The sequence below is a fragment of the Helianthus annuus genome, chromosome 12 (assembly GCF_002127325.2).
Source record: "Helianthus annuus cultivar XRQ/B chromosome 12, HanXRQr2.0-SUNRISE, whole genome shotgun sequence".
Taxonomy (NCBI): domain Eukaryota; kingdom Viridiplantae; phylum Streptophyta; class Magnoliopsida; order Asterales; family Asteraceae; genus Helianthus; species Helianthus annuus.
In genome coordinates, this window is record NC_035444.2 from 61,275,048 (window position 1) to 61,346,934 (window position 71,887).

Here is a 71,887-nt window from a genome sequence, read left to right on the forward strand (position 1 = left end):
AGATCTACACAAGCGTGTTTCCCCCCTTCCCATCCAAACACAAGGATGTCCGCCGGGCGTAAAGTGGACCTCCCCTCTAAGGGGTCAGTAAGGAAATTTACTGGAGCCTCCTTTTTGGCAGAGATCCCGGCCCGCTTAAGAACATCACATAACACATCTCTCACCCAATCATGCCGATATTTAAACCCTGGTAGCTCTTTACAGTGGATCGCGTGCTCGCCGAAAGAATCCAACGTTAACCTTTGTAAACGACACAATCTTAATCATAACTGGGTTGATATACTCGATCGATTCAGTCCAAAAAGAAATATTCCTCCAACGATATCCATGTGAGAGCGTCCTGGTTAATTAATTCAATCAACAAGCAAGTGTTGTGAGCCCATTGGCAAGTGAGAACTAAGATGTGGAATTATTTAGCGTATCTGCTCTAAATTCATATATTATCATTTCAAGAAAAAATTAATCACTACTGACGAACCACTGGAGTATCGTGCCACCAACGGAACCACCCGATCGTATCCATCCCCATTAGACATAATGCCTATACACCAATTCAGGATGAAACCCAATAAATATGAGAAACCCCTTGTGGGAATCGAACCCAGGACCTATAGGTCCAAAGTATTATCCCACCCCCAGAATGTCACTAGACTATAAATATAGATGCATAAACTTTTTAACACGTTTATTGACGTTATTAACAAACTATAAATAAACAACATTTGTATACATATAGGTGTGTACCTTATGTTTACGGTGATTTTCAAAAAAAAATTAATGTTTCATTTTTAACCCAAAGCTATTTGTTTTTCTACTTATAACACAAAAAGTTTTCATCTCTTGCAATTTAACTTTACAACTTTTGTACTTTCAACGGTCCCTACACTTTTCATATTTTGCTGATTTTTTGTTTTAAATTTTACGACTTAACACGGCGTAACGTGTGTGTGGTTCAACGTTTTAAAATTTCGTTTTACGCTTCGTACTAGATTTTGCGAGTTAACACGGCTCAACGTGCGTGTGTGGTTCAACGTTTTTACGTTGTCTATCTTTTCCCTGTTTGACAGGTTTGTTACAACGTGTGGGGTCCTAAATCGACTTAATTATTATTTTATATGTTCTACGTTGCAGTCTAATTTCTTTACATTAATACACCGTAACGGCAGTATTGGTTGTCGCTAGCAACGGTGGTGTTGTATTGGTGCTATTCGGTATGGTTTTACGTCCCATCGCATTGCGGCGGATGGTAAATCTAGTTGTACATAAATTGTTTGTATTTTATTTGTGATTTATCTGTTGAAACATAAGGAAATCTTTTTAAATAACTGGTCACTTGGTTATCGAAAGAGTTTACACGACGAATTCACTTTTATCTTCAAGACACACATGCTGAGAAGCCTGAGAGTATATTTTTATTTACATTATTGATGTATAAAAGCTATTTTTTCTTTTGTAAACATGAATTAACAGTCAAGTATCGTTTAAAATACATATTAGTATTAAGCCTCTGCGTTGCAGCGGTTGTTATAAAACCGTGTTAAGTAGTAGCAATACTATAACATTGCCAGCGACCACCAACATCAGAAAAACTCGTAAAAACAAAATAAATAAAAACGGGAAAAAAATAACCCCGAGCCAAAAGCAAGCGTAAAATCTTTGAATCACGCACGCTTGTTGCTGAGAAATTAAACCGAAACGTAAAACATAGAAAAAAATAACTAAGTCCATCCAGGACCCGCGTGTTGGACGAACTTGTCAACCACAGAAAAATAGATGTGACGTGACGGGCCAGTCAAACGGGAAAAAAATATACGGAAAAATGTTGAACCCCACACGAACGTTGCGGTGCGTTAACTCACAAAATTTAGAACGAAACGAAAAACTTGGGAAAGATGAAAAACATGGCGGACCAAAATTGGAAATAAAAAAGAGTTAGGATTAAATTGTAAAAGATGAAAAACTTCGGGTTAAAAGTAAAAAAACAAAAGGTCTAAACTACAAAATTGAAGTTATTTATTAATTTTAGATAAAGATAAGGATAAAAATAAGTGATATCTATATATTGGCTATTAATTAATATTAATATTAAAAGAAATTTATTAAACAAATATAAATAAAATTTATGAGGTTGAAGGAGAGAATGTCATGTGTCATTATTGGATTCTTTTATTAGGCTAGAGGGTATGGTGATGGTCCTCCAAGGGAGGATGATCCGCCACGTAGGCGCCACGTCATAGTCCCCCCAAGCATGGTTCATCCCACAAAACTAAAGGGTATGGAGGATGATCCTAGTCATAGTCCTCCTAACCACTTTTATGTTTTTATTTTTTTAATCTTCTACTTTTTTTTAACATTTAACAAATAAACTAACAAAATATTTTCATTAATATTAAAAAAAACAATGACTTAATAAAAAAAACATAGACTTAAATAATTTCTAAATTCAAAAATAAAGAACTTTAGGGACCAAACCAGAATTTGATCTAAATCAGAGGGACCATATGTGTAATTTAGAAAGAATAAAGAAAGAATCTGTCAAAATTAGGGGGGGGCACCACTAAAAAAAAAAATAAAGAAATAACTTGTCTTCATCACCTTCGTTTTTCCGTTCGGTTTATCCGGCGGATTTCCGGCAACTCCGATTCAACCCACAACTCAATCCGATTCCTTATTTTATTTTATTTTTTTATTTTTAACAGTAAAAAACGAAGGGGGGGGGGGCACCAGCTTGGACCGTCTTGACCGTCCGCAACTCGACGTCCTCGACAGTGACGGGAGGGGCAGGATGATTCGACGCCGGCGACGATCCACGACGGGCTGGGCGATGGTTCCATACCGTGCAGCCTTATAAGTTAGATTAATCACCTTAATTACAAATTAATAATATCTTTTAATAATCTATAAGATATGGGCCTCAATGCTAACATCAATTTGGATCTCAAGCCCATAGGATGCATACATATTATTAATCATCTTAATTACAAATTTTGATTAACATTGCTTGACCTTTTTTTACCTTTTTTTTTATTTTGTCTTGTTTGTGTTTTTATATTTTTATCCTATAACTTTTAGCATTAACACTTATATCCCCTTATCTTTCTAAAAATTTTATAATCGAGTTTTTTATGTTGATTTTTATGTACGTGTCAGTATAAATTCAAATTGATTTACGTTTTGACGTAAATTTCTCCCCGAAATAAGTTGGGTTGAATAGAATATGTTCTTAGACTTATTATCATGTACGTTTTCAGTTGTTCTACGTATTTTACGTTTTTTTTTTTTCCGAAAATGAGTCAAGTTAAATATAATATGTTTCCGTGCTTATTTTTATGTATGTTTCAGTTGGTCTACTTTTTGACGTAAATTTTATTCGGAAGCGAGTTAGGTCAAATATAATACGTTTACATTAGACGGTATAATTCGAGTTACTTTACGTATTGACACCGCGCAACGCGCCGTACATTTTTTAACTTAAAAACAATATTTAACATGCTTAGTTTTACACATGTATCGATATAAATTTAAGTTGGTGACGTAAATTTTCATATCTTCTATACATATAATAAAGTAAATTAATTTAGGACACTTGTCATTATACGGTGAATCCTTAACCTTATTTTCCCGCCTAGATTTATTATTATTTAATAAAAGTATTTATTTAATTTAATATTAAAATATCAATTACATTATCAGTTGACTTATTTTGAAATTTAAAATATCAGTTGATTTAATTTTATTATCTCTTTAATTTTATTTATTGTTTTCAATTTAATTAATTATGAAACTCAAGAAATACGTAATATTGAAATTGAAAACTATTGAAATATTGCAATTCATAATTATGTAAAAGTATTGTAATTGAAAACTAATAAATAAAAAAAATTAAAACACCGAACTGAAAATTTGATAAACAAAGAAAATTAAAGAATCACGATTCTTGGTAACTAAGAAAAGGAAACCACAAGTAAACAAAATCAACAAAAACGTTGTCGGAGTCATAAGTAACAAAAACGAGAAACTCACTTCCGATCAATATCCAAAATCTATTATGTAATGCGAGCATAGGCTGGTTTGATTTTTTTATTAGAGTTCAGTTATCTGATTCAAAGCTTGCTTATTGTTTTCGTCACGTGTCAAGAGAACAATTCGGAATCTTGATGTTGATCACAGTCTGAATAATATTAAAAATTAGGGTATAAACAAATATAATAGAAAGGAATATAATGGTAATTATGTAAAATTTTATTAAAGTTGGGTATATATAATATTTGTTGTTTTAATTGAATACATATGAAATTTGTCAGGTTTACCTTATATATGAAATTAATCTATTTTGTTGATTTATTAGCTAAAATCTTGTAATTTTAAAAATATTACATTATTTTTTGAGTCCCTAAGTTTTAGTGGTTTTAACCACTTGAATCCAAAATCAAAAAGTTTAACGCTCTGAGTCACTAACCGCTCATTTTATAACGTTTTGATTCCAATTTTTAACACTTGTACTTTTGAGTTTGGACTCAATTGGTTAAAACCACTAAAACACAGGGACTCAAAACGTTATAAAATGAGAGGTTGGGAACTCGGAGCGTTAAACTTTTTTATTTTGAACTCAAGTGGTTAAAACCATTAAAACACAGGGACTTAAAAAGTAATTTACTCTTTTAAAATTATAGTATATATGTATAAGAATCTAACGGACTACAATCATTAGTTTTTTACTTTTTTGAACGACAAATTTCTTTTAATCCCACTTAATATTTTTTAAATTTTTTTATTTAACTTCTATTGATTCAAACGCTTTCCTCTATATAGAATATATGCAATACATAATTTCAATCATCATAAGTATTTAAGTTTTTTTAATAATATTATTTTCATTATTCACCCCGTGTAATACACGGGGTTTTAACCTAGTAAGTTATATTTAAAATAGCGTTTACGTTAAGACAACATAGTCTGGCCGGAGTTAGACAACGTGACTTTGAAGAGTATGATAGCCTAATACAAGAAAATCACTCTAAAACAAAATTCTAAATAAAAAAAAAAAAATACATTCCATACGGCACATATATATTCTTGGAGCTGGTCGACACATATATATTTTATAGGCTGACGAGTTGTAGGGGCTTGAGGACGAATCAAAGAGAAGGAAAAAGGATCGATACAAGAACAAAACATGCGCTAGTCTTTGTTTTTGAATTCTTTTTAGTTTAATCTTCATGATACTTGCTACCGTTTATTTGTATTTTAATTATCCGAACATGTTCCTGATATGTTACCGGGTCGGCTTGCATGGGCTGGGTCGTAAAAGGCAGTTTATTGTTTAATTTTGGGTCGTAAATAATCGGATTCGGGTGTGGTTTTATGAGTTATTTTTGTTTTTAGTGTTGGAAATTTGGAAAATCAAATACAGGTTTAGTTTTAATCTATGCATAAAACAATTTTTTTGATATTTTTTATAAATTCTGATATCCGTTTGGATATCCGAACCTGTATCCGAAATTTCGGATATGCACTACGAAATTTCAGATACGGATTCGGATATTAATATTAACTATCCGAAATTTTTGGATATCTGAAAACCGGATAATCCGATCTTGAACACCCCTAGGTTTCTTGGCTAGTTTTATGGTTCACCTAGGTCGTGATGAACTTGGAATTTTTGTTTTGAGTTTTTTCGACTATGAAGCGTTTTGATTTAAAATAACTTTGATATGTTGCTGAATATGATCATGTGTGCTACTGTTTTGCTGTGACTATTTGATTAGTTGTTATTATTGATGTGTTTATAAAGAAGAGATACACCATAGGCACGTTAAAATCAATTGTTAGTTCGTTAATTGGCCCGTTTTCGTTCTAACGCTATTATTAGAGATAATTAGAGGGTCGTTAGTACCGGTGGGTTACATATCCTAATAGTTGTGGGATTCGGTGCCGATAGGTCGAGTCGGTCCATCTTACTCTTAGCACTTCATTACGTGTTCTGATTGTTCTTCATAGTTCGGTTTCTAGGAACTAGAGTGTGGGGGTCCCGCTCTGAGTTGACTAGTTACTACAGGACATAATCATCCCTAGTGGGAGGTTGGTTGGATAAGATATTAGAATTTTAGTCAATTGTCAAAGTCATAGGTCATTACTTGTTCTAAGGGATTCATTGCCTAGGTGCAGTAGTGAAGCTAGCCCAAAAATTCAGGGGTATCCCAATTTTTTTAGGGGGGATTAGAGGTATACTTTGTATACAAAGATAAATATTTTACACTACGTAGAAGAAATTGAATGGTATTTTTACACTACGAAAAGGGAGTTGAGGGGTAGCCCGGACTACCCCTCCTTGTACATTGGTTCCGCCACTGCCTAGGTGGTTCTCCTTCTGATTGATTTCAAACTCATGTCCCCAGTCGTTTGGTTGTCTAGTTCGTCTTAGCCAGGATACTAGGTAATTAATTAAAAACCACTTCAAACTCAAAACAATTTAAAAACCAGTTAAGTAATTAGGTGAGTCAAAGTCTAGTTTAGTATCACTAGTGTCTCGTGGGTTCGATATCCGGACTTCATTAGGCTTTGCTATAGTCGATAGGTACACTTACCTCTCCAATGGTTTAGCATTAGGAGAGTCTAGGTTAAAACTAGAGTGTCTAGATTAGGTTAGTTTTTACACAGCTTCTACTATATCCATTTGCATAGCTGTGGCAGCTATAAGTTTACCAATTTTCATGCAAACTTTAGTTCAAAGAATGGGATTAAAGGCCAAGTTATAGTCATATGTGAGTATGTGACACTTTTGTTTGGGTTTTATATGGTTTGGAATACTGGTGCCAATGATGTGGCAAATGCCGTGGGGACATTGATGGGATCCGGGGCTCTGACGCAAGCGGTGGTGACGGCGGCAGTGTTGGAGTTTTCCGGGGCGTTGATGCTGGGTATACATGTCACAAGCACAATGCGGAAAGGGATTCTTGTTGCTAATGTATTTCAAGGGAAAGATTCTCTGCTTTTTGCTGGTTTGTTGTCTTCTTAGCAGTTGCTGGTACTTGGTTGCAGGTAAATTTTACAACATTCTGGTAGTGAGTAGTTACTAGTCAATACTACTGTCTTTTGTGGTCAAACATGACTATTTCAGCTGATAGGAGTCCCTTTGACTATTTAGTCAAAGTCAAATTAAATAAAATCCTCACATTAGTTATAATAGATCTAAAAAGCCCTTTATTTCTAGAATGAAAAAGATGCTTAAACTAAACTGACATGATCTTCAACAGTTTAATACTTACTAGCCAATACTACTATCTTTTGTGGTCAAACATGATTATTTGGATTGATACAAGTCGCTTTGACTCATAGATGTCAATAGCGCTAATAGCGACCACTATAGCGTGCGTCGTAGTATTGGGAGGTTTTGGCGCTATTCCCTGGTTAGCGACTAAATAGCGTGAAAGTAGCAAATTCTTTGTTTTTTTTCTTTATTACGTTTATTTGTTTAGATGATAAAGATAGCGTATTTTCACTATTTTAGGGTATTTTTAGCACTTTTATTCCTAAAATAGCGTATTTTTACTTTTTATAAATGAAAATAGCACTTTTTTATATTTCTACCCCTTTATCGCTAAACATGAATTAGCAGAAGTAAATTCATCGCTATCGCTACGTAGCATATATGTAGCATGTCGCTATCGTTTGCTATTCGCTATTGACAGCTATGCTTTGACTATTTAGTCAAAGTCAGACACAATTTAAATATAACCTTCACACTACTTAGGATAGATCTAAACCGCCCATTACTCCTAGAATGAGAAAGATCCTTAAACTAAACTAGTGAGCTGCATTTGTCTATCCAAACATGAAAAATGTTGACTTTTTTTTTATCTTGGTCAGGTTGCATCACTCTACGGTTGGCCAGTGTCAACTACACACTGTATTGTAGGATCCATGGTTGGTTTTGGGCTTGTGTATGGCGGCCCGGTGCAGTCTCTGGAGCTCATTAGCGAGGGTGGCATCGTCTTGGGTTATATCCCCGGTTTTGGGTGCATCAGTTTCCTTCCTTGTGTACAAATGCATTCGCAGGGTACGCACAACCTACTAAAGAATTTAACGAATGAACTTTTCAATCATATATAACGAGGGTGTCTAGATGTAGGTTTTGAAAGTGAGTATCGCGACTTGAGGATCAGAATAAGATAATGAGGTAGATAGTTGACCAAAGCTAGAGATAAGTAGATAATTTTATATGTATCTCAATAATCCGTTTTGATTCTTGCCTGCTTCCACAAATATGAATATTTTGACTCTTAATAGTTGGAAAACTAGAATTATGAATATTTTGACTTTTTGAGCAAAACATTCAAAACTATAAGAGATCTCGAGGTTTTCACGATCGTAAACTGTCGTTGTCTTGATGCATAACTAGTCTTTGTAATACTCTTTACAAACTAGCTACATAAAAGATAAATTAAGGGCAAAAAAGTGTTTCGGGTCAACCCAACCTGACAAACACAAAAGTTATCTGTTTCGACCCTTACACGACCCACCCATTTATTAACTCTTAATGCAATACATAAATCAAAAAGCCTGATGCAACCCATGTGAAAACATGCGTTTGTTATACATCAGAAACAAAGGTAGCAATTTTGACCCATTTAATAGTAAATGGGTCGATTTGGATTATATTTCATCTCCAACAAAACAAACAAGTAAATAAAAACTTAGCTGAAAGGAAAACAAGTCAAATGGGTCAACCCATTTGCTGAAAGTTGCATAAGGTGTAGTTCATAGAGAGAGTTCTTGAATCGAGGTTAAACTGGGCTCCCAGTCAGATCCCCGTGTTGACTTTGACTTCACGACTGGCGGCACACGTTTTCTGTTTGATTGTATATCTTTCTTAACTATGCGTCTACACCGCCTCTCTTTAACAACATTGTAATCTTTTGAACTAACGGAGTTATCAGACTTGTCAGGACCGGTTTCTCCCGTCAACTTATTCTCTTTTGCAGCGTATTTCTTTTTCAACTTCTTTAACGTCGTCACAGGGACTAAATAGTACTTGTGTCCGGGCAACAGTATATCCGTTGCTGATAAAACACTTTCATTAGGATTCTTGAAAACCGCAGGCCATGCAATACACATCCCCGGGTAGTTCTTGATTAGTTGAGAAGCTTTAACAGAATGTGGGTAAAGATCTTCTTTCCCGCCTGCATGAAGAACTCTAACGCAAAACTCCCGTGATTTTAGACTATACCCAGTTGAAAAGGAATCATCTTTAACGTCGTTATGGTTTCTTGAATCTTTTTCGTCCAGTGACTGGACTCCACAGAGTGAATCTAAACACCCCATTTCAAGAAACTATGTCTCCTTGATGCCATTTGCGCGCATTATAAACCACGAAAAAACGTCTTTTTCTTTGGTTTTTTCTTGTAATTGCCATGTTGATAAAACCAAAGTTTTAGCAGCTAATTGTTTAGAATGTGCTGTCTCTTTGTAAACATCAACTTGTCAACAATGATATTTTTCATACCACCAATCATAGCTGTAAAAATCCCGACTAGCCTCCGATTAGTCGCTGATTAATGGCTAGTCGGAGGTTCACCGGGTAATTTTTATCTAATCGGCCAATTAATCAATAGGCGGCGGTCAACAGTAGTCAAATCCAGTTCTAATTGGACAAAATTCGGTGGCAGACGAGCAATTCTGGCCAAATTCCAGCTAGATTCTTGGCCAATTTATAGGACCTGCACACAGAAGTAGAATGATTAAAAACACGAGTTTGTATTCGTTATTGGACCTGCACACATAGAAATTTAACTTGGAAACTATACATTAATATAATATAATGAGTAAAATGCCATTTTCGTCCATGAGGTTTGGCCAGTTTTGCGACTTTTGTCCAAAGGTTTGTTTTTCCGCATCTAGATCCAAAAGGTTCGAAATCTTGCCATTTTCATCCGGATCGTTAACTCCATCCATTTTCTCTGTTAAGTCAGGGGTATTTTCACCTTTTCTGTTAACTTAAAGGGCAATTCGGTCTTATTCACTTTATGTAAAAAGACCGAATACCCCTGAAAAAAAACCGAATGCCCCTGTAAGTTAAAAAAAAAAGACGGAAATACCCTTGAACTAATGAAGAAAAATGGATGGAGTTAACAGGCCGGATGAAAATGGCAAAATTTCAAACCTTTTGGATCCAGATGCGGAAAAACAAACCTTTGGACGAAAGTCGCAAAACTAGCCAAACCTCAGGGACAAAAATGGCATTTTACGCTATCATAAAAGTCAAACGTATAATCATTATAAATGTTATAGACAATGAGAAAATGGTAACTTATAAATACAAATTTATGTAAAAACAAACCTGTGAGTTTATACTCGTCGGATTGAGCCACGAAAACTGCAGGACCAAAAGCGGTAAGCAGTGGCAACGGATTCTTAAACCAATCAACATCACTCATTAGCACATTGTATCCCAGTTTTAGAATTTCCAAAACTACCCTTGATTTCACTTTTGTTACTCATTGAAAGCAATTTGTTCCAAAGTGGCAGTCATCATAGCTAATGTTGCCTGGAGCTAATCCAGCTCTAAAAACAGGCAATCCCTACGGGAGTGAACAAGAACACAAGTTAGATAATATATAACCTTAGGTATATAAATATAAGAGGTGGAAAATGAACGGGTCGGTCAGTTGTATGCGGGTCAACCCGTATTTGGGTTGAAACGGGTCTTTCTAGTACATGTCATGTTGGGTTGGGTCAGGTCGACCCACAAACACTTCTTTTGTCCGTTTTTTAGGTTTATTATAACATTATTGTGTTACTTATGATTACGAAAAACAATATTGTTACAATAATTTTAACATCATTGAGTTAAATGATTTTAAGGTTGTATTCCTCAAACATAAGCTTTGGTCCATTTGACCCGTTTGAAATAGAAAACAACCCAAATCGACCCGTTCATTAATGAGTCAAAATTGCCACCTCTAATATCCATAATTTGAGTAAACAAGTAGGCTCACCTGCAAGATACAAAAGTTGTATATTTCATCATCAAGAGCACAAAGTACAAAGTTTGAAACTTGAAGGTGGTGTAGCCTACATACCCAACTCATTAACATATCTTTATAACTATATCCTGCAACCGCTAGTACAATAGTCTTATTCTGGTTTGCACGCACGAATAACAGACGTTCCAAAGAAAACGGAAAGACTAACGGCTCTAGTGACATCGATTGGTTCCTTTTTGACCAGCCAACATTTCCCTCGAGTGATCTTATTTTATCAAAACGTTGAGTGGCCGAGTTATATTTAAAAAAAAATCTTGTCTTTGTTTCCAACTATTCCAATCCAATATCGCCGAAGACGTCAGTTATCTAGTCTACTTGTGCATGAAAGTTAGGGGTGTGCCCGGTTCGGTTACCAAAATGTCGGTTTTCGGTTTTTTTTTAAAACCATTCTGTTTCGGTTTTTACATCGGTCTGATTTTTTCGGTTATTTCCTTTTTTTGGAACAAAATTATGTAAGATTTATAAAATAAAAAGTATAATTTAAATTTAAAAATCTTTCTTATATGTTTATGTTTAAGTTATTATATTTAACATTTATAATTAATAGTGGAGAGTTTAAATAAGAAAAAAAATTTTGTAAGAAGAAAAAAGAAGAAAATTTCAACCAATAAGAATACTTTATTTTACTTTATTTAATATAAGTATTTAATGTTATTATAAGGGTACATTGGTAAATCTACATATGTCATTAATTTGTAGTCTTCCTCTTTAATACCTACTACATTAAATTTTTTGTAACTTATCTTCAAAATATATATTTTTTCAAAACAATAAAATAAAATAATATAAAGTGTAGGAAAAATTACGAGTTGTGTAGGTTAAATTACGAGTTGTGTAGAATAAAATTCAACGTGTAGGATAAATTTCGAAATATGTAAGATAACTTTTGATGTGTGTAGACAAAAAGAATTAGTGTGGAGGATAATAATCTTTATGACTAATTAATTAGTCAAAAAGGATAATAAATGAGATAAGTGAAAAAACTATTAATTGTTTTACAAAATTACCCTTTGTTCTTTTTCTTCTCAATTAAATTTTTTTCTCAAATGAACCTTCCCCATAATTAATATTGTTCACATAAACCTAACCTTCTAATTTATTTTTATGTTTCTACAAACTTTTTACTAAGACATTTTTTTTTATATTAAAGTTTGTTATTTCTCGTAGGCAATAAATAAATCATTTCAATTATAAATAAACATGTTAATGTTTTTATTATATATACTTAACATTCATGAATAAAATTAATAATTTCTACTTGCATGGGTTAAACACTTACATAACTTAAACTTAAAGATAAAAATAAATAGACTAGGCCTACTATTCTAACTTATCAGTTTGGTTTGGTTTTTTTCGGTTATTGAAAATGGTTATTCGAAAACCGAACTGAAATTTTCGATTATTAAAAATCCGATTATCGAACTGTCGGTTATTTCGGTTTTCTGCTCACCCCTAATGAAACCAGGGGCGGACCCACGTGGTTCGGGTCGGGGTCCACAGACCCCAATGTTTTTTTAAAAAAAAAACAGTAGAACCGGTATGTTAAATTTTTCAAGGACCCCATAAATAAATTAGTTGAACCCCATAGTATTAAAAACAAAGATGGTATGGTGGTAAATCTCCTTGTGTTCCAACAAGTATGTCTCAATTTCAAGTCTTACATCTCTTGTGTTTTACATTATTTTTTTCCATCAAAATTAAATTAGTGTTTTAAAACACCACAACCAACCATTAATCCTCTAATTTGCTTTTTTTAAAATGATAAATTTTAATGTCTCCGAATGATTTTATTGTGTTTCTGAATGATTTCATTATGTCTCTGAATGATTTTATTTCACAGTTGATTACCAAATAAGAATTTCAACATATAGTGGCGTTCAATAAAAAAAGCTTAAACAAAATTTTGAAGTTATGTAAAGTAGTTGTGTTGTTTAGTTAGCTATTAGTTTCAAGCAACTTATTAATCACCACAATTTGATAATTTGATTCCTAAAAATGGTTCTTAATAATGTAGTGGTTTCATCTCCACTAAATGCTTCTACATTATTTCCTAGCCCCGACTTGACCCGACTACGATGACCGACCCAAAAATTTTAATGTTTGGTTTGGTTGTGAAAAATTCTAACACAAAAAAATTTACCCCAATGAAAAAAAATCTTGGGTTCGCCACTGAATGAAACTACCCATAAAAGAGATGGAGTTGCCTCTAATTCAGTTACCTCTCTTGCCTCCGAAACTGTTTTTTAACCACTATCAATAATTAGTTATAATATAAGTGGTGATAATTGGTGTACTTCACGAGTAAAAGTTTAGGAGTTCAAATTCCGGAAAATGTAGATTGTGGTGTTTTTATCTTAAAAACTATAGGAATTACTGTTAAAAAAGTATCATGTAACATCAAATTAGATTTATAATCGTTTCTTATGTGTAACATGTCTATGTGACTCCATAGTTACACTCGTTTACTATACATTTTTGTAGTGACAGTGAGACTACCACTTGTGGGTACTATGTAGTTCGATTCTCAATTCCAACCGGGCCCATCATTGTTCACCACTTCTCGAATCTATTGAGAACACCGAAATTCATAACCTTGTTTCAATTCAAGATCAAGTAGAAGTAATAAAGACTTTACACAAAAAAATAGCCTCATCATTGGGACTTTCATAGGAAAGGCCCATGGCCCATTTTCACTATTGGTTAGGTTGAGTGGAGTTGTGGTTAGTTCACTGTTGCCTGGCGAATGGTTATAATTTCGAATAAACCAACATGATGCATAAATGCGGTCCATTAAAAAAGCAAACACATCGGCTGACAAAAAACATATATCTTGTAAAACGAGAGAGATGGTAATAGTCACAGGACGGAGGTGCTATAAATCCTTGAGCAGGACAATGGAAAACAACTTTGAAGTAGTGTTGTAAAAAAGATAACATGTGTAACACCTCAAATTCCGGATGTATTTTAAAGACTTTATAAAGTTTATACAAAGTATATGTTGGGGGCAAATGAAACCTTATAAACTCATAGGGGCCAACAAATCAATTAAGGAAACTTAATTTGAGAAAATAAGAAAAAGCTAGAGAATAAGTATATGGAAAGAGATAAAAGATTAGAGAGTAAGTGGGTGAAGGAATTAAAAGGGTGGTTAAATTAACATTCTAGTAACAAGAAATAAAAGATTAAGAGGTTTACAACAATCTACAAAGGAAATTATTGGCAAGTATTTCTCCATGTCAAAAACTATAAGTCTTTGATGAGTTTTTGGTAAAATGATGATATAATATGTAAATCATTATGACATGTTTTAGGTATGTTTTCTTCATGATTAGGTGAAAAGCATAAACTTCCATTGCTGACGAGTAGATCACTATGATAGGGTTTTGTCTTATAAATGGGAGTGGAAAAATATTATAGTTATGAGGAGACCCAAAATAGCCTTGAAGTTCTTATTGATAAAATAAAAAATGTGACTTTTGAGGGGGGATTGAACAGTTGGCTACCAATTAATTGAACATATTCGGTTAGAGGGTCATGCAAAATCGATTTCCTATGAACGACTTGTTTAAAGTTGAGGAAGCTATTTCGGGCTCGGCTATAAGGAAAAGGTGCATCAAATCCATTATCGTGGTGGCATGTTGGAACTTATGGAAAGCTCGAAATAACTGGATTTTCAACAATGTTTCTGTCAATATTGAGAGGATATGTGGAGAAGTTAAAAGTTATAGCTTTCTTTGGGTTAAGAACCTTTCAAAGATGGGATCTTTAGACTGGCATAGATGGAGATTTTTCGATGTATAATATTGACTGAAATTGTAGTGGTTCGTGGGCCTTGCTAGCTTCTTGCTAGTAGGCCTTGTTTGTTTTTAATAAAAAGCGTTGTTAAAAAACCATATGAAATATGAGTTTTTATGAATAAAGTTCGTGTTTCTTCTTTATTGTGTTAAAACTATTGCTCTTACACCTGAATGTAAAATTAGATTGAAGTGTAGAAAAACTACAACTAGAAATGCTTTAATTGATTTGTAAACTCGGGGTTGCCTAAAGTTAACCCTGTATTAATTATCAAAATAAGTTTGTGAGAGAAAGTCACTATTCAATTTGATTTGTACTTTATGCTATAACTAGGTGTTGCCCCGTCCGCGTTGCGGGGCGATGGCCGAATAATTCTTAACCAATTAAAAAAATAGTACCATAGTTTTGCTAGAAAGAAATAGTAAAAAGAGTGTTAGGCAGCTCCTTGACACGATTTTTAGCTGGGGGCAAAGTCATATTTTTATTTTAACTTGGGGGAAAATCATTTTTTTTTTCCCGAGGGTAAAATCCTAATTTTTAGCTAGGGGAAAACCATATTTTTATTTTGCACTGGGGGCAAAAAAACGTAATTTTGAATTGAGAGTGATATCGTAATTTTGAACTGAGGGGAAAATCGTAAATTTTAGCTGGGGGCAAAAGCATAATTTTATTTTGAACTGGGAGCAAAGACGTAATTTTAAACTGAGGGAAAACCGTAATTTTAAAGTGGGTATAAAATAATAAACTGGTGTAAAATCGTAATTTTGAGCCGGGGGGAAAACAAAATTCTATTTTGAACTGGGGCGAAAACGTAATTTTGGCTGAGGGTAAAAGCGTAATTTTTTTACCGAGGGCGAAATCGTATTTTCGGTTCGTAATTTTGAGGTAGAGGAAAACCATAATTTTATTTTTAGCTGGGGCCAAAAAAGTAATTTTAAACTGATGGTGAAATCATAATTTTGAACCAAGGGAAAATGTAATTTTGAGCTGAGGGCAAAAGAATAATTTTATTTTGAACTGGGGGCGAAGACGTAATTTTAAACTGGGGGCAAAACCGTAATTTTAAAGCGGGTATAAATAAAAAGCTGAGGGTAAAATCGTAATTCTTGAACCAAAGGCAAAATCGTAATTTTGAGCTGCTGGCAAAAAGGTTATTATATTTTTTAGTTGGGAGAAAAGCGTAATTTTAAACCGGTGGCAAAACCGTAATTTTAAAGTGGATATAAAATAATAAAATGGTTGGTCTAATAGGGGAGGGGCGGCCGCCCATTTCGACCAATGACAGGGAAACACTATTCCCTGCCATGGTATTTGTATATGTTGAATAATAATATTTGAAAGCTTGTACAAGTCAGCATAAGGTTTGTTTGTTTCATTAAACTAGTATAAAGCCTCACGTTGCGATGGGGGACGTCACACTATGGTAAATGATAACAACACTAACTTAAATACAAAATACACATTGAACAATACTAACAAAAAATATGATGATCGACACAAAGCAATCACACAATTGACATTCGTTTTTTCATCACATGGTGTAATCCGCTCTTTTGGTATCCTTAGACATGTGACAGTGGTTATGAATTATGATTCAATTTGGCAACACTTACAAAACACGTTGTTTATAGAATCTATAATTAGCAAGCAAATGAAAATACGTTGTTTATTGAATCTAGAGTTAAATGATATTTTAGTCCATGTGGTTTGCACTATATTTCCAGTTTAGTCCAAAGGTTTGAAACGTTGCCATTTTAGTCCAAATAGTTTTAAACGTTGTTATTTTAGTCCACTGGGTTAACTTCATCCCTTTATTATGTTAACTAGAAGAGCATTTCGGTTATTTTATATGTAATTCTGTTAACTAGAAGGGCAATTCGACCATGTAAAATGAACAAATTACCCTTCTAGCTAACATAAAAAATGGACTGAGTTAACCTAGTGGACTAAAATGGCAACGCTTGAAACTCTTTGAACTAAAATGGTAATATTTCAAACCTTTGGACTAAACTGTCAAAATAACCCAAAACATAAGAGCTAAAATGTCATTTAACTCTAAAATCTATGATTATCAACGTACGTGATTATCACAAGCAAATGAAAGTGATTTATATCCTAAAAAAGTGATGGAAGAAAAATTATAACATGGTGGAATAGAAAAATACACAATGGGCCGGTTTTGATTATAATGGGCCGACCGGTTTACAACAAACCAAAATCAATGGGCTTAACATGGATACCCATCTCACAGCCCAAATCACATGAAGAAAGGTAGCAACACTCCATAACCAAAACTCCTCAAACCTTCACTTCCATTTTCAACACAAAAAACTACCGATCATCGCATCTCCAAATCATCTTCAATTTCACAAATCTCACTCCACAACGAACTAAAATCTCATCGAGCTACACGCAGATTCATCGATTGATCGATCAGAAATCAGATCTGAAATCTCAAACAAATTCAGCAACCGTACGGATCTGATCCGTCGATGGCAGGGGCGGCCTCTGCGCTGTTCCTTCTCGACATCAAAGGCCGTGTTCTGGTGTGGCGCGACTACCGAGGCGATGTTTCTGCAGTGCAGGCTGAGCGGTTCTTCACTAAACTCATAGAGAAAGAGGTTGATTTGATTTGTGTGTTTTGATTTGATTAAAATTAAATTATGAATTTGTTTGTTTAGCTTCTAATTTGTAGTGCAGGCGTGTTATAAGGTGAGTTGTTAGTATCGTTAGTTTGAATTATGCTTGTTTAGTAGGTTTAGGAATTAGATCGAGCACTTGCTGATCTAATTGGAAACGTAAAAGTGTATACTATTGTTTGACTGTATGTTTCTGCATTTATTTGTTTATAATAGATTCTGAATTTGTTTATTAAGCTCCTAATATGTATAGCAGGTTTACGTTAAACTGAGTTGTTAGTATTGTTAGTTTGAAATATACTTTGTTTAGTAGGTTTAGGAATTGGATTGAGAACATGTAAATCTGATAGAAAACTTAGAAGCTTGTACTATCTGTTTGATTGTATGTTTCTGCATTTTTTCTAGTATACTATATTTTGAATTTATTTACTATTGTCGTAAGTGTTTTAAACCTAGAAGTGGATCTATATGAAGTTCCTGATTTGTATAGTTATAGCAGGTATGTTGAAGTGAGTTGTTCGCATTGTTAATTTGAATTATGCCTGTTTAGTAGGTTTAGGAATTAGATCGGAAACATGTTGATCTAGTAGAAAACCTAGAAGTTTGTACTCTCTGTTTGATTGTGCGTTTCTGCATTTTTTGTATATATTAAAATATAGTAACAATTAAAGGCATAGATTCTGAATTCGTTTATCATCGTAATTCGTAAGTGTTTTAAACCTAGAAGTGAATCAATATTAAGCTCCTGATTTATATAGTTATAGCAGGTATGGTAAATTAAGTTGTTCGCGTTGTTAATTCGAATTATGCTTGTTTAGTAGGTTTATGAATTCGATCGAAAACAGGTAAATTAATAGGATACCTAGAATTTTAGACTATCTGTTATAATTATAAATTATAAAGTGTGGTAACAACTGAACCAAAGGAATAGTGAATGTGAATTATTGTTTCATCTGGAATTCTGGACCGGCTAGGTTAATATTGTAACCAAGTGGCCATCCATGCTTGTTGATGTTGAATTTAGTTTTTATTGTTTGTATGCATGCAAATGGGTGCATCTAATCTGTTTATGGTGTTTTGATGAACCTCAGGGTGATCAAGACGCTCAAGATCCTGTTGTATATGATAATGGTGTCACCTATATGTTTGTACAACACAACAATGTATATCTGATGACTGCATCGAGGCAAAACTGTAATGCTGCTAGCCTTCTCCTGTTTCTACATCGTGTAGTTGATGTAAGCACTGTTGGTAACTGAATCAATTAACCATTATTTTTTGTTGTTTGTAACTTAAAAATATATCGTCACTTTGCTCATAAACTCTTTAAACTTATTTTTAATGATACTTCTAATTAATACGTGAAGCAAAATTAAGCTTCTAACATTAATCAAGTTCTTGTTTGTTGTTGGTGACAGGTATTTAAGCATTACTTTGAGGAACTAGAGGAGGAATCACTTAGGGACAACTTTGTGGTCGTGGTATGCATATTTTGCGATATATTCTCAGGAAAATGTTGATTTTTTTTTTGAAAGCTTAAACCCTACGGACTTCCATTGGATTTGCATATAAGTCACCGGACTTTGTTTTTGCATAATTTAGTCTGAACACATAAAAAATCAATGTAAAGTCTCTTTATATAAAGTGTAGGGACTTGATTACGCAACAAAGGGCATATTTTTCGTGTTTCTATAAGTCTAGGGATTTAATCATGCAGGAAACATATATGTCAAAAATAAAGTCAACTTTTTCATAGAGTTTCTGTAAGGGATTTAATTATGTAAAAATGATATCTAAGGACTTATGTGCAAGTTTTAGCGAAGGTACATAGGCTTTCTTGCGGACCTATATTCTCACTAGATATGTCACTATAGTGTCACTAAATCCAGGGGATGTAATCATGTATAAATAAAATACAAGGACATATATGCTCACTAAATATGACACTATAAGAGGGGCAAAACCTGAAGCATTTTGATATGTTACAGTATGAATTGCTTGATGAAATGATGGACTTTGGTTACCCTCAATTCACGGAAGCTAAAATTCTCAGCGAGTTTATCAAGACCGATGCTTACAGGATGGAAGTTACACAGAGGCCTCCTATGGCTGTCACAAATGCAGTGTCTTGGCGTAGTGAAGGGATACGATACAAGAAGAATGAGGTAGGTCTTTCTGTCAGAGCTAGATAATTAGGAGTATGAAATTACAAAAAAAATAAAAATAAAATCTTTTTGTCTTGTTCAGGTGTTTTTGGATGTTGTGGAGAGTGTGAATATACTCGTCAACAGTAACGGTCAAATAGTTAGGTCAGAGGTTGTTGGGGCGCTGAAGATGAGAACTTATCTGAGGTAATATGATTTACACTTGTTCTTTTGCTAGATATCGTATACCATCCTATCACTGTCCACTGAACTAGTTGTAGATATTCTTTTTATCATGTCTTGTCTATAATGTTAAGCTGTAACCTTTAGACATTTAAATGTATATAATTTCTATATGCTAATGAGCTTGTTCTAGGTCTTCTAGTAGGAGTTTTGACGTAAAGATAATTCTTGCCTGATTCTATTGAGATTAGAAGATAATTTTGATTACCTGACTTTTTTGACCATATTCTTCCCACCTAAAAAAATACTAATAATAACAACTAACAAGCCTTGTCATTAATATCAATGAGAATAAGAAATCATAGCTATACATGAAGGAATACTTAGGGAGTAATAAGAAATGTATGTTGTATGAGAGTATATTCTGAATTCTACTGCTCATATGAAAGAGCTGTTGAACTTAAGTTTTAACAGGAGATGATACGATACACACGTGTGAGCAGAATGTGAACCGAATACAAACTTGGGATTTTTTGAAAATTGAGTCATGTTTGTTTTGTTGATCTGGATAGATTTCTGCACGCCAGTACTATTATGTCACTCTCCAACACGGTTGCTTAAACATGTCGAATAATCACATAATTTTGTGCAACTACTAAATAGTGATGTGTCATTACTTGCAGTGGTATGCCTGAGTGTAAACTTGGGCTGAACGATAGAGTACTATTGGAGGCACAAGGACGATCTTCTAAGGGAAAAGCTATTGACTTGGATGACATCAAGTTTCATCAGTATGTCTTTAAACCCTTCATTGTTAAATAACCCTGTGCAGTTAATGAGGTAAAAAATCGGATATCGGTCGAAGACCGATATTTGAGATATAGGTTATCACGGCGGAATATCGGTAATTTTAATAACATTCAGGAAATATATATAGAGAGAAAGTGTAATGTACAATCTGGCTTAACGTACAATGCGTACGATGTGAGGATTCCGCATGTTATAAACTTTTAAACGTCCAAAACCATAAAGCCGCATGTTGAAAATCGTTAATCCGCATGCAGAAACCAAATCCGCATGTTTATGACCAATTCCGCATGTTGAACATCAATCCGCATGTTTGAACCATAAATCCGCATGACCCAGTATCCGCATGTTATAAACCCAAATCCGCATCCGCATGTTATATTTTCACATCGTACGTTAAGGCCAATTGTACGTTAACTAACCCCTATATATATATATAAATAGAGAGTGAGAGAGAGAAATTTAACACTAACAATTCAGTATACTCTCCTATTATTAATAAATTAATCTTTTGCAACTTGCAAACACTAACAATTGTAGCAAGTAGGAACTGATTAAGACTTTAACCACTTACATTTAACAATGAAGACTTCAAACACTAATACGAACAATAAGAAGAAAGATGAATCATGAATGGTAGAACTAAGAAGAAAGGTACTGATATCGGGAAAATTGGTATATACCGGTCGATATCGCCGATAATACTGGTAACAATATTCTGGCCGATATTTGACACCGATATTTTACATGGGGACTGATAACCGATATATCATAGATATTAACTGCATAGATTTTAACCATAACATTTGTGAAATCATTTTATATTTAAAAAATGGTGTTGAAACATATAATATTAATATATTATAATCATATTTAACAGAATAACAGACTATTTACATAAAAATGATAAAAATTAGGGAAATTTTATGGGCCAATTCTGGTTATATGGGTCAAACTGGTGAAACTTAAAAAACATATTAGAAAAGGAAACAGGTCTAATGGGGTTTAAAATGACCCGTTACCAGCCTGCTTAATTCACCACCTCTAATTTTTAACCATTTTCGCACATTTTTGTTGCGTTTATCACTATCTGCTGCTAGATTCAGTCAATATGCAATTTTGATATAGGTGCGTGCGTTTGGCCCGTTTTGAAAATGACCGGACGATATCTTTTGTACCTCCTGATGGAGCTTTTGACCTCATGACATATCGACTAAGTACTCAGGTACTTTGCAGTTTCTTCCATCACCACCAAAAAATTAACAATAAACATCCCTTTTTACCTAACTATATTGGATTTTGGTGCTTTCTTTCAGGTAAAGCCTCTAATATGGGTGGAAGCTCAAATTGAAAGGCATTCTAGAAGCCGTATGGAAATAACCGTGAAAGCACGGAGCCAATTTAAGGAGCGTAGGTATTAATGCTTCCAGTGTCTAATTTTCTAGCTGCTGTTTAAAGAGTTGAAAATGCCAACTCTGGTTTAATCTATTGCTTTGACAATGCAATCTTTGGTTAAATCTATTGCTTCTTTTTCATGGTATTGCTTTGGCAATTTCATCTCATTTACTTATAAATGGGTTGATTTGGCTAGTGTTTTATCTCTCATGCATCAAACGGTAAAATAAAAAAAGTGATCCAATAACCGACCCATTTAAAGTTCGGGTTAGTTCGGGACAGGTTGTTCGGTTTTTTATTTAGATGTAAATGAAAATAAATGTTTTTTTTTTTACAAAAATATCATCAAAATTTATATTGCTATTAAAAATATATCATCAACATTCAAACATCATTTGACAATATAATATTATAATGTTCAAAAGTCTCAAAACTTAGGTAGTGTGCGTTTCACATAATTGAATGGAATCTTGATGGAATTGGAATTGAACAACATAAGGAAAGGAATCTACATTCCAATTCCATCCAAATTTCATTCCATTTTGCAAAACAAACACACCTAAATTACAAATCAAATTTCAAATTTCTGCGCGAATTCCCATTCCAATTCCATCACAATCCAGGAAACGAACAGTACCTTAATGTTCCAGATACTAGAGACTCCAAACCAAAAAGCATTTATAAAAACAATAAATGTTCAGTTTTTTTTTCGGGTTTCGTGTTTCGGGTTTTTGGCCAGATATAAGTGACCCGATAACCAACCCATAGAAGATTCGGGTTGGTCAGGTTCGGGTTTTTCAGGTATCTCTAGTTTGGGTTCGGGTGACTTTGAATTCGGGTCGGGTTTCAGATAAAAATGGACAGCCCTACTCACTTCGCACTCCATTTTGCTACCTCTAGGATTACTGTCTAAAAAATAAGAACATTTAAATTTGACTGTTTTGACTTTGCAGCACTGCAACAAATGTTGAGATTGAATTACCTGTGCCTGCTGATGCAACCAATCCAAATGTTAGGACTTCCATGGGATCAGCTGCCTATGCACCAGAAAGCGATGCCCTTAGCTGGAAAATAAAATCATTTCCAGGTGGCAAGGTAAACCTTATATATATGATATGGTGTTCATCTACACTTACCAATTTCATGTGTTGACCAAGTCAAAGTTAAAAATTCTGTTGGATATTTTAGGAATACATGTTGAGAGCAGAGTTCAAACTTCCTAGTATAACAGCGGAAGAAGCAGCCCCGGAGAGAAAAGCTCCTATTCGTGTGAAGTTTGAGATACCATATTTTACAGTTTCAGGAATACAGGTAACCCTTCTCAGTTTCTCCTTTTGCATTTTGGGTCATGTTTTTTTTTTTTTTTTGAAGTAACAAGTCAAGTTTAGTGAGTTAAATTTTAATGTAGGGAAAACTACATGAAATAGAAATGAACTTCCACCTTTTTTAGATTGAGTAAAATGGCATTTTCGTCCCTGAGGTTTGGGCAGTTTTGCAACTTTCGTTCAAAGGTTTGTTTTTCCGCATCTGGATCAAAAAGGTTTAAAATCTCTCCGTTTTCATCCGGCTTGTTAACTCCATCCATTTTTCTCCGTTAAGCCAGGGGTATTTCCGTCGTTTTTGTTAACTTAAAGAGCAACTCGGTCTTTTTCACTTAAAGGGCAATACTTGTACTATATGCTAAATGCTTGTACATAAAGTGAAAGAAACCGAGTTGCCCTTTAAGTTAACGAAAATACCCCTGACTTAACAGAGAAAAATAGATGGAGTTAACGAGCTAGATGAAAATGGCAAGATTTCAAACCTTTTGGATCTAGATGCGAAAAAACAAACATTTGGACGGAAGTTGCAAAACTTGTCAAACCTCAGGGACGAAAATGGCATTTTACTCGTTTTAGAAGCTAGCTTTAAACTAGGCACTGCCATGCAAATAGAAACAAACTTCCGATTTGTTACTGATTTTAGCAATATCTAAAAGTTACAAGTTCGAAACATTGATTTTTTCTATAATAATATGTCTAAAAGTTAGAAAATGTCAAATCAAATACCGTGTGGCATATAATACACTAAAATGAGTCATGACGCAATATCTTATGCCATAACTCTTTGAAAAATAACATTTAAGTGTAAGTGACCAGCTACACCACTATCAGTAATCTTTCCACACCACAGTTTTCTCTCATTCTAGTATTCCACACACGCTTAACACATTTTTTTCCGCACGTTTTAGTGTTATTTACATAAATCATTTTTTTCTTTCTAGTTCTCAGATAAGTTGTAAGACATAGGGTTCATAATCAACACAACTCGACTTGAAATAAATCCTTGCTACTCGTATAGTTTTGCTGATTTTTTTTTTTACTTTTATAGTATATTACAAAGAAAAAAATGAAACACAAATCGTCATTTTAGCTCTATAAGTAGGGTCCATAATCAACATGACTCGCCTTGATTAAGCTAATATACATTCTTTTGGATTTTACAGGTCCGTTACCTTAAAATCATTGAGAAAAGCGGTTACCAGGCTCTTCCATGGGTGCGATATATAACAATGGCAGGCGAATATGAACTAAGGCTCATGTGAAACCTTATTCCAAGCAAGTGTTTTGTATTTAAATACATTTACAATTTAAATGAGTTGTTCGTCAAGCAAAAATTTTACTCTCATGCACCGGTTTTTGTATTTGTTGTGCACAATCATCAGTAATCTTTACTACGATTGAATATAACACAATTCTTCATGTTTTAGGTTAGAGGTGATGGATGAATAAGTTGAGTGATTGAGTAAACGTGTTTGGGCTAGTTCGCCATCCATTTAGTGTTACGAGGGGTCCATAAGATGTAGACATAAACGTCTTGATGGGTGGATGTTGTGACAAACAGCCATCCGACTTTCGGAAGAAAATTCGTTTGTTTAGCTCTTGGACACCTTTTAGTTGGTTTTCTTCAGTTTTAGTATTGTTTTGATTTCATTTTCTTGTAAAAACACACTATTTTTGTTTGATTTCATTTCTCTTTGTAAAAACACAGTATTTTTATTTGATTTCATTTTCATTGTAAAAACACGTGAACCATGGATTTTATTAAAACGTATTTTTATTAGATTTGACGTTTATCAAATTCCGAATATCCTTTGAATAAGTGGGTTTGATTTATTGGGTTTACATACCAACTTTCTTCTCAAAGATTACCATGGTTGTAAAAGTCAATAGACGCTTTCTAGTCATAGTTGAGAGTACCCGGCCTTTGCAGAGAGTACTTGGGCCTCGGCAGCTTGCCTTGTCAGCCTCCCTCCGAGGCCTTGTTTTACAACAGTGAAGATTACTATCTTTTATTTTAATTCTACAATGCACGACCTAAAAATTATGTTTTAACTGGATTCTAGTACAGTTTTGTCATTGAAGCAATTTTCGGGACACTTCAAAATCTGAGTTCAAAGTTTTAATAACCTAACGATTCTTGAAATTCGTTAGAAAAAGTGTGTTCCAAACCCTCGTATCCAAACCCACCTTGTGAAGCTTCTCATCATACATCATACATGTGATTGAAAAAATGTATACACCTGCACTCCAAAATCACGATTTCTTTTTTACATTTTGCAAATAAACGTCATTTTAAGTAGTAGGGGAAAAAATTTCCTCGTTCACTCCAAAAACAAAATAATTTTACTTATCAAACCATGAAAAAGTGACGTTGCATTGTTAGACTATTCATAGTGGTTTGGCGCTCCTTTTCAAATGGAGGGTTTTCATTGGTTGTAAGAAAATTCCACACACGTATCCATTCATCTCTCCTCACACCGCCCTTGGCGCCCAGGAACCGTGTCTAGCGCTTAAAGATAGCTAATGTGTAAGTGTGGTTAACCTACTACACTCGGCCTTAGCCAGGGGCTAAATGGTTAATCTTGATACTTATAAGAAACTTTCGTTACTCTAGAAAACAACAGGGTTATAAACGGAACACCATCAAATCATAAAGGTCCTTTTAATGACACTCAGTACTAGTCGGTGTCGCCAAAATTGGGGAAATTTTGGGTCTAAAACCCTAGTTCTACTCACGCTGTTACGAAGGTATTTTGCTTTGTAATTCTAACCTAATTTCATGCTCATTGTGTTATTTGTTTAAATTATAAGTTTGATTTAGCAGTGTTCATGAATTCGATCGATTTTGAGAGTTTAATTAGGGTTATATGGTTCTTCTATGCTATAGATCATTATAGATACGTTTAACGATGTAGATTAACCTAGAATTCTCGTGTTGTGCATTAAACTTTGTGTCTGTTTTTGGTTTTGTTGAAAAATTAAGAGTAGAGTTAGAATTAGGGTTTACATTATGCATATTTGCCACCAGTTATGCATGTTTTGAATACTGTTAAATTTTGTTTTGTAGGATTTTCTGTTAAAATGTGTGAACTATAGTTATTTTTATAAGAAAATTGTAAAACTATTGCTAGTGATTTACATAGTGATATCTGATGTCAATACAACTTCTTTTGTGGCTTGAAAGATGTTATTTGAATTTTGAAGCTCTGTTTAGGGCTGTGTGTGAGTTGATTTGGGGTATGTTTATCTCTAATTGGTTAAATTGGTAGTTTAAAAAAGGTTAGTTGAAAAGAAGATTGGTTGAATGGGTTGACTCTAATGTATGATTGATGCATGAAACCTCCTAATTCATATATTCAGAAGGTTAGATCATTACTAAAATTATATAATTTTTTGTGATCATATATGACAGTAGTTGACCATAAAATTTTGTACAAAATGTGTTTTCGTGTCAACCCAAAGCAACCTGGCCTGTTTTGACCTATGCTAAAAGTGACCTGTTTTGGCCCGCTACACAATCCGAACTGTTCATTTTGCCACAATCGCCTCTAGTAAACTTAGGGCTGATAATTTCTGACACCGACCTGTGAACATGACACGGAGTTAAACAGGTTTGAGTTTTAGTTATGCAGGTTTCGTGTCATAAACAGGTCAACGTGTTTATGACAGGAATACATTTGTTTCTAAACAGGTAGGTGTTCGTGTTTGGGCAATTGACACTTTAGTTAATCTTGTTGAGTTGTTGTGTTCATGTTTGGCACCCATGTTAATTTTGTCGTGTCTAATCCGTTTAACATGTTTAGACCTGTTTTGCCAGCCCTAGTAACTGTTGCTTAAATAGCCATCCAATTGACTTGCCGTTAACATTTTTTACCTAGCTGAGTTATAACTACTTTATGACCCCGTTTGTTGCTTTACAAAGTTTTCACCTATATTCACTCAATTGTGGTCTAATAGTTTTCTTTTTAAAAATGTAAATCCGATAGAATTAATTTATTCGAGATATCTGTAAGCAATCTATACCAGTCTTTGAAAATTGGGATTTCCAAACTTTTTGAGTGATAAAAAGTTTGAATTGTAGAACTAAAGTAAGATCTATCAACTCAAGCTATGGTTGATTGGTGGATATCTTTGGTGGGGGCCGCAGTTCCCGCACTGGTGGCGGGCCAAGCAATACGAATGAAGAACCGAAGAGCAGAAGAAGAACGATTAAAGAGCGCTAGAGGTCGTGAAAAAAGTTCTGATGATATTTTTGTGTGTGAAAGGGTGTGCACTTCAAAACGGATGCTAAAGAAAGTCGGGTCATTTTCTAAAGACCCCGAGCCAAACACATGTGTCACGGTTTGCGGTGTCTCTGAGCTTGATGCTTGTGCTGATGCGTGTGCCCGAACCGTTTGTGTGAACCAGCATCAAGTTCCAAACTGGAATGATATCTGTTTGAAGAGGTGCCAAAGTGAGTGCTTAAAGCTCTCAAACTCTTCAATTTTGCCTTGATGATATTTACTGTATTTTCGTCGTTTTGAAAATATTTCGATTTCTGTTGTGAATTCATGATATTGAAGTTTGATCAACGGGTTATGTTTTAATATGACATCTTTTTGGTCTGAGTCGAGCACGGGTCAGGTTGGGTTGGGTTGACATGAAACACAAGTTGATTCGGTATATGTTTTAGTGACATTTATTTGACCTTTTTATCGCAAGCCAAATCGGTAAATCCCATATAAATGCAAAAACCCATTTTTTGCGCAAAATTGTTTGTTCTTGTAATCCTTTTTTTATAGCAAGAACAACTGTTTGTTTCACATTCCATTCTCCAATTTCTCTTAATATTTTACTCACAAGTTTCCGGTTACCCTCTATATATAGAGTTACTAATACTCACATTTTAGAGATGGAGAGTAAAATGAAGAGTGAGATGTGAAAACGATTATTAAAGTTTTCAACTTAAAATTTATTCTTTAGCTCTATATCAAGCCCTTTATTTATCAATAAACATAGATTTGCGTTTTGGGTGAATAGTGACTTGATATTTTTATAAACTTCATTCACTTTCACTTCTTCTATTTTAAATAATAGACTAGTTTTATTTTTCTTTTATAATTTCGTACCTTAGCTTCTTTTTAGGGATGTTGAATTTAAATAACCTCAACTTTCACCAATTGGCCGATAACACTACCAACTTTCGATTCGTACGCCAACACTCCCAACTTTCAACTTATTGGCCAATAACACTCTCTAACTAACTGAATCCTAACCCAGTTAGTTTTTGCTGATGTGGCATCTGACATCTACTAACTATGTTAGGGTTATGTTAGTTAGGAGTGTTATCGTTCAATAAGTTGAAAGTTGGGAGTGCTGGCGTACGAATCGAAAGTTGAGAGTGTTATCGGCCAATTGATGAAAGCTGAAGTTATTTAAATCCAATATCCCTTCTTTTTATTAAAACTAAATACACAGCCACGTTTGTTGTTGTTATTGTTGTTATTATTATTGACATTTCGATACATGTTTAATTGAAAACAAAGTTGTATTCGAAATGACGGTTCGTTGACGAACCGAGCCAGTACCGACCTAACGTAGGTTGGTACTAGTGTCGGAGTTATCGATATTCGTTTTTATGGTTTTCGATTGATGTAAAACATGACTTTATTTTTTGGGTTATATCATACGTAACTAAATTATTGTAAATAATTTTTTGTTTAGGGCGTTTCAACCAGTCATATCTAATAAACTTTGTTGGGTAAATATCTCTATAAATAATTATTAGTCTTCGGAATATATCTCATAAACTTCGTTGGGTAAATATCTCTACAACAATTATTAGTCTTTGGAATATATCTAATAAACTTTGTTGGGTAAATGTCTCCAAAAATATATGGTTTATTTAGATGATATTTTTACCATCACTCAAACTAAAAGTAATTTCCATAATATAAATTAGCAACACATTCTTGGATTGTGTTGTTGTACCTCAAGCATATGGGGTTTTTTTTAAAAAATTGTGATTTTTCGCTTTTAACCCAAAAGTTTTCATCTTTTATATTTTAACACTTTTAATTTGTTTACTTTTACCCTAAAATTTTTCATCTTTTGTAATTTAACCAAAAACTTTTTTATTTATAATTTTGGTCTCCCATACTTTTTATGTTTCACAAGTTTTTCGTTTTACGTTTTGTTCTAAATTTTGCGAGTTAATACGTCGCAACGGGCGTGTGTAGTTCAACGTTTTTCGTCTATTTTTTCAGATTTGACAAGTATGTCGCAACGTGTCTATTTTCCCCCTTTGACAAGTTCGCCGCAACGGGCGGATCCTACGTTGACTTAGTTATTCTTTTTTACGTTATTTTGCGAGTTAACACGGCGCAACGTGCGTGTGTGGTTCAACGTTTTTCCGTCTATTTTTTATGTTATATGTTTCAGTATTATTTCTTCGTATTAACGCGCCGCAACTTCAGTATTGATAGTCGCTACCAACGGTGTGGCATTGATGTTATTTAGTATAGTTTTAGGCCCCCGCCGCAACACGGGGTGCTTAATTCTAGTTGTATTTAATTTTGAACACCTCTAAAAGTAGAAGTTATTTATTATTATTACTACCATTATTATTTTATATATATGTTTATGGGTAGTATGTGTATTATGATAATGATTTTTCAAGAGTATATTATCTATATCTTAAAATGCATGATCGGTGGATTATATATATTTTTTTATTTCACCATCAACTTTAAATGTCACACATTTCAACTCACATACTTTGGTATGTGACACCTTTACTTTTAACTTTTGATAATTGACTACTTTAATCTCTTATTTTTTTTCTACTTAATAACTTCACACTTTATTTTCTATAACATTTCAATTCTTTTATTTAAATTACTTTTACGACTTCACACCGCAACGTGCGAGACATTATACTCTTCTATGCTTACCATGTTAATGTCACGAACGTAATGTGTGTGACAAAGTAAAAAAAAACGAGTCACGTCATGCGCGGGCATCACACGTTAATGTCATCATCGTAACGCGTGTAATGAAGTCGAAACACAATGATATTGCCGCAACGCGCGGCACGAGTAAAAATATAGTTTTCTATAAAATAAAATTAAACGAAAATACGTCTCAAATAAATGCAAATTACGCTGGGCTAAACTATGATTAAGAAGGTATTCTTTACTTGAAAACTTTATAATACTTTCCCAACACTTCAAGACAATAATCATCAAGCTTCTTTAACATTCCACTAATCATTCTCCTTTTCCTTTTTTTTTCAGAAATCTCTCATATTTTATAAAATAATAGGTATTTTTTATATCATTTATAATTTAAAGTTTTTTAATTATTTTTTGAAAAATATTATCTTTTTAGGTTTTAGCGGCTATTTGTAGAGCGGACCTAGGTGGAAGGTTGGGTGGGCGGGCGCACCCCTTAAAAATATTTTTGGGTCCACCACTGGCCAGGATTACGTTTTTGTTACATGGTAGAGTTATATGCATAACTAGTCTACTATGATGAAGTGTGGCGTCTTATATCCTAATTGCTACAATATACAAAGTTTTGATTCTGGTGTCACATTTAATCTAAACAAAATTCCTTTATAAGAGGAAATCATATAATCCTACACCATTCTCTTTCTTTCTTCAATCGTTCCGATCAGGATAAGTGGGTTGGTTCGTTTCGTCCTCCTATCTACGCAATTCTCTGTCTTCGTTCGTGATCATGTTGGGCGAAATGTAGTTGTAGAGGAGCGGGGCTCTTCCCCCCTTTCCATTGAAGTAGAGAGAGCTTCCTTCCCCACCATTCCGGCCTATTATAGGGATTTTACCGATGCTGAAGGTAGCTTGCTTGCTTACCAAGCCACCCACTTGAGAAGCTAGTCGCTAGAAAGAAGCGACGAGGAAGCGAAGCTGTCTACGAAGCTTTGCTTCTCCCCCTGTAGTCGTAATACTCGGCTCGTCGCTACTTTAATTCAAAAGGTAACCGATGGTTCCCGACTTTCTCTGGTTTCCGCAACCATAACCCGTTTTCCGATTACATAAACTTTTTTCTTTTTCATAGCGATACGCTCTGAAAAAATTGAAGGATAAGCAACTCTTCTAGAAGCGGTAGCTTCCCGCCTCCTTCATTCCTACTGCCTCCTTCGGTGAGAAGTTCCCTTCCTTTTCTAAAAAAAAAAAAAGAAAATGCTTGATTGATCTGCTCAGTAAACGTACAAAGTGGACCGCTATTTGGCTGACCCCCTTCTTCCCATCATTTATCAAATTTGCGTATAAATTAAGATGTTAATAGTGCATTAAATCTCTATAATGTCAAAACTTAGTAGATTTTTTTTTGAACGGCAAAGGTTACATAATACACTTCTAAATTACACAAAACCTGATCAAAACTTGGTAGATTAAAGCACAAATTCACACGAATTCCTTCATCAATTTAGTACAAAAGTTATAATTACCATAACGTTTTGTAACTTTTGATACACGCCTTAAATTTTCTTTCCAAAAACATAATGATTAATCTTAGTACTTTAAGTAAAACTTTGTGGCTTTTGACCATATAAAGTCAAACTAGATTTCTTTTTTTAATATTTTAATTTTAACAAAAAATAGTCACTAATACTCATGCAAAACCAGCCATCTATCTCTCTTCCACCATATCATGCATGCTTTCTTCTTATATCAAACATTTGTCCATTCCATTCTAAAACTCACCTCTCTCTCTCTCTCTCTCTCTCTCTCTCTCTCTCACACACACACACACAAACACACACTTTTTTTACATGAACACCTTAGAACCTTGTAGAGAGAGACCCACAAATCCACAAACAAATAACATTTTATAGAGATAACAAAGAGGGTGTGTTAATGTGTTTATATATGATATGAAAGATGTCAAAAATTCTAGAGAGTAAGAGAAGCAATGAATTAGAGTTAAAGAAATGAAGGAAGCAATTAACCAATCAAGATTACCAACACCCAAAACAATCTTTCTTTCTCTTATCATCCTCTCTCTCTTCATCCTCATCTTTCTCTCTCTACAATCCCACAACTCTCTCCAAAAGCCCATATCCACCAACCCGACCCATGGCCTCAAGATCCGACCCGGATACACCTCCTACGACACCTACATCCACCATCAGCTCCAAAAAACCACCAACCCAAAACTCCGAAAAATATGGACCACAAGAGACTGGGCCCGGAAGATTCGGGTCTTCCAACGGTTTTTTAACCGTTTAAAACAAGAAAAACTGTTATCAACAACATCAAAGGCACTATGCATTGGGGCCCGGGTTGGGCAAGAAGTGGAGGCATTGAAACGGGTCGGGGTGAATAATTCAATCGGGTTGGATCTTGTACCGTACCCGCCTAATGTGATCAAGGGTGACTTTCATTACCAGCCGTTTGATGATGAGACTTTTGACTTTGAGTTTTCAAATGTGTTTGATCATGCACTTTACCCGGATAAATTTGTGGGGGAGATCCAACGGACGTTGAAGATTGGTGGGATATGTGTGTTACACGTGGCGGTTTCTAGACGGTCCGATAAGTACTCGGCCAATGATTTGTATAGCGTTGAACCTTTGAAGATGTTGTTTAATGGGTCGGAGCTTGTTCGGTCCAGAAAGGTTGATGGGTTTGGGTTGGATACTGAGGTGGTGTTCAGAAAAAAGAAAAGTTGAGGAAATTATGATTTGCTCATTTTGGATGAACAAGATTAGTTATTATAGTTTTATAAATCAAGTATTTAATTAGAGTGTAATCATATTCTATATGCATGTGTATAAATATTGTAACATACATAGATGCATGTGTAACACCAACCACACCTTATCTAGTAATGTATTATATTATCTGTAAATTCTACATTATGTTCAAAACCAATGTTTTCGTAACCAGAGACCATCTACATAACTGGTCTGGTTGTGACGCCAACCAGTTGAAATTAATCAGTAGCTAGACCGGATATTTAAAATTTATTTATTTAAAAAAAAAAATCTTCCGGAATCTAATTTACTGATACGTTTACTACGTAAGTTTTAATTAATTTATTTCCTCCAGGCTAAACTAATATTGCAACTTCATATTTTGTTATGACATCTCCCGGTTTCTTAATCGATCTAACTAGTGCCGGTTTGATGACCAGTATGGTTATAAAAACATTGTCGTATCAAGTTTCATTGTGCAAATTAAACCCATAACAAAATATACAAATGTTTATATGATTTCATTGTGCTATACAAATAATGGTACAAATGGCAGAAATCTGAGTGATCTAGTGCCTGATTACTAACTTCATGTGACCTTAAAGCTTAATTGTCAATTGATAGGCCCAACCTTACCCCTATTAAGGGTTAACCACCTTGCATTCATGGTTGACTGATATGTCATATTTCTCCCTAACCTATAGGCCATGGCCAACGGGTTAGGTCAAAACGTTGACCAGTTTATGTTTAGCCAGAATGCTGCTTCTGTAGACTGATACAAGGGCATTTTTGTAATTTGACGTACTCACTGCAGGTACGAACCATGACCATCATTGCTAGGTGGGTCCCTTGGAATCTGGTAGAACGGGTCGTCGGGACAATGAACTGAGCTTAACCTTGGAGAAAAGTTCCAACCGTTTACTTGTTCAAGTTCACGATCAACACTTCTCATAGCAGCTTCTTCTTTAAACTTTAAGAAGAACATCGATGACCAATAATCTTTTGCCAAGTTCTATAAGTGGAACAAAAAGAAAAAAAAAACAAATCAAAAGTTTAGTTTAAGAGTTTTAACTTTGGACACTAGGAGTCAAAAGGGGTTGGGTTGACCCAAAAATAATTTTTGAAAATTCTTAAGAAACTACTAGATAAATTACGTGTTTGTTATGATTACCGGAAACGGTATAATTACCATACTAATGTGAATCCTATAATAAAAACAGTTTTGTAGATTTTATGAAGAGTAAAGTACACGGATGGTTCCTGTGGTTTACCAAAATTTTGGATTTGGTTCCTAGCTTTCCAAAAGTACACGGATGGTCCTTGTGGTTTGCATTTTGTAACGCATTTAGTCCCCAACTTTGCCAAAAGTACATGGATGGCCCCTATGGTTTGCACTTTGTAACGCATTCCGTTCCCAACTTTGCCAAAAGTACATGGACCATCCATGTATTAAATGGGTTAGGGACTAAATGCATTACAAAGTGCAAACCACAGGGAGCATCCATGTACTAAATGGGTTAGGGACTAAATGCTTTACAAAGTACAAACCACAAGGACCATCCGTGTACTTTTGAAAAGCTAGGGAACAAATCCAAAATTTTGGTAAACCACAGGGAACATCCGTGTACTTTTATAAGTAGACTTCTGCTGACTTTCACCCTGTTTGACCCGTTAAACAGGTTCTCTTTTGGCAATAACTTTTATTTGACCTGTTTGTGAAAAACTACCCAAATCGACATGTTTATAACTAAAATGGGCCTCTCAAAAGGTAAAAAAACTAACCATGTTTATTAAATGCAGCAACTCATTCACAGCGTTCTTGAAGAGATCTGGGTGTGCAAGATCCAGAGTTGTGAGAATCTCTTGTCGGGTTCTGTGAGATATATTTACCTCCATTGGCGAGCCTGTATGCAAAGAATGAAAGACAATAAGATATCGAAACGGGTATGTCGAATTAGCTGAACGTGATCTGAAGCAAATTGTATCTAAATGCTTACAACTTCTTAATTTGTTTTAGAGTAAAAGTTATTTTCGTCCCTGAGGTTTGGCCAGCTTTGCGACTTTCGTCCGAAGGTTTGTTTTTCCGCATCTGGATCCAAAAGGTTTGAAATTTTGCCATTTTCATCCAGCGCGTTAACTCTATCCATTTTCTCCGTTAAGTCAGAGGTATTTTCATCTTTTTTATTAATTTAAATGGCAATTTGGTCTTTTCACTTTACGTACAAGCATTAAGGATGAATATGGCAAGATTTCAAACCTTTTGGATCCAGATGCGGAAAAACAAATATTTGGACGAAAGTCGCAAAACTGGCCAAACCTCAAGGACGAAAATCGCATTTTACGCTTTGTTTTATTCAGAAAAATTAATTAATATATTAGTGATTTTCTGATCATATTTAATACATTACTTAGGTATAAAAGTCGAGGCAACCCGATCCACCCGCATTAAATATAAACAAAATTACACGGACTGACCCAAACCAATTTCGGCCCGGTACCCAACCCATCCATTTTCCACCTCTAGTTAGACTCTACAGGAGAATTGAGGGTGATACCTGCGCTTATGTACTTCTCGATAATGTGTCGCACCATGTAAATTCTTTTAACAGGATCGGTTACGGGTATTTTTTCAAGCTGTTGTACTTCACTGTAAAAATGCACACTTTCCCCAGCCAAACAACTGAAATCATAGAGTAAAGAAAGACATCGTTCAGATACATGTAAACGGGTCGACTAGAGTAATGTTTTTATCTCTAACGGACCAAACCGGTATAATAAACAAATATTTGGCTTAAAAGGGTCGAAATTCACCCAAAGTGTGTTTTAAATGCAAAAGGCCTCCTAATTCTTTTTGAGTAAAGTACACGGATAGTCCCTGTGGTTTACCAAAATTATAGATTTGGTCCCTAGCTTTCCACAAGCACACGGATGGTCCCTGTGGTTTGCATTTTGTAACGCACTTAGTCTTCAACCAACAAATCTAAACGCTTTAGCATGTCTAAGTTAGGGACTAAATGCGTCACAAAGTGCAAATCACAAGGTTGTAAAAAGATAGGGATTAAATGCATTACAAAGTGCAAACCACAAGGACCATCTGTGTACCTTTGGAAAGCTAGGGACTAAATCCAAAATTTTGGTAAACCACAGGGACCATCCGTGTACTTTACTCTTCATTTATTTAAAGGTTAGATTATTACGTGAAACAATATACCTATTGTAATCATATTTGACATACTAACAACCTACCAAACATTACCAAATTTGATCAAAACCTGTTCTGACACGTTACCCAACAGCCTCGACACACGTTTTTTTTTATAATTGAGTTGAAGACAAGACCTGTCCGCAAACTCCATGAAAGATAACAGAAATCTTTTATTCTGTAAAAGTTTATCCAACGGATCATTTGGATCGACATCGAGAGTTGCATCGTTCTGTGACAAACTCCCACTATCAGGTATTCCGAGAGCTTCCCCCATGGTCTTTAAATTAAAGCTTTCCTTCTTGTTTAAGCTCATAACTGACACCAGTGGGTGAGAGAATGAAATTGAGAAGAACGCCACCACAAGAAAACTTGCCTATGGAATAACAGTCCACAAAGATATTAGTTAACGTATCCAAATAAAGTTGAATCTTCCAAAATGAGCTGGTATGTGTAGGGCTGGCAATTTCAGACACGGACACGAAAACACGACACGAAATGACACCACCTTAACAGGTTCGTGTTTGACCCTTAACAAGTTTCGTGTCTTAAACAGGTCAACATGATAAGACATGTTAATTTGCGTGTCTAAACAAGTTATAAACCCGTTAACATGTTAAGCACCCGCGAAGACATGTTAATAACTTTTATTTAAAAGAAAATAGGAAGTGGGGTGGGGTTTGGATATACGCAGCCTGAACAAAGGAAAAACATAACCCTAATTTTGAAACATCAAACATCGCAGCCGCATCTCTCTCTAAATTCCACGTCTCCACGGTCGGCGTCGACACTCCAACCGTACAGGGCGTGTTCGTGTCTTAACAGGTATGACATGCTGGTAAGTTTTTTCGTGTCTTAACAGGTTATGTTCGAGTTTGGAAAAACTGTCACGGTAAGATTTGTGTCGTGTTTGTGTCTTATCATGTTCGTGCCTTAACAGGTTGTGTCCAACACAATATGCCAACCCTATATGTGAGTTATCTAACAGATCAAAATGGGTAACTTTTGTATGAGTCGGGTTAACACGGAACAATTTTTTTTACAAAAGTTTCTCGATTTTTAATCAACAAATTTGCAAGGCAAATGTACAAAACGAAAGAAAAGAGTAAATTACTATTTTGGCCCCTGTTTCAGTCCAAAAATGAATCTTTTGACATATCAGACCCTGAGATTGCATTTTATAGCGGTTTTGGCCCCTAACACTAACTATGTTACTTTTTTCTAATTAGGGGCCAAAACCGTTATGAAATGCAATCTTAGGGTCTAATATATCAAAAGATTTATCTTTGGACTGAAAGGGTTAAACCGGTTAAAACACAGGGACCAAAATAGTAAATTACTCAAAAGAAAAAGAAAAGAAACACCTAGAACTTTTGTTGAACTTTCACATAAGTCCTTGTTTTGTTTTTACATTATTAAATGCCTTAACTTTTTGAGTTAAACAGTTTAGGAGCTTTTACGCATTTAAAACAAATTCTGGGCGACTTTCGATCTATTTGAGACAATTCTTTTTTAAGCTAAACCTTGTCATGTTTGTGCCTTAACAGGTCGTGTCCGACACGGCGACACAATATGCCAAGCCTATATGTGGGTTGTCTAACAGATCAAAACGGATAACTTTTGTATGAGTCGGGTTCTGGGTTTTAAAAAGTGCGCCTAGGCGCGAGGCGCACTAAGGCGCAGGCTTCAGCGCCTCAGGGCACTTGAGGCGCGCTTTTTCCACAAAGCGCAAGAAAAGCGCATTTGTTTGGGTTTTTTGAGGTCTGAGGCGCGCGCCTTATGTATTTTGGGTGGTTTTGTGTTGTTTTTATGCATGAAAGTGTTGTACAATAGGTTTTTTGGCTTGTACATGTAGGTAATATGATATATAAACCTTATTTAGAACTATATTTTGGATAAGGGATGCTAAAAGCCTATGGGATATATACAAAAATTTATATAATCTTCTTGCGCCTCGGGTATGAAAAGCCCACCGCTTTTGCGCTTTGCGCCTCATTTGTAGACCTCATCGCTTTTGTGCGCCTCTCGCTTTTTAAAACCAAGGTCGGGTTAACATGGAACATTTTTCTTACAAAAGTTTCTCCTTGTTTAATCAAAAAATTTGCAAGGCAAATGCACCCAAAAAAAAACACCTAGAACTTTTGGGCGACTTTCGATCTATTTGAGACATTTCTTTTTTGAGCTAAATCTTGTTTATCTTACCTCTTTCACCTGTTAAAGATAAAGCATAACCCGAATTGACCCATATATAACTAAGGGTCGAAATTGTCACCTCGATGGAAGGAATAAAACATACCACAACTAAAAGCAAACATCTGGTGGTGACTTGAAGCCATGTTTTCTCCTCATGCGTCTCGTTCAAAACATAAGCAACCACCCATACACCTAAAACGGAAAATCAAGAAAATTCTATAACCAATAGGAACTAAATCACGGTCTTTTATGAAGCCAATATGTTACTACCATTATTCATCTAAAGAGTAAAGTACACGGATGTCGGATGGTCCATGTGGTTTACCAAAATTTAGGATTTGGTCCCTAGCTTTCCAAAAGTACACGCATACTCCCTGTGGTTTGCACTTTGTAACGCATTTAGTCCCCAGCTTTTTTCCAAAAGTATCGGATGGTCCCTGTGATTTGCACTTTGTATCGCATTTAGTCCCTAACTTGGACATGCTAAAACCTTTAGATTTGTTGGTTGGGGACCACATCGTTACAAAGTGCAAACCACAGGAACCCCGTGTACTTTTTGGAAAGCTAGGGACCAAATTCAAAATTTTGGTAAACCACAAGGGCCATCCGTGCACTTCACTCTTATGACTTATCTATAATTCGGGTTTGGATGAATTTACACCATTTATGACTTCAACATATTATCTAAATTCATTGAACCTCATATTTTAATTTATGAGAGCTTTAAAGAGAATTATATGCAATACCAAATTTTAATACGTACCAACTGAAAACATAGTTACGAGTATGGCCCGCCAAAGGTCCTTGAGCTCATCGAATTTGAACTCAATATGATGAATGGCTCCAGTAATACAAACCAAAGCAGCAATGTATACGACAGGAAAACACATATACGGTCCAACCCATTGAGTCCCCATATGGCATCGATTATTTAACGGCTGCTTAACGTGAAGTACTACATCAAACAAACAAACTCCAACATTAACAGATAGCACAACTGTAATTAAGATAGATACATGAATGTCTACACGAGCGTATATGCATAGATAAGACCAACTGTCTTACATGTAGCAAAGGCTACCCAGGGCAAAAGAGCAAGTGGAAGACTGATATATGATCTTATCGGAAATAAACGCCTCCTGAAAATCACAAAACAGCAGAATTTAACATAAGTAAAAAATGCACGACCCCAATTTGGATTATATGGTATTTTCATAGAGCAAAATAGAACAAGTAGAAGTATCGAAAAATAAAAAGAGTAAAATGCCTAAGTCGTCCGTGAGGTTTGGGTTAATTTGCCTGTTACATCCAAAATAATTTTTTTTTTTTGTATCTGGACACATGACGTTTTGATTTTGTTGCCATTTCCATCCAAGTCACAAACTCAGTTAAAATGTATCGTTAACTCTAGGACGATTTTGGCAATTTATCCATTTATGTTTCTGTTTTTTTATTTTCTTTTATACCTTTAAATAAAAAACAATAAAAATAAATATAATTATAATATATATGCATACATATACGCACACATTGTATATACACACACTTATTTTTTTTAATTTTCTTGTTTACCTTTAAATGAATAAAAAATATCTATTTTTTTATTTAAAGGTAAAAATAAAAATTTAAAAATAAGTGTGTGTTCGTGTATATATATTATAATTATAATTATTTTTATTGTTTTTTATTTAAAGGTAAAAAAGAAAATTAAAAAACAAAAACATAAATGGGTAAATTGCCAAAATCGTCCCTGAGTTAACCATAACTGGGTTTGTGATTTGGATGGAAATGGCAACAAAATCAGAACGTCAGGTGATACAAAAAAAAATTTGGATGTAACAGGCAAATCAACCCAAACCTCGGGGGGGACGAATTTAGCATTTTACTCTAAAAAAAATTTTAAAAAATGTAAAACTTACTTGACAAATACGCTATACAGGTGGGCTGCTTGAATAAGGCGACAGCTCAATAACAATCCAAATCCAAGTGGACCGTTGACCCAAACTGAAACCAAGAAGTTACTATAGGCGAACATGAATTTCCAAACGAAAATGAACATATAATGTGATTTTAGTTACTAAAGAAAAAGAAAATAAACCTGCCCAGAGATAACAGGATTGCCACCAATGCTTCCTGTGAAACCTCACAACATTAAGAGACATCTGCATAACGTATAAAGAAAATATTAACACAACTGATAACTGACAACAATAATGGACATACAAAAACGTGGAGTAAAAAAATAGATATGTTAGAATATTCCAATGTGATATAAATCGGCCCGAATAACACCGGATCGAAAACAAACGATAAAATTTAAGGAAGTTCTATGGCTCGTTTGGATACAGAATCACCACCAAACGAAATGGTAGGGTTGCGACGTCCAACCGAAGATACAGAAATCACCACTCCGGTTAAGATATCTGAAGGGGTATGGTCCCAGATCTCGCACCAACATGGCCGCGAGTGACCATTACCCTCATCGAAAACCCCCACCGGCAAGAACTTATCTGTGTCCGTGCGGGCACGCGCGAACACAGCGGTCGAATCCAATCAGTCAAGGGATGAGAAGACTTACCTTGTGTATGAAAATGGGTGTTACACATAGCGATGCGGCTTGGCACCGCATCCTATGAACATTTTCGTCACGACAAGGGATCTGGACAACAGCAACAGTCACCACAAGTGGCGATGCGGCCTGGCACCGCATCCCGCACATGTCTTGGCCAGAGCAAGGACGCGGAAACAACAGCAGTTACAGCGAGCAGCGATGCGGCGCGGCACCGCATCCTGCCCACAAGGCAAATGGGACTGACACCACAGAGCAAGTGGCACCAATGACAGTTGCCTGTCAGCCCACATGTAAGCAACAGACTGACACCGCAGTGAGACGTGGCATCAGCAGTAGGACGTGGCGTCACCTCCATAACCGACAAGCCTGACACACCTGCAAAGGGGCTGCGCGTTGTCAGTCTAGCCACGCAATTACCCTCCTTCACTCCTTGGCTATAAATGCCCATCCCGGATCAGGTTTGAGGTATCACTTATCAACTCTCTCACTACTGCTACTATCACACACTTTGCTTCACAAGCAAATTACTGATTCTCACGCCGGAGAGTGGTAACAAGGAGCACCCCCCACCCCATCCTCTTTGTTACCAGTCATGGTTTGTTTCCCTTGTGCAGGAGACCGACTAGCGGACGATCCAGCCACCGATCCTCGGAAATAAGGGATTAATCCTACTTGACGAGACCAGTGAATTAACCTCTCTTGGTTAACCACTGTTTCATCAATATCATATCTAAGAACGCCATTCAACGTGCCACGATTGAGCTAGCAAAGACAATCAATTTAACTCTCACACTCAAGAGATAAATTAACAAAATTCATTTTCAAAATCAAAACTCACTGCCCTTTCACTCACTAAATTTCAATACATATATATAAAAACATAGCACTGCTTTACGTCCTAAATTAGAGGAATAAAATTAATTAAGTACTACATAGAAAGCATGAAAAACAAATCGGCAAAGCATGAAATAAAACTGTTAAACTAAAGGTAAACTACTGGTGGTGGGAAATGGGAACGTGGATTCTTTTTTATTCATGTGCATGAAAGTCCTAAAATGGAGCTCCGCTTCATGCAACTAATCCTGGCCCACCCGTTTCCAATAACCCTCAAATTACTAAGCCACCACTATCACCATAGTTGTTAATGGCGAACAGCGACAAATAGCGATGAGGTACCTATATGCTATATAGCGAATAGCAATAAATAGCGGGCGGCTATTTTATAAATAGCAATACACAAGATTTTTTTTAAAAAAAAAAATTATATGTATATTATATCAAAATAGCCTGACATATATGCTATTTTACATGTATATATTTAACAAAAACCTAAAATCCAGCTATTTTATAGCTATATTTAATTGCTATTTATATTAAAAAAATAAATAAATAAAGTGTCGTTATTCTTGCCATCCATCGCTACAACCCTAAAAGTGACACTATACCTATACGCTAAGTAGCGTGCTATAGCGATCGCTACGATCACTATTGACAACTATGGCTATCACAATGCTTCTAGATGTTTAATTTGATCAGTAACATAGACGATTAATAAAAAGGATCAGTAGCTTTACCGCAAGTGACAGCAAAAGATTGAAGCTAGCCACGATCTGAATTGTTGGGATCCAAAAACTACTTCCTTTAGGTCTAGGAACTTTGTGAATTAAAAAGGGCAAAGTCGATCTCAATAAAAGGCTGCAACACAAAAACTATCTTCATTATAAACATGCATAGCATATTATGAGCACCAACAATTTGGAACACAATAAGAATCAATATAACCTCTGTATCCATCATTTCTAGCATGAAATCACCATTAATAAATTCTTAGCAAATGTTCATTATAGTTATTAGTCTTTTATTAGAGTTTTCTCTGGCGCTTTTAAGTTTCAGTAGGGTTTATCTTTATCACTCCCATTCTTGTAACTCAATTTAGTTATTTTCTCATTCACTTTACACAAAACATTAGAAGATTAATATGGAAATACAAACTATCTGTCTATCTTCAACACTAAAAGAGCTTTCATGACCTTAAACCTAGGGATGAGAAATTAAGTTCCAAATACCGGTACGGCACCAACTGAACACATACGGTACGGTATTCAGTTTTGAATTTAGCTAAATTAGGGGTATCGGTACTATGTGATATGGTACCTGCTCGGCATATTTAACGATACCATGCCGTATGAGTACCGACTGAACATAAGCGATATAGTATTCAGTTTTGTTTTTAACTAAATTTTGGTATTAGTAGTAGTAATCTAATCCCTAGTTAAACCTAGCGCTTTTCCAAACACAATTCAATACACACTTAAAATCAACATCATTCTAAACAATCTAATAACTTAATAGAGATCAAAACTGACATCAAAATCCGATGTGAAACTGCGTTAGAATTGGAATTTCAAAAGAATATCAAATAATGACAATCCTGAAGCAAATAAAGCTCGAATCAGAGTTCAATGTTGATATAATCATACGATATCTAGTGTTGATCAAAATAAGCATAGAGTTAGGGTTTGGTATGTGCAAATTTGGGGGGAAAGTGACGTACAGTAGGAATGAGAGGATAGCGACGGAAAGAGCAACGTAGTCGCTCGGACAACCGCCGATGACGTCACAACCGGTCATTTGATCGCCGGTCACCGGTAAACTGCTGCTGTTGATCGGAGGAATGTTGTTGGAAAATTGCCCAAATTGTTTAAAGTCTCAACTTAACTCAAGTTTACTTTATTTGAAACTTTGACCTTTGACCAACTAAAGCATTCACATCCTCTTCACACAGTGCGAATCCTAATCCTATATTTGGGTTTGATTTAAATGGGTTCGCATTAGGTAACCGAATCGCGTACCATATCGGTTCGTACCTAATTGGAACATTTTTCGACCCGTATCACTTGCCATTTTTGTTATTGATATGACATTTCAAGAAACATGAAAAGATTATCGACAAAAGATTCACCAATAAATATAAAAAAAATGAAGAGTTGGTGATTTTAGATAAAATAAAAGGTTAGAGAATATGAAACTAAACATAATATAACCTGTTTAGAATAAAATTGAAGATTGCTGCATTTACATCATATTTTTATAGGGAAAAGATCAAATAGGAAGTTAATTTTCGCTAGGAAGGATAGGAAGTCATAGGATTATGACATGTGGCAAATTTTAAAATAAAGAGAAAAGGGTATTTTAGTCAATCCAACTCTTTCTTCTTCCTTTTTCAAAACCCATTAACTTCAAAACCCATCATTTTCAAAACCCACAATCTTCAACTATTTCTTCACTTTCTATCTCAATAATCACTACATTATAGTGCGATTTTCATCACCAATCAATGATTCAAAACCCGATCAACGTGTTCTTCAGCTTTTTTTTGAAGAAAACCTGGTTTAATTTCATAAAAAATCTCGTTTTTTTCCGGTGATTTTGGAGATAATCACTCGATTCGTTCGATTCGAGCGTTGATAAGTGTTTCTATCATTCAAATTTCGTCAATTGATGAAGAAATCAGCTTCGATCCATGTAAGAAATTCTTTAATTTCATTTTCACGATCTGGGTTTTTGATTTAGTCATTGCGTTTTACGATCTTTGCGGGGGTCCGGGGGCGGCAGCCCCTGGCGGGGTCCAAGGGGCAGAGCCCCTGGCTGGGGTTGTCAGCTCGGAAAATTTTTTTTTCGATTAAATTGCTGTACTAAAAACGCATCAGAAAAATTAATTTTCCAGAAATTGGCTCATTTCGAAGACAGTAATTTGTAGACAATTCAGACAGTTCACAGTGACAGACAGTTTTATGTGTCCATTGCGTTTTAGAAATAAGAGAGTTTTATGTGGTTTCTGACTATTGCGTTTTAGAAAAAGAAAAAACACATTTTTAAGTGTTTTTAGTCATTGCGTTTTAGGTAAAACACATTTTTAGGTGTTTTCAGTCCATTGCGTTTTAGAATGAGTCATTTTTAAGTGTTTTCTGGCCATTGCGTTTTACATATAAGACATTTCTTTGTGTTTTTGGTGCATTGCGTTTTAGGTAAAACACTTTTTTATGTGTTTTCACTCCATTGCGTTTTAGAAAACAAACATTTTAAGTGTTTTCTGGCCATTGCGTTTTACAAATAAGACATTTCTTTGTGTTTTTGGTGCATTGCGTTTTAGGTAAAACACATTTTTATGTGTTTTCTGGCCATTGCGTTTTACAAATAAGTCATTTCTTTGTGTTTTTTGTGCATTGCGTTTTAGAAAAATGTCATTTTTTAGGTTTTTTTTTCATTGCGTTTTACGTAACTGGTGGTTTTTCTATTGCGTTTTACGCAACTGAGTTTTAAATTTTTTTTTAAAATATAGCAATAGTATACTCGTTTTAAAGATAAAAAAACGCTCGTTTTTTTGTGCAATTTTTATAAAAAAATAATGTCGTATGAAAGAGTTATTAACGTTCAAAAAAATGGGGGTGAATTGGAGGAGAGAGAAACTATTGGCTTGGATTGACTAGAATGCCCTTGAACAAACTCACGCGCCTCTTTTCTTCCTTTCAATTTCCCTAATTTAATCTTAGCCCCTTGATTAACTTAATGGATGGTCAAGATCACCACCCTATTTTTATAATGTGTTTAGTATAATATAAAAGTTTAAAATGGCATAGGATAGTGCTAAAATAAACATAAGTATTTATAAAAAAGAAAAGTAATATGTAAATTCAGAATTTTAAAGTATTTATATGTAAAGAAAAGTAACTAACTTTTTTTCTTGAGTCAGACGGGTTGTGTTGTCTGTGAGCAAGACTGGATCCAACCTTGTTTTTTGGGTTCTTTAAAACCTACTCGGTTTGAAAAAGATAGAAAAAATTAGTGAAAACCTTGTATAATTTATTTAAAAAAAAGTGAGAATCTATCAAAAAGAATCAATCGGAAAAAATTCCTAGATCTGTCACTGTCCATGAATACATGTTGTATTCTGGTTCATAGGTGTTATGATTTTCGGATGCATTTCGGGTTCAACCCGCCGACCAGTGGCGGATCTAGAAACGGATCGTAGCCGTAACGTTTTATATATAAGTCGTAACGAAATCGAAAAAACGTCAAATTTTTCCGAAATTTACATTAATTTTTCCAAATTTTTCCGTGCCAAGCCGTAGCGGGCGTTGCCCCCTTGTATAAGCTACATCCGCCACTGCCGCCGACCTACAAATACTGCTCGATCAACAACTATATCAACATCTATAATTGAAGGAAAAAATTAAGGGAAAATAAAGAAAATGTCGCTTGACCAAACCACTTTTCAAATTTGGCACCCTCCTGTGTCGGTGGAGAGGCGCATCAAGCTTGGGATGCGTCTTTCAAGCACGGGATGCGTCTGTGAGCGAAACACAATAAAAAATTCACACATGGCCACGAGATGCGTCTTGGAGTGAGGCATGATGCACAGGATGCGTCCGGCTAGCTTCTGAAGCGTCCGGTGTGTGTTTCCGGCGAGTTCAACATTAAATATAGGTTTCTTGAATTCGTTCTTTGATAATGAACAGAAAGATATTCAAGATCTGTTGAGTTCGTCATCTTCTTAAGAGACAAGGTGTCCGTCATCTTCAAGATCTGTTGGGATCTATTTGGGGCCAAATTCATGTGTGATATTGTGAACTTGATTGGTGTGTTACAGAAAAGAGATAATAAGCAATGAGAACTTGCCGGAAACCTGCAACTCGCCGGAAACACACCAGACGCTTCAGAAATTAGCCTGACGCATCCCGTGCATCATGCCTCATTCCAAGGACGCGTCCCGTGACCACGTGTCCGTTTTTTATTGGGTTTCGCTCACAGACGCTTCCCGTGCTTGAAAGACGCATCCCAAGCTTGATGCGCCTCTCCACCGACGTAGGAGGGTGACATTTATGAAAAATGTTTTGGTCAAATGATATTTTGGTAATTTTCCAAAAATTAAAGCTTTCATCTAAGTTTACACTGATATCATTCTCCTAAATAGGAATGGAATTTAACAACTCATGTTACATTTCTTTTATCGAGAAACTCATTATTCATTCCATATATCCCTTTTCCTCATGATTTTGTGAGTGCAAGGAAGACAAAAAAAAAAAAAAAAAAAAAAAAAAAAAAAAAAAAACTATTTTGACTTGATAAATAGAAATGGGAATGAGATGTAAATATTTCTCAAAAGATAAACAAAATTTAGTGATAAAGGTGATTCATTCATTCATTCAATATATACAATTATCTATAATAACATTTGCTGTAGGTTCTTAGCTACAGTACTAACGCCGTGAAGAAACATCGTTTCCAAAAGGGTAACCCACGTAATCCAGTTCCACCGCATCCCACGACGTCCTCCGCTTCCTCCCTCTTCTCTCTGTCTACGACCGCTACGTCCACACGTCGTAGTCCCTCCCTTCAATTTCGATTCCGATGATCACGCTTGATGCTTTCGTTTGAAATTAGGGCTCCAACAGGTATGTTTCAACTATTTGGGCTCGGATTTCAGTTAGTTTATGGTAAATCTTCAGCTTTACTTCTGCAATTAGGGCTTGAATTTTAATTAGTTTTGGATGAATATTTACAATTTGAGGTATGGCGCTTTCTATTTTTGCAATCCTATTTCCAGATATTTGTAGAAGGTCTGGCACTTTAGGTCTCACTTGGGTTGATTTTAGATTCTACAGTTGTGTATGCTTTTCATCTACCATTCACCTTGCAACAGATAGGAGGTACCAGGGTTTTTTTTACACCTTATAAATACGACTTCAGGATTGTAAATCTATATGTATTACAGGGTGGGTATCGCCGCCGCGTGGGGGCACATGAATTAGTTCGCATCGTAATAGTGATTATAATTACCGTGGAAGTTATTTGATAAGTTTTTTTTTTTTTTTTTTTTTATTTAGAGCATGCTTAATCAATTAATTGTGAATACACCTGAGGAAAAGTTACTTCTATAAGTACCAGGATTTAACTATATTCAATATATATAGGACTTTCAAGTTGTAATTCTTTGTATGCTTTATTCGAAAATTGTTTTGCAACAATAGGGTAGTTGGTTTACCTCTAGAAAGTAAACCATGAGTCATGAGAAAGTTTATCTATCTCTCAAATATAGACGGTTCTATTTGTTTCTTCTAATTACAGTCCATATTATCAAGCCAATTCATATCAGTAGTCCATCAAGTTAGAATGCAGTTAGGTAGTTAGGAAAATGTGAAAAATATCCCAGGGCGGTGGAGACATGGATAGGCAACAACATGTGTCTAGAAAACTATGAGACCACTGTAATAAAGTAATGGTATTTAGAGAAAGATAAGATTGGGGGCAAGCATGTATTAGTGTCAAAGAGCCATAAAAAAGTTGTTGATAAAACACCAAAATAGTAATGGGAAATGTAGTAGTAGATGCTATTAAATGCATATCTCTGTGAACAAAACATTAGGAAGACCTTTAGCAAGTCCAGAAGAGATGAGTCAATAACTTATAAACGCAATTTAAAATGTAAATATGTGAGACGCTAAAGCAAGAAAGGTTAACCCGTTTGAGAAAGAGATTTTTCTCGGCCATTTCTATGTGAAGGACCGACTTGGATTTCACATCAAGTGGAAATGATGTGTTGAATGGGTCATACAGGTTAAAGGTCAAGCATGCCTAGCAGAAGTTAGTATTGAAAATGTGATTAAATCCATACTATTTTATTTTGTATATTTCATAAAGAACATAGTATACTGATTGTCATATGTTTTCAAGGTAACTTGGCAGAATCTTCCTCGAAACAAAGTATATCATCAGTTCCAACGTTTGATGTGGCGTTTTTGGTTGCGATAAACAATATGATGGTATAATGTTTGAAGGTAATTTTTTTGGGCAGTTACATGATTGATCAGTTTATGCAACATAATTGTATTAGAGTTAGTTATTTATGTTGTCATCAGATTATTTTTTTATCAACTTTATTATAATTGCCTCAAAAGTTCCTTTTTTGCTATTGAGTGTGCTTTCTTCTCCTTTGTGGGTGCTAAGTTCCTAGAGTTATCACATGTCAAACTTTGATTTGGTTCGTATGAGGCAAGCGAACAATGGAAAAAACAACTGTGCTGGGCAATAGTATAAGAATTATTATTCAAATAGCTTTTGTTGGGCAAATAATTTTGTGATAACAGAAAAAAAAGGTATTATTCAAATATATGATTTATTAATTTGCATTATGCTTGCAGTTATTTTGTGAGAACATGTATTGTTTAATGTTACCCATCCACACTAAACTCTTCTATTTCTGGTTTAACAAAGGTGTATTCTTCTACTTCACAGGTCCCAAATTACAGGCCCTAGGTTGCAGTTAGCCTTTTAATTGTTCCCCATTCCACCTGGTAATGTTATGGTTTTCACTTATGTTTACCTGCTTACTAACATTGTCTACCAAAATGAATCCGAGAGGGGACTTTGGCAAGCGTTCAACAAAGTTTAGTTCTTAATAAAATGTGTATCTGCACATGGCCGTCGTTTGCGTAGGGTATTATGAATGTTAAGAGTTAGTGATAAGTGATTGATCTGCTTTGTCTTAAGAACAACACACCCCCACTTTCTGTGCTCCTTTACTTTGTAATGATGGTTTAGTGTTAATGATTTTGATGTGCTCTCGGCACCTTTAACATATTGAAAAACTATAAAATATGATCGCATGATTTTGGACGTCGATGGATCGGCTAATCTTTTGTAGAGAAATTGGGGTTCCCCGCAAAGCGGGGGTCAGAAAATTCTATTCTAGTTATATACAATTTGGGTATGTTCTTAGGAACAGTTCCCGTTCCCAGTTTTTGCCAACCTGTAGGTGTCGGTCATTACCACCCCCAAACACATGCTACCCAGCCGCTTATTCCACGGTTGTCAACACCCTGCTCCAAATCCAGCCCCGGCGACAAATGGAATCGAAAGCGGCAACAGAGCTATTCCCTTCCTTCCCTGAATCGCATCAGATAACGACTTCGTCCCGCACATCGCTTAACCACCATCCTCTGGCGGTCTTTACCACATGACATTCAATTATTCATGATTCTCTGACTTGGGTTACAAAGCTAGACATGGAAGACCGAAGTTGAAGGTGGGTTGGAGTCCAACAGGATGTTTGAGATGTGGAGACGGTGTCGTTTTTGAGAAGCGGAAGCAGTTGGTTATGCGATACGACGAGGAATGTGGAGCGAGATGGAAGTGCGGCGGAGGATGGCGGATGCTTGGTGGAGATGCCGGTCACCGGAATACTCGGTTAAAACCACACACCACTGTCGCCGCTTCTGATTTTGGTGAACAGAGAACCTGAGGTCGGCGATGTCTCAACCTGGCCACCGGGACATCCCGCCGGCGTCGTCAGTAGCCTTCTCGGTGAGGGTATAACCGTTGTCGATGGAGGTGGGTGGTGCATGTTAGTCACGACTGTTGTCACCGATCGTGATGAAGACGATTGTAACTGCTGTCAACAGAGCTTGGTGAGGGTATTGCCGTCGCCGGCAGCCATCGGATGGCTGTGGATCTCACCTGAGAACCATAAGCCTCTCATCTTTCTCTCTCTGTGGGTAGCTTAAAGTAGTTTAAGTGGTAATTGATTTGTGGAGGAGGTAGGATAACGACAAGATGATGGGTAACTATGTCAATTTAGTTTTGAAATGAAAATGCAAATATTTGGTAAAGTGGGTTAAAGTATTACTGATAAACAACTGTTTGTGATAAAAGATCTAAATAAATAATAGGATTGACACACTAGAGTTTTATTATATTTTTTCCCCATTATGAATACAGCTAAATATAAAATTCCAGATAGATTAATAACCAGACATTCATTTAACAGGATGCGTAAAAATAGAACTTTTACTTGGGTATAGATAACTATTTAGTGCATCAAAAAGTAAGTTAAATCAATAAAATGATAAAAACATATCGCAATGACTTAAACTAAAAAAGTTAAATTGTTAATAGTTCTACAATTATGGACAAACAAATAATATGTGTTCGTTTAAAAAAAGTTAAATACCTAACTCTCTTTAATTTTGCCATCGATATTTTGGAATACATTTATTGAAAACAAAGTTGTATTTAAATAATGGTATTATTTTTGTGTCATAAACTGTACGACTAAAGTACCGTGATTAACCTAACAATATAAGTTGGTATTATGATAACCAGTACCTGTATATAGCTATTTTAAAGTAAAATATGGTTTTCAGCTAATGTAAAACATGTTTTCGGACATACAAGGACTTTGTTTTTTCCCTTTATCGGTAGGGCTGACAATAGATATCTGTGTAAGACACGATTAGACCTGTTTACTGAAAAAGTACACCATGTGATTTTTTTAGTTTTTAAAAATAGATATAATTATGAGGTTATGATTCCTCATTTCTTCTTCTTGGTACATAAAACGTGTAACTGTGTAATAAACATGAGATATCAAATAGTTAAATGAGTTGTATTCATGTTTAATACTTGTGTTACACGCGTAGTTAGAGACCTGTTAAATCCGAAAATACACGATTTGCCAGCCCTATTTATCGGTTGCTGCTACGGAGGGTGTTAGTACTATAACGAACCAACTTGATATCGACTGAGTTCCCGCCGCATAGCGGCGGGAAATACCACTAGTTAGCTAAACAATAGAGATGTAGATGGAAAACCTAATGTGGATGCTCTTCTATAAGCAAGAAAGTTATATGATGATGTCCCATCGTTATGGATTCAATTCTATAAGCAAGAAATTTAAGTGTGGCAGGGTGTAGGTATACAGGTATTTAGGAGTACGTTAATTTGCCGCTAAAAAAATAATGTATACACATATACCCAACGCCGAAATCATGCTAATTTATGTTACATGTTAATATTCATATAATGTTTCTAAGTCATCCTTGTAACAAGAAGATGATGACATGTATTCACATCCTTTTCTTGTCGTATCTCTTCATCTTTGCATGATACAGCTAGTAAACATCGAATACAAAACATGACATGTTTGAAATATGTATAAATTTTACCGCTTGTTGGTATAGGCCGTTGAAAAAGTTTATTTTCGCCAACATCAGGTTCCATTTAGATCGTACTTGATGCACGGTCCGGTTACTTCCGCCGACGGTGGCGTTAAAATGATCTAAAATTTTACGCCAAAAACTATCGCGGTTTTGTTGATTGCCCTTCTTTTTGTTGGTAGAGCAATGTACCCACGCCTTCGCCAACGCCTCTTCTTGGACCTTTGTCCATTTTTCGCTCACCGTTTTTCCCTTTTTATCCCGAGCGTCATCTTCTTCGTTGCCCGCGTCTTCATCCACGTTATATTCATCATCCTCGTTCTCGTCCTCGTCGCCCAAATTTTGAGTTTCGGGCACTACCTCATCGTCCTCGTCGTCGTAAATAGGTAGAGGACGTTCGACATTTCCTCGTGTAGAAGGAACTTGTGGGGCACGAAATGCATATGGGTCGAAGGCGGGGGATTGAGGAGGAGCGTCCATTGATAACAAATTTTGAAAATAGCCGAAATTGGCTTAAAGGTTGGGTGCTTGGGTGTTGTAAAAGGAGGGGTGTGAAGGTTGTTGGAAAAAAAACGGGGGTTGTGAAGTGTATCTGATAGGGGGTTGTGGTTGTGCACTTGCACCGCTCGAACCACCACGAGACGGTCGCGAGCCCCGTCCCTTAGTTTTTTTCTTGGCTTCGCGGGGTTGGTTCTCCATTGCTCGGTTTGAAGTGGGTGTGGTTTGAGAGTATAAAAAATGTGTGAAATTGTTGTGGTTTGAGAGTATAAAAATTGAGTGAATTGTGTGGTTATTTATATATGTTTTAAAAAGTGATTTTTTTTAAATTCGACCGTTGCACTCATGACCGTTCCTCAAAAATCGTGCATTTCAAGCGGTGAATACACACCGAATTCATTCCCCGAATCGGGTCCCTGCGTTGATGGCGGCGGTGTTCCCGATCGGGGTTATGGGTCACCGAATTCATTCCCCGTGTGTGCCCCGTGCACCCTTATTACATAGGGTATTGTTAAATACACCCTAAAATTCAATTTCCTTTTACTTTTTTCTATAAGTTAGCGCCATTTCAGTCAATTTTTCAAATTACAAGTTTCCATAAAGTAACTTTTATGGTCAATGAAACAACTTTCTATAAACTAACAATTATTAAAAGTATTTTCAAAAATTGCTATGACATAATTAAAAAGGAGAAATAAAAGTAATTTCAAAAATTGTTAAAACAATTATTATAAAAAGATTCTGAAAATGAAAGTATGAGATCATACATACTTGACTTTCATGATCAAAATCAGAGTAATCGATTGATTCGGATCTTAACGTATGCAGAAAAATTAACTATAACAACCTGAAGCTCCTCGGGAATGTTTTCCTCCAGAATAACACCAAGCAACCGGCAAGTCACCTTCACAAAATTTTATCAATATTTGAAAGAAAAAAAAACTATTTTGAAAAACTAAAAATTTGTATGTAATAACAGAAAAAAACCCTATGTGTGATTCTACTAACGATAGTCCTCATAATTATATATATTAAATATAAAAACTGAATATTTTTATTTCCAGTAACTTATGTTTTCAATATAAATAACACAATATAGAATATCTCTTTAGAAAGAAAAAGATAACAGCATTGGTTAAGAAATAATATTGAGAACGAACCTCAAATTTACTTGATATTTTGTTATATTGATTTAAAAACATAAAATTTAAGATTAAGAGGGTAACAGTGAAATTGTTGAATATCACATTAAATACCAATTTTTAGAACAAGTTTGTTTTTCAATGTAGACTATATCAAGAAAAAAATATTTTAAGATTCACGTGAAAATTAGTTTAGGTTAGAGACCAGATATTACCATGATTAAAACATTAATTATTTAATAAATTAGAGTTATTCAATGAGATTAGGAGAGGGTAATAAATAAATATTTAAAAACACTATTTTGGTAAATATTTTTTACACCAACACCATTTTGGGAGAAAACTCTATAAAAAAGTAACAAAATTATTATAAAATAAAATAACATAAAAACATAATTATTAGTTTTGACTTTTATAATAAAATAATATAATAAAGTAAATAACATAATTATTATTTTTTACTTTTATAATAAAATAATATAATAAAGTACTTAATCATTACTAATGTTGACTAGTTGGTATATTAATCCATAGGGTCCTAATAAATCCACATGGTATCATCTTATTTACACATGGTTTATACGGGCCGTATAAGGTATACGACCGTATAGAATAAAGTGAACCGACAAAGGCTCTTGTGGTCGTATATATATTATACGACTACTTTATACGGGCCGTATATATGTATACGGCTCGTATACAATGAATTTCCTTTATTTTATTGTTTTATTACTATTTGACGCGACGTATTATTCCTCGATTCACGTGCGAGTAGACGTAAGATTCTCTGATTCGATGTTATATTCCTCGATTCTCGTGCGATTTATGTGATTAGACGTTAGATTCCTCGATATTCATGCGAGTTATTTGATTCGACGTTAGATTCCTCGATTCGCGTGTTAATCATTTGAAACGATGTAATATTCCGTAAAATTCTCTATATAAACGACACTAATTTCATTCATTTTCATTCAACTTCTATTCGTTTCTTCTATTTTTCTCTGTATTCAAATTATTTACGCTATAATGTCGGGTTGGGGTAACTTTTTTAATGTGTTTGATAACGAGGCGAATCAGGGGAGTTATGATAACAATGAAGATAACAAAGCGGGCATGTTTGATCTGAATGCTCCGTTCGATCCCATTCTTGCGTCTGATGCAGGTCAGGATAGTTGGGGTTTGGATGCAATTCAGCCTAATTATGTTGGTTATTATCCATCGCAACACCCAGTTAATTTTGAAGCCCCTCCTGTTAGTTTTGGACCACCGACTGATAGTTCTCAGTCTCCTCCCATAAGTGATGGACCGCCGGAGGGTCCAAATGCTGACCAGGAACGTAGTGAGTTTCAAAACAAGCAGGTATAACATTTAATTATACGTTTATTTGTTGTACGTTAACTATTTTAGTGTTTTTACGTTTGATGTTGTTTTTATTAAAACCTTAGATTAGGGTTGCTCAACGGGTCGTGTTCGCGGGTTGGTGGGTTCAACCCGACCTGAACCTGAAAATTTTACACAAACCCGAACTCGACCCGAACTTTCATGGGTTAATTTATGATGTAAAATATATTGTTAAAAAAACATAATATAGTATAAATGTGTAACGGGTCAAGCCACCAACCCGACCATGTTGACCCGAACCCGACCCTTTAACCCAAACGGGGTCGCAGGTTCAACCTGAAACTGACCCGAACTCGTTTATACTAAAGCTAAACCGATTGGTTAATCATTAATTGACACATATAAGTGTTTTCGTTTGAAATTCGCTAGCATAGATGAATTGGTAGAGTGGTGTAGAGACGTTGGACGCGTAAATGGCTACGCCCTCGTCACCAAACGCACCATCTACGATAAAAAGGGTAGCGGTCAGCCGTTAAAAATCTAGCTTACGTGCGATTGTGCCGGCGAGTACAAATCAACAGCCACGGTCAGACGCAGCGGGACCAGGAAAACCGGTTGCAAGTTCCAACTGATCGGGGCATACAAAAAGAGGTTAGGTTATTGGGATCTAAAGGTTGATGAAGCTAAACATAACCACGAACCATTTCTGTATCCAGAGGGTCATCCGTCCCTAATGAGGCTGACTCCATCAGAAAAGAGGACGGTGGAGCAAATGACGCATCAGAACATAAAACCACGAGACATTCTTGCTGCCATTAAAGAACAGAACCCCTATAATGTCTCAACAAGAAACACCATATACAACGCTCGGGCCAAATTGGGTCGAATGGAACAAGTCGGCGAGACTCCAATGCAGATACTTTTCGACCGGTTGGGGAAGGTTGGGTTTGTTTTTTTACCATAGAACATCTCAAAACGACGAACGGGTCGAGGATGTTTTCTTCATCCACCCGGAGTCGAACATGTTGTGGAGCGCCTTCCCGCATGTGTTGCTTATAGAAGCCACCTACAAGACGAATCGGTACAAAATGCCGCTAGTCCAGATTATCGGTGTTACATCCACATTGATGTCGTTTTGCATTGCTCATGCGTTCGTAAGCAACAAGAAACAGGAAAACTTCACATGGGTTCTACAGAGGTTGAAACACTCATTAGACAGTGTTATGGAACCCCGTGTAATAGTAACGGATAGAGATCGCGCCCTAATGAACGCATGTGCAACCGTGTTTCCCAGGGCTAGACATTCATTGTGTAGGTGGCACATACAACAAAACATCTTAAAACATTGCAGGAAAAGCTTTAAAATAGATGATCAATGGGAAAGCTTTCTTTACAAGTGGCGCGAGCTAATTAACTCAACGACCGATCATGACTACAACTACTGGTACGAGCGAATACGATCAAACTTGCCACGCAAAAAAACCGACGGAAAGTTTTATATAATTTTTGCTTAATAATCGTATTTATTTGACTTGTCTTAACTGCACTTGACTTTGATTACAGAGATTATGAACTATTTGGATTCAATCTGGTTACAACCATATAGAGACCGATTTGTTTCGTTCTGGAGCGACCAACATCTGAACTTCGGTCAACGTACAATGAACAGGGCAGAGGGTCAACATGCCCTTTTGAAGCAGTACCTAGGCGACTCTAATTACACCCTGGAGAAAGTGGTACCACTTATCGATAAGCTCATAAGAAACCAGGTGACAGAAATCAAAGGCAGCATTGAAACAAGCAGGAGCCGAACATTGGGTCATCATAACAAACCAATATTTAATCTCCTACTAAAGAAGGTTTCACATGCCTACCTAGAGTTGATATCAGACGAAGTAAATGAAATAGAAAAATTGATGTTATATAATCGTACATGCGCGTGCCGTTTGTATACAAGCTGTGGGTTGCCGTGCGCGTGTCGGTTGGAACCGTATACAACGAATGGTAATACATTATTCGATCAACCACATTTTATAATCATAGCCTTTCATCACGCAAAATCTTATTGACGTTTTATGTTGTTTGTTGATATGTTTCTTAGGTGAAATGATCCCGTTGGAGTTGATAGACCCTTTTTGGAGAAAGTTAAATTTGGACTCCATAGTGGAACCGAGCAAGGTGGACTCTTTCGACTTAGACGGCGAATTTGCGCTTCTCAAACAGCATTTAAGTGCTCAACCGAGAGAACTCAAGAAAAACTTGATTCAAAAGATGAAGGAGTTGGTACAACTCAATAAGACGAAGCTTAAACAACCAGTTGTGCAAAAAAACACACGGGGTCGTCCAACTTTAAAAGCTCAGCAACAAAGGAAGGATGATTCGTTTACGGAGCCTTCTAGACACAACTTTTTTACAACGCAGGACCAGTATAGTGATTCACAAGATGGGTTTGGCACACAAGAGTCAGCGATCGAACCTACCAGGCACAGCTCGTTTGTCGAGTCACAAAGTTATTGTACTGAAACACCTATGTTCTTCGGCGAGATTGCGAAAGGCGCTAAGAATTCGAAAACGAAAAAGAAGGTCGCAAAATCAAAGGAAGAGCCACCAGATTTACCTTTGCTGCCTGTCGGACAAGTTAATATGTTCTTGCACTTCCAAAAGTTCATTCCACCGTGCTTCTATCCACACCTCAGTCACATACAAAATGTGCAGGGTGATGGTAATTGTGGGTTTCGATCTATAGCGGTCGGCTTATCGCTTAAAGAGTGGCAGTGGCCATTCATACGGCAGAATCTTCATGATGAGTGCAACTGGTTCCACGAATTTTGGAAAAACATAAATGAAGTTGAGTATCAACAAGTTCTGGAATCATTAGTTTGGTCCGACCAAATAGTCGGAGCACCTCGACATAAGTGGCTACAAATGCCATTCACGGGGCTTATGATAGTAAACCGGTGGAATGTCATTTGTCTCTTATTAAGTGACATTGGTTGTGCTTCATTTTTCCCCATGTTCAAAACAGCCGAAGAAAGTATTCCGCATCGAACAGTCGCGCTTGTACATGTACACATGAACCATTTTATTCACGTCAGATTAGAAAGGGAATATCCAATGCCAACCCCATCAGGATACTGGCGACAATCGGCACAGAATACGCCAGCAGAAAGTTGGTATCACTATTACAAGGAACGTATTGACCAATATAATACGATCGTTGATGAATATAGGACCAGGGATTACATAGATATAGGTACCCTATGAATATAAAATGTTATTTACATGTTTTGACAATTTGTAATGATCAACATACACGTTATATAAATGTTTTGGCAACTTGTTATTTACATGTTTTGACAATTTGTAATGATCAACATACACGTTATATAAATGTTTTGGCAACGTGTTGAAATTGAATTTGAAAAAACGTTTAAACGAATCAACGTTAACGCATACCGACCGTATTTTCGTCAGTTCCGCATATAGTAATTGAAAATAAATGAAAAATACTGAATTGTATACGGGCCGTATAAAAATATACGCCTCGTATACAGTGATCGTATATTAAGTATACGACAGAATTAAAATAAATTAAATTAATGTATACGAGCCGTATACAAGTATACGGCCCGTATACACAGGAAAAAATATCGTATAAGTTTTATACGACCTCATTTCCACCATAGGGCCTCAACATTCCACAAAAAATTCTCTCGGTTTTCTCTCGGATCGTTCTTGGACAGCGTTCTTCGGCGTTTTTGGCGTTTTCTTCTCGTTCTTCCTATACGGTACGTTTTCGTATAGTAAACTTTCAAATTCCGTAACATGTTAGATTATGGTCTTGTATAGTAAAGCGTAGATAGGCATAACGATTACGATTGTATAATTCAATTTGAAAAAAAAAATTGAAACAGAAAATTGTAACTGATTATTCAAGTGTATACGGTCGTATAAATTGTATACGATCGTATAATGTTTGATTATTCAAACTGTATACGATCGTATACATTTTATACGACCGTATACACTTGAATAATCAAAGGTTTGTCGATCGTATACATTATATACGCTCGTATAACCTTTGAATATTCAAACATTATACGATCGTATATTTATATACGGTCGTATACCTGTTTGAATATTCAAACATTATACGAACGTATATTTTATATACGATCGTATACTTGTTGAATATTTAAACATTGTACGAGCGTATATGATATGTACAATATGTTCGTATACAAGAACAGTATTCGTATAATACGTTAACGATAATCATATAGTGATTGCTAAGTTGTAATTGTTATTTGTTACAGACGATATGGCTGAGTCATCAGCAGCTGGTGCGGCCCGTAAAGGTCGAGGTCAGGGTCAGGGTCGGGGCCGTGGACGCGGACGTGGACGTGGACAGGAGGAGGAGGTTGTGCCCGATTTTACTGAGACGGGGCAGTTTCTTAGAGATATCCCCCGAGGTATGGTTGCCTATAGGGTTTTGGGCAAATTACGGGGGATGGTGCTGCATGCGCCTCGGACCATAGATTTTTAGTTTTTGATCGATATTGGAGCGATCGGTCGGGTCCGGGAGCTCATGCCAGCTAACTCCCTGTGGGACCGCTTATTTGATGCCGCCGCAGAGCGGGCCCACAAGGAGATTACTTTAGAGTTTTTATCTACCTTTTCATTTACGGACACACGGGGTGGGGTTTTCAGCATTTTTTGACGACAGAGGCCGTAGCTTTTACTATTTGCGGCAAGAGTCAGAGGATGACACTTCCTCAGTTCGTTGTTGCCTTGGGTCTGTACTCACAGGAGGACTCAAGGTCCCGCGCATTTTTTGATGCGCCAGTCACCACGTCCACTGACGTGTTGTGGCCGTATTGGCGCACTATTGGGTTCGGGGAGTTCGCGAAACCGAAGCAGCGATCCCCGAAGGCACGGGCGACTGATCTTTTCGACCCGTTACACCGATACCTACATCGGTGTATCGCCGTGACGATTGCCGGTCGTCATGATAGCAGGGAATGGGTCACCCAAAATGACATATTCTTCTTGCACGACTTACTTAGCGGCGAGAGGGCCAACTTGGCGTACAAGTTGGCCGCATATCTCGCCGACTACGTACTCACAGGAGGACTCAAGGTCCCGCGCATTTTTTGATGCGCCAGTCACCACGTCCACTGACGTGTTGTGGCCGTATTGGCGCACTATTGGGTTCGGGGAGTTCGCGAAACCGAAGCAGCGATCCCCGAAGGCACGGGCGACTGATCTTTTCGACCCGTTACACCGATACCTACATCGGTGTATCGTCGTGACGATCGCCGGTCGTCATGATAGCAGGGAATGGGTCACCCAAAATGACCTATTCTTCTTGCACGACTTACTTAGCGACGGGATTGGCCGCATATATCGCCGACTACGCTTTTAAGCGACCCTCTTCCCACATCAGCTGTGGGGCCTTCGTCACCCGTCTGGCGAAGGGTTTCTTTCGCCTCCTGTCCCCGCAGGTGGCAAGTGATATGACCCTGACACGCCAGCTTGACAGGGTTGGGAGGGACACAGCCCTATCGATGGGTTTGGCTCGCGAGCTCGAGGGAGGGCAGCTGGTTTAGGCTTATGGTGTGGGTGAGGGACCCCGTGGAGAGGGTGGTGATGAGGAGGGAGACGATGGAGAGGGAGGCGAGGGGGAGGGAAATGGAGGCGACGGAGAGGGAGGCGACGGAGAGGGGGTCGGTCATGCTGGTGATCGATCACAGGTAGCTGCGGAGGAGTTACGGGGTGATCGCCCGTACGTTCGACGCAGCGTGAGACAGCGTGTGATGCCTCCACCAGGGGTGGAGGAGAGACTCGTTCAGGTCGAGTCGGATGTAGCTGCAGTCAGAGGGGATTTAGCTGCAGTCAGAGGGGATTTAGCTGCAGTGAGAGAGGATGTACGGTGGATGGTCGAGGCGATTGTGGCTATGCATTCTGCCGCGCCCCTACCTCCACGAGCTGGCGCAGCACCACCACCACCACCACCACCGCCGTAGCTGCTTTTTGTATTATTATTATTATTATTATTATTATTATTATTATTATTATTATTATTTTGTTATTTTACGTTTGAAACTTTGTAAAAGTTTATCTTTTTTTTTTGTTTTAGATGTAAAACATTATAAATATTAATCTTATGTTTAGATGTTAACTTGTTTGTTTAATAATTGTTGTCGTAGTTTATCATAATCATATCACATATTTATCGTTTTACATACTGGAAACTTACTAAACAATCTGTATACGTTTAACTAGAAACTCGTAACATAATCCGATATATACAATACTATTTTAAAATTTACAAAACTTATTAAACGGTTTCCCAATTGCAACAAAAAATTAACTATTCTATACATATTTATCGTTTTACAAAGTGGAAACCTATGAAACATAATAAATACGTTTAACTACAAACTCGTAACATAATGCGATATGTAGAACACTATTTTAAAATTTTCAAAATTTATTAAACGGTTTTCTGATTGCAACAAAAAATTAACTTTTCTATACATATTTATCGTTTTACAAAGAGGAAACTTATTAAACATAATAAATACGTTTAACTACAAACTCGTAACATAATCCGATATATACAACAAACGGTTTCCCGATTTCAACAAAAAATTAACCTTTCTATACGGGCTATACGGGCCGTATAACATTTTACGGCCCGTATACAGATTTCAAAACTAAAAACCCTTGTCCAACCTTCGAAACAATATGCAAGTATGTATACGACCGTATATAATATACGGCCCGTATACATATAAAAACAGAAAAAACATTCCACTCATTAAATTCTGTGCATAAACATTCTATACGGCCCGTATAATTATATACGGCCCGTATACAAATAGGGATGTGAAAATAAGATTATAGGGGTGTGGAAATAGAACAACCCTAATCCATATCTTGGGTGTATTTATCACACCCCATTACATACGGTGGTCCCACTTATTAGCCAACCAAACCACGTGAAGTTCAATAATTTATCATTATTAAGTATTGAGAAAAGTGTCCGGATAGTCTTTGTGGTTTGTCCAGATTTCACCTATAGTTCCTACATTTTTTAAAACAGTTATAGTCCCCAAGTTTTGCATATTTGTTCTCGGATAGCTCCTAACGTGAATGAGGGTTAGCTTGTCCAGTAAAGTTGGTGCGTAATGACTAAAATGTCCTTTCACTCCCCTTTCTCTCTGTCTCCTTGTCTGCACACCTCCACACCTCCACACCACCACCAAATCCAAACCACAACAACCAAATCCCGCTGTCGCCGGAAAACGAACCACCAAACCACCACCACTTCATCACCGCTACCCACCCATACCCTCACCGAAAAAAATGAACCACCAAATCCACCAATACTGGGCACTTTTCTCTTCGATAAACATGAACGCCAACAGACCATAAAATATTTTATTATCTAACAATCAGCTATAATAATCGTCAAACGAGTCAAATTACAATCTCCTGCAAGTTTGGTTAAAAGATGGGTTAATCGGAGACGTCATTGACACGTGACAAACGTTGTTCAAAAGATTTAAAAAGATGATCAATCAAACACGTAATTACCCTCAAGTTTTCTGGATGATACATGTCAGGCCTGTTATTGTCAGACAGAATATGAAAAAACACAGTTTTCTTTCTACTTGTAGCAACCTAATGGTCAAAAATATCGAAACTCCTTTTATCTTATGAAGTTATGATTCTTGAACAATTGTGCAACAACGGTTTGTTAAAAATCCTCTAAGTTTTTAACTTTCTGAATTCATGATTTCATCTTGATCTGTTTAGATTAAACCCTTTTGTTGCATTATGTTTTTATGTTATAAGATGTTATGTTATGTAGTTTGACAACAGATTAAGCAATTGCATTTGACTTCATAATTAGCAATTAAGATTGAGCGATGGTATTGGTGGTTCCTTTTTTTTCCGGTGAGGGTATGGGTGGGTGGGGTGGGTAGGGGTGATGAAGTGGTGGTGGTTTGGTGGTTTGTTTTCCGGCGACGGCGGGATTTGGTTGTGGTGGTTTGGATTTGGGGGTGGTGTTATGGTGGTGTGAGGTGTGGACTTTGGAGGTGTGAAGACAAGGAGACATAGAGAAAGGGGAGGGTAAGGGCATTTTAGTCATTTCACACCCCACTTAACTAGACAAACTAACCCCATCCGCGCTAGGGACTATCCGAGAACGAATTTGCAAAACTTGAGTACTATAGTTGTAATTTTAAAAATGATAGGTGAAATCTAGGCAAACCACAAAGACTATCCGTACACTTTTCTCTTAAATATTTTCCATGAACATGGAGGCTTATGGTTTATGTATTCTCTGAATCCCTAAAATCTGATTGCAGAGAATCAAAAGAACACGTGACCGTTAATTTTGTACATCTATGTAAATTCATAAAAAAAAAAAAAAATTAAGAAGAAAAAAACCGACGTGAAGCACTGAAGCTACTTATCTATGGCACAACTTGTCATGGTCACAAAATAGTGCCAAGAAGCCATAGGTGCAACATAAGCCAATAAGCTATAAGCCCTAGCCGTGCCCTTGGTCGCCGCATCAAGGCTTGACCACCCGAGACCCTGTACACAACCCGAAGAGTAGAACCATTAGGAACTGATATTAGAGGTCTCAATTTTCAGGAGACAAAAGAGTGTGTAATTGTTTCATTCCAAATTTCATGAGACAGAGTGTAGGGGTGTTCAAAAAGACTCGAGGCTCGCTCGAAACTCACTCGAAAAAAAGCTCGAGAAAACCTCACTCAAAAAAAGCTCGTTTTGTTTTTGAGCCGAGCCAAGCCCAGCCAGCTCGTTTTGTAATCGAGCCTAGCTCGAGGCAAGATGCTCGTCTCTTGGCTCGATGGCTCAACTCGTGGCTCGACTCAATGGCTTGTATGTATGTGTGTTGTGTATACATATATTCTTTCAGAATGTGTTAATTTTTTTTATTTTTGTTTTTTAAGCGACCAATATTTGTAAAAAAAATTATTAAAAATTAACGAGCAGGCTTGATTGGGCTCGAGCTGGCTCAATGTTTTTACGAGCCGAGCGAGCTCGAGCTCCACTTTTGAGCTCGAAGAAATAACCGAGTCGAACCAAGCTGGCTCGTTTTAGTTCGAGCTCGAGCTCAAGCCCAGCTGGTTCGGCTTGATTACAGCCCTAAAAGAGCGTAAATTAAAATCAGTTAAAGCACTTACCATAGTCCATCGAGTCGATCTGCAATCATCTTCCCTTGGACTGGCACAAGACCAGATGTATGGAGCGACTTGAATATATGACCTGAAAAACATAAAACTTAAATAAAATGTTCCAAGATAATGCAGCCGAAATATTAAATATATAATAAACATAGAAACTCTTAAAATAAGACCTTTATCTTCAACAGTTTCAGCTTTGTCTAGCAAGCGGTCAGACTCTGAGTCGATGGTAATTGCAAGCTGCTCACTCGATCCCGACTTTCTTAACGATCTCATTTGAGCAGCAGAGGGCACCAAAGGCAACCCCACTTTCCCAACAGTAACCTGTAAGAAATACATTATAATATTAGTTTCAAATATGATTACAAATTTTAACATTCTTTCAATTCTGATCTAACTTCTTGAATAAGATGATTTAAAAGGTTTATGCCTTTGGGTGACTTCAGACCCATTTGGCCTGTTTCTTTTAGCCAACTTCTTTTTATGTTACCGTCTAATCTGTTACAGATTTAACATAACCCGAATAGGCCTGTAAACGAACCGAACGAAGCGAACATAGGCATGTTCGTGTTTGTTCATTAATTTAAATCGAACACGAACACATAATCGAACACATTTTTTGTTCATGTTCGTTTATTATGAAAATGGGCATGCTCGTGTTTGTTTAAAACGTAAACGAACAGTTCACGAACGTAAACAAACATAAACAAACTTAAATGAACATAATTTAACAAACAATAAACAACACAAATGAACGTAATTGAAATAAATGAACGCAAATGAACATAATTGAATAAACATAAAGTAATCTTTTTTTATATAAATTAGTGAAAAATTACGATAAATTCCATTGGAAAACCCATTTTTATTACCAGAAACCCCAATTAACAATTAGTTATATATATATCAAATATAAATATAACTACTTATGTGTTTAAACTTTAAATTGAAACGAACATAAATGAACAAACATAAACAAATGTAAATAAACGGATATAAATGAACGAACATAAACGGGTGTTCACGAACATAAATGAACAAACAAAACGTGTGTTCATGTTCGTTCGTTTAATGAAATGAACAAAAAAATTGTGTTCGTGTTCGTTTGTTTATTAAATAAACGAACACAAACGAACTTCCCGCCGAACAAGTTTGCAAACAGTTCATGAACGTTCGGATTGTTTAGAGGCCTAAACCCGCATCAACACATTTTTTATAAATGGCCTGAAATCGGACATAACAATTCTAGATGCAATAATAACACATGCCTGATCATCAATTTCCGATATCTCTGACCCAGAAGGATAGGATGTTGCTCCTATGACGCCTCTTTCCTGTATCGTGTCGGGTCCACCTGTCCTATTTTGAATAAAATCTTCCATTAATTTAACCTTCCTCGATAATTCCTCCGCAAATTTCTGGGTCTCCACCAATTTGGATCTTGAATCTTGACCATCCAGAATTACACCCTGAACAAGCTCTTCTAGTACTAGAACCAGTCCTGCCACGTCAGCAGGTTTCCTGACTCCGATAGATTCTTCGCCTCCTAACTTTCTAATAATATTCTGCAACCCATCTCTATATTCCCCCTTCAAATGGTCAACTTCAAGGGCTTGTTTTGAAACGGTTGACTGCAGGTCTTCATTGGCATGAGTCAACAAAGTCAACTGGTCTAGCAATTCATTTACATTATCAACTATATAGAAGAGTTTTTCAACAGGGTTTGAATCTTGGGCTTGTTTGTCTCCAACCACAAGGTTCGGGAAAGGAATTGTGATGCCGTCTATTTTATCGAACAGTGTTTTTATTTGTGAAGCTGATAAAAGAGCTTTTTCGGCATCGTCCTCTGAAAAATAATTAAAACTTGATTAAGGAGATATACAGTAGAAGAGTTTCAACACTGCAAATTCTAATCAAATGTATTGTCATCAATAGCAACAAAAGTTTACCATGATCTTTAACAGACGAAATACTTCGAGCAGACAACTCGCTTTCTCTTTCATTCCACCTATCCTCTTTTGCCCGATAATCTTCTAATCTGGAGCTCATTTCATTACAACTTTCTCTAGATGCTTCCAGTTCAGTCTCCAATTCAAAAACTCTTTTTGGGAATGCATCATTTTCTTCTTTGACTTTTTCGTACATTGACCCGTTCTTCTCCAGTTCACCCTGTAATTCTTCAATTAACCCTTTTGCTTGATCATACATTGAACTGGTTTTCTCTAATTTAATCTGTAATTCTTCAATGACTTCTTTTGACTTGTCATACATTGAACTGGTGTTCTTTAATTCAGTCTGTAAACTTTCAATTGTGGTGGACATGTTCTCTTTTACACCAACAAGTTGTTCCATCACACTTTGAACATTTCTAGCAGCAAATAACAGGTCATCAGCAGCAACCTTAATATCTGCTACTGCCACATCATCATCTACAATGGTCGGGTCGGCTTGCAGCATATTGTTTTCAAAATACGACTTCAAATCTTTGGTGACATCAGCACATGCAGATAGTAGAACTTTAATGCCATTTTCCAGCGTTACCACTTTATTATCTTGCATTTCTTTCTCCATCTGCACGTTTTCAACTTTTTGTTGCAAGGATACTGTTTGTTGAACCACAAGTGGAATGGTATTTCTTATTGCTTCTAATTTTTTCAACAAAGATGCGATTATGTCATCGATGAGTGTTGAGTAATTGCCGAATTGATTAGCAATATTTTGATTTTTAGTATTCAAGTTATCAAAAGTATTGCTAACATATGAACTGATACCCTCGATATCTTCGTGATTAAACTCATCATTGATCATCCCAGTGTTCCAATCATCGTTAAAGTCAGTAAAGAGGAAAGCTGGCGATTGGAAATTTTCCTGTAAATCATAATTAAGATATAGACACAAACTTGAAAATAAAATTAAAGAGTAAAATGCCATTTTCGTCCCTGAGGTTTGGCAAGTTTTGCGACTTTTGTCCAAAGGTTTGTTTTTTCGCAACTGGATCCAAAAGGTTTGAAATTTTGTCATTTTCATCCTCCTCGTTAACTCCATCCATTTTTCTCTTTACGTCAGGGGCATTTTCGTCTTTTTTGTTAACTTAAAGGGCAATTCGGTCTTTTTCACTTTATGTACAAGCATTTAAAATACCTCTGACCGAATCCGTTAGACCAAATTGCCCTTTAAGTTGACAAAAAAGATGGAAGTACCCCTGACTTAGCGGAGTAAAATGGATGGAGTTAACGAGCCGGATGAAAATGGCAAGATTTCAAACCTTTTGGATCCAAATGCGGAAAAACAAACCTTTGGACGAAAGTCGCAAAACTGACCAAACCTCCGGGACAAAAATGGCACTATCCTAGCAAAAAAACACTAGCAAAAAAGAAGTTGAAAAAAGGATTATTTTTTATGTTTACCTCAATAGCAAGATGATCTTGCAGTTGTTCTATATCAAAACTATCCTTCATGTCTTTTAGAAGCCGGTCTATGTCTTTTAAGCTTTCGATTTTTTTCTCAAAACTTTGCTTGAACAATGAGAACAAAGATTCATCTTTCAACAACACCATTAGATTTCCAACAAAACCCGAGAGCTGTGGGCCCCATTTATCATTCACAACTGCCAACGCTGTTTTTAGGGTCGAAATCTCATGTTTGGCTTCTTCTTTAAGTTTCTTTATCTCCCTCTCTAATACAGTTCTATTATCTACTGCTGTCTCATTTTCCTGCGAAAACTGAGAAACGTTTGTATTTAACTGAAAGATTGTTTCTTCAAGGGACTTTATAGTCTTTTTAGCATCATCAAGATTACTTGCATGAAAAGAAACTTCCTCCTTAACTCTCTGTACTTCCATTTGAGCTTCTTCCTTTTCGCTCATGAGCATAGATATGTTGCTTGTTTGAGAAGTAATTTCATCCATTGCCTTACGCAATTCCTCTTCAACGTGACACTTGGCAATCTCTAATTCACTCTTCTCTTCGGTTAGTAAACTGACGGTTTTCTGTGAACCCGCAAGTTTATCTTCCAGTGAGTTCACGGTTTTTAGGGTTTCCACCAGTTTGTTATTCAACATACCGATTTCCTCTGTCAAAGTTTCCACTTCTTGTTCTGCATGAGTCTTTGAAGCTTCTAGTTCTCGTTTCTTTTCGGATAATTGAGAAACGTTTTGCTCTGAAACGGACAATGCATCTTCTAGGGACTTTATAGTCTTTTTCGCATCATCAAGGTTACTTGTTTGAAAAGTAATTTCATTCATTGCTTTATGCAATTCCTCTTCAACGTGACACTTGGCAATCTCTAATTCGCTCTTCTCTTCCGTTAGTAAACCGATGGTTTTCTGTGAACCCGCAAGATTATCTTCCAGTGATTTCACGGTTTTTAGGGTTTCCACCAGTTTGTTATTCAACGTATCGATTTCCTCTTTCAAAGTTTCCACTTCTTGTTCTGCCTGAATCTTTGAAACTTCTAGTTCTCTTTTCGTTTCAGATAATTGAGAAACGTTTTGTTCTGAAACCGATAATGCATCTTCAAGGGATTTCATGTTGACCAGAGCTTCAGTCAACTTGCTGGTGAGTTGACCGGCTTCATCTTTGGCAATTTGGCATTCACTTACATATGCTGCAAACCACTTCACCTTCTCAACCGGTTCTTCCAACTCTGACGAAAAACTAATACTAATACCGTCAATTATCTCGATTATATCCTGTAACATCATATTGCTTTGAGCCAAAAACTGCCCGATTTGATCCCTTTCAGATTCCAACTTTGCAACTTGATCCCTGTAGTCGCTTAACGTTGACTCTTGTTTCCTAAAGTCAACCGTTAATGCCTCAATCTGAGCATTCTTTTCTGCCATTTGTTGTTTCATGTTCTCACGTTCTTGAACAAGACCCTTTCCTTTCTTAACTGCCATAGACAATTTCTCCCTCAATAAAGATGCTTTCTCTTCGGACCGTTGAAGATTCATCTGCAGAGAGTTCAACTCATCTTTCGATGCGTGAAGTTCATGTGATCGATTATCGAGCTCCAGCTCAAGAATTTGCTCATACATCTTAGATTCCAGATCACTCGTATACAACAAACTTTGAATCTTTTCAAATACTTCAATGTCCATTGGTGACTTGCATGCAATTTCTTCTAACTGCTCTTTAAGATGGTGTTTCTCTTGTGATTCTACTAACAACGATGCAGTTAAATGATCGATTTGTGCACTAGAGGCCTCTTTCATCGCGTTATTTTCATCGTGTAGCTTAATCGACTGATCTTTTGCAAGATTATACGATTCCAATAGCCAGTTAAGTTGATATTCCAAGTCGGGAGCTTCTGCAACTTCCGGTAACGCTTGGCAAAGAAGTTCCGTACATTTTCCAATAACCGCATCCCGTTGTGTAAGAGCTTCTTGCAGCGAGTTAGCCAAAATTCCAGTTTGAGTCAGCTCAGTTGACTTTTCTTGTAATTCAACTAAACATCTTTCTAATTCACTGGTTTTCTCAGCAACCAATTGTTTTAACGAGTCACGTTGTTGAACCAATGCTTTCCCTTTCGTTACAGCCATGCTAAGCTTTTCTTTTGTATTAGTATATCTCGTTTTCTCCTGTTCAACTTCACCTCTAAGTTTCACAATTTCTGCATTTAGTAACTCGATTGTTTCTCTATTTTTGTCAAGTTGTTCAGTTAAAACGGTATTTTTTTCGTTAAACTCGAGTTCCTTCTGTTTTAGCCCTATCAACTCCTCCCGTAAAGACGGAAAAATCGTCTCCATGTAATTCTCCATCGGGAAATCTGACTTAACCTCTGCCATACAATGCGCAAGCATGTTAACTTCAGAAAGAAAATAATTGTATTGCGTGAGTAAATACGATGTGCCTTCTTCAAGATAATATAGCTTCCCGTTAACAGATGTATCCGACAATTCTGCACCACCGAAAGCAGTTACAAGAGAAGATAAAATCCTATCTACGGCATCTTGTAACTTTGACTGTTCATTGACCCTTATTGTAAGATCCTCAATTTCTTTATCCTTCGTGTGCAAGGTGGCATAGAGTTCTTTGATTGTGCCCTCAGATTGTAACCGCTCATTCATAGAATACTCTATATACTTGGAGCACCCATTTACCATCTCACTCAAGGGCAAATTGGACTTTTCATCACCCTCTGATATTCCTAATGTGGAATCACCAACATCATTTTCATCAACCATTGACTGTCGATTGCTTAGAGCCTTGAGTTGATGATGAAGATTGCTAACTTCTTTCATCAATACCCTTCTTTCTTCCTGCAAGAAAAGCTTAGTTAGCACAACTACAGCATACATATGGTACAGAGAAGTTGTTTACGAGCCGAGCCCGAACCTAAAAATAAGCTTGTTTAGTAAACGAGCCTGAGCTTGAGCCCGAGCTTCACTTATCAAGCTCGCGAGCCTAAACGAGTCTATTATTTATATTAATTTCATTTAATATATTAATTAATTAATAGATTATAAACGAGCCGAGCCCGAGCTTGAGAAACTACCAACGAGCCGAGCTCGAGCCTGGTCGAGCTCGGCTCGGCTTGGCTCATTTGCACCCCTTATGGTACAGAAAAAATCAGATAAACGGTGACAACCCACCTCATAGTCATGTGGAGTGATTTCCTTTTGGTTACCAGCCACATTATATGGAACATCTTCTGTATCATCCCCAAACGGTTGTTGACGGGTCATACTTCCAGGACCTGGGGACTTTGATTCATTAGAAATCAAGTCATCTGGACAATCTACAAACTCATCTTGTCCCCCGTCTTCATTTGATATTGCATCGTGTGGCTCATCTTGTACAGTATCTACTCCTGTTATCATCACCCCATCATCCTGCTCAATACGCTCAACCTGAAAGCAGCTTTTTAACTTATCAACACAAATACTAAAAGTACATTACAGATATAACAAAAATTACATGCGCTCTAGGTAGACCAGTAAACGAACCGAACGAACACGAACATTTACTAAATTTAGTTTATCAACACAAATAGTAAAAGTGTATCACAAATATAATAAGTCTTACATGCAGGCCTATAAAGTATAAACTACCGAAACACGAACACGAACATGAACAGTTAAACGACGGATTTTCTTGTTCATGTTCATTCGTTAAGAAAAAGAACAGGTTCGTTTATGTTCGTTCGTTAACAATTTAACCAAACACAAATGAACAAATATAAATGAACTTTTCTATTAAAAAAAATATAAAACACACACACACACACATATATATATTGAACTTTTGTATTAATATGTAAACGAAAATAAACAGACGGACATGAACGAATGAATATAAGCGAATGTAAATATACAAACATACACGGATAGCCAATGAACGAACGCAACATGTGTTATGTCCGTTCGTTTAATTAAATGAACAAAATATTTTGTTCATGTTAACTCGTTTAATCATTTATAAAAATAAACAAACTTCCTGACGAATAGTTTACGAACGCTTCACTGAACGCTCAGGTAGCGTTCGTTTCATGGAATGGAATGGAATGGAATTAGGAAGTTTTTCTTTGTAAAATTGATTTTGGTTGGGGGAGGGAGGAATTTGAAATCCCATGAATTTCTTTAATCAATGAAATTTGTGACTATTTCAACATTCCTTAGAAATCCTTCACTCTAATGAAGGAATGGAATGGAATGTTGAAATAGTCACAAATTTCATTGATTAAA

At 36.1% G+C, this 71,887-nt stretch overlaps 6 protein-coding genes and 1 long non-coding RNA gene across 9 annotated transcripts in view; 4 read left to right on the plus strand and 3 right to left on the minus strand.

The window, feature by feature from the left end:
- Positions 1-8,525: 8,525 nt before the first annotated feature.
- LOC110896750 lies at positions 8,526-10,582 on the minus strand. Its single transcript, XM_022143894.2, has 2 exons — positions 10,340-10,582; positions 8,526-9,719 (listed from the first exon to the last, which is right to left on the minus strand). The coding sequence occupies exon 2, from the start codon at positions 9,322-9,324 to the stop codon at positions 8,761-8,763; it is 564 nt and encodes a 187-aa protein (XP_021999586.1). The 5' UTR covers positions 9,325-9,719; positions 10,340-10,582; the 3' UTR covers positions 8,526-8,760.
- A 6,545-nt stretch (positions 10,583-17,127) lies between these two features.
- On the plus strand, positions 17,128-25,110 carry LOC110895091 (AP-1 complex subunit mu-2). 2 transcript variants are annotated; one of them, XM_022142375.2, is made up of 12 exons: positions 17,156-17,461; positions 18,571-18,717; positions 18,898-18,960; positions 19,468-19,644; positions 19,727-19,830; positions 20,490-20,597; positions 21,742-21,838; positions 21,930-22,027; positions 22,962-23,103; positions 23,197-23,319; positions 24,494-24,605; positions 24,758-25,071. In XM_022142375.2, the coding sequence occupies exons 1-11, from the start codon at positions 17,333-17,335 to the stop codon at positions 24,590-24,592; spliced, it is 1,287 nt and encodes a 428-aa protein (XP_021998067.1). In that variant the 5' UTR covers positions 17,156-17,332; the 3' UTR covers positions 24,593-24,605; positions 24,758-25,071. The 2 variants fall into 2 exon arrangements, with proteins under 2 accessions (XP_021998066.1, XP_021998067.1); XM_022142374.2 differs by having other exon boundaries at positions 17,128-17,461; positions 24,494-25,110.
- An 832-nt stretch (positions 25,111-25,942) lies between these two features.
- On the plus strand, positions 25,943-27,934 carry LOC110895092 (uncharacterized protein At5g64816). 2 transcript variants are annotated; one of them, XM_022142377.2, is made up of 2 exons: positions 25,943-26,078; positions 27,412-27,934. In XM_022142377.2, exon 2 carries the CDS (start codon positions 27,441-27,443, stop codon positions 27,822-27,824), a length of 384 nt encoding a protein of 127 aa, XP_021998069.1. In that variant the 5' UTR covers positions 25,943-26,078; positions 27,412-27,440; the 3' UTR covers positions 27,825-27,934. The 2 variants fall into 2 exon arrangements, with proteins under 2 accessions (XP_021998069.1, XP_035836493.1); XM_035980600.1 differs by having other exon boundaries at positions 26,004-26,078; positions 27,400-27,934.
- Positions 27,935-32,036: 4,102 nt separating this feature from the next.
- LOC110895093 lies at positions 32,037-33,165 on the plus strand. Its single transcript, XM_022142378.2, has one exon. It carries the CDS (start codon positions 32,266-32,268, stop codon positions 33,004-33,006), a length of 741 nt encoding a protein of 246 aa, XP_021998070.1. The 5' UTR covers positions 32,037-32,265; the 3' UTR covers positions 33,007-33,165.
- A 324-nt stretch (positions 33,166-33,489) lies between these two features.
- Positions 33,490-43,910, minus strand: LOC110895094 (regulator of G-protein signaling 1). The gene is made up of 11 exons (XM_022142379.2): positions 43,552-43,910; positions 42,572-42,692; positions 40,524-40,587; positions 40,345-40,429; positions 39,491-39,564; positions 39,189-39,380; positions 38,529-38,617; positions 36,370-36,608; positions 35,586-35,710; positions 34,813-34,934; positions 33,490-34,042 (listed from the first exon to the last, which is right to left on the minus strand). Exons 1-11 carry the CDS (start codon positions 43,626-43,628, stop codon positions 33,836-33,838), a joined length of 1,395 nt encoding a protein of 464 aa, XP_021998071.1. The 5' UTR covers positions 43,629-43,910; the 3' UTR covers positions 33,490-33,835.
- Positions 43,911-47,230: 3,320 nt separating this feature from the next.
- LOC110895095 lies at positions 47,231-49,637 on the plus strand. Its single transcript, XR_002566894.2, has 3 exons — positions 47,231-47,452; positions 48,732-48,835; positions 49,293-49,637. It is a non-coding gene; the product is annotated as an uncharacterized LOC110895095 (long non-coding RNA).
- Positions 49,638-63,224: 13,587 nt separating this feature from the next.
- Positions 63,225-71,887, minus strand: part of LOC110895096 (COP1-interactive protein 1) — a 9,403-nt gene continuing 740 nt past the window's right edge. Inside the window, exons 3-9 of the mRNA XM_022142380.1 lie at positions 70,796-71,053; positions 67,607-70,462; positions 66,149-67,067; positions 65,468-66,045; positions 64,373-64,523; positions 64,200-64,281; positions 63,225-63,585 (exon numbers count right to left, since the gene is read on the minus strand). Coding sequence (XP_021998072.1) covers positions 63,483-63,585; positions 64,200-64,281; positions 64,373-64,523; positions 65,468-66,045; positions 66,149-67,067; positions 67,607-70,462; positions 70,796-71,053 — 4,947 coding nt within the window. The 3' untranslated portion in view covers positions 63,225-63,482. The remainder of the gene's footprint in view (positions 63,586-64,199; positions 64,282-64,372; positions 64,524-65,467; positions 66,046-66,148; positions 67,068-67,606; positions 70,463-70,795; positions 71,054-71,887) is intronic.

Coding starts and splice junctions, on each gene's coding strand:
- LOC110896750 (XM_022143894.2), bottom strand. CDS start 9,324: ATGGGGTGTTTAGATTCACTCTGTGGAGTCCAGTCACTGGACGAAAAA.
- LOC110895091 (XM_022142374.2), top strand. CDS start 17,333: ATGGCAGGGGCGGCCTCTGCGCTGTTCCTTCTCGACATCAAAGGCCGT. Junction 18,718..18,897: donor TTCTACATCGTGTAGTTGAT/GTAAGCACTGTT, acceptor TGTTGGTGACAG/GTATTTAAGCATTACTTTGA. Junction 21,839..21,929: donor CATATCGACTAAGTACTCAG/GTACTTTGCAGT, acceptor GCTTTCTTTCAG/GTAAAGCCTCTAATATGGGT.
- LOC110895092 (XM_022142377.2), top strand. CDS start 27,441: ATGGTTGATTGGTGGATATCTTTGGTGGGGGCCGCAGTTCCCGCACTG.
- LOC110895093 (XM_022142378.2), top strand. CDS start 32,266: ATGAAGGAAGCAATTAACCAATCAAGATTACCAACACCCAAAACAATC.
- LOC110895094 (XM_022142379.2), bottom strand. CDS start 43,628: ATGACCGGTTGTGACGTCATCGGCGGTTGTCCGAGCGACTACGTTGCT. Junction 39,381..39,490: donor CTGGGTAGCCTTTGCTACAT/GTAAGACAGTTG, acceptor TGTTTGATGTAG/TACTTCACGTTAAGCAGCCG. Junction 35,711..36,369: donor TTCATGGAGTTTGCGGACAG/GTCTTGTCTTCA, acceptor CTATGATTTCAG/TTGTTTGGCTGGGGAAAGTG.